The following is a 72089-nucleotide window of genomic DNA, read 5'->3' on the forward strand; positions in this document are numbered from 1 at the left end:
CAGTGTTTATAAATATTTATTGAAAAATGAATATAAGTATTGACATAAATTCTATGTGATTTTTTCAAGTAAGTCAGGAAAGGATATATAGCGAGGTTGATATTTGAGTTATGTCTTGAAGAATGATTGCGTTTACCAGGTTGAGAAGGTCAAGAAGGGCCTGTGAATCAAAGCAATTAGCAGGCACAAAGTCATGATGACATGAACCAGTCCAGTCAGTTCGCAAAATGTCAACCTCTTCAGTGCATCTGAAGTATACTATGTAAAGGAAAGGAGAGAGAGGCAGGCAGATGTCATTCTCAGGACTTTGGACTTAGATCTATGCATGAGGAAAGGACAGCAGGGATTTTAAGTGATGATGAGATAGGCTCAGGTTCTGCATTTTTGAAATGCAACCATGTGTAAGATGGATGGGTGAGCATAAGACAGAAGAAGGTAGCTATTTCAGGAAACGGTTACAAATATCAAATTATAGGGCTGTAGTCAGTGGGCATAGGAAGTATAAAGAGATGTTAAAGAGGGAGTATTGGTTGTAAATAAGCTCTGAGGGCTTAGAGGAAAAGATTACATCAGGATGTCACCTAGATATCTGGCCTAGGTAACTGGGTAGGTAGTGTGTCACGTGTCAAGATTTAGAATGCATTGATAAGATATTTTTGAGAGATGTAAAATATTAGTATACCAATCAATGTCCTTGCAGAAAACATGAAACACTGAAATGAGTAATTAAGAAGAATTTGCTAGAAAGCTTAATTATAAAGGTTGTATGCAGACAACAGCAGAGGCCATTACGACTACTAGACCTGAAGGACACAGAGAAGTAGTAGCTATTTTTTAGAGAAGGAGTAGAAGCCAAAGAATCTCCTAATAAGAACTAGATCTTTAAGTAGAGCAGTGCAACCTACCTCCAAGATGGAAGCTAGGGAAATAAATACAATGACTTTATTCTCTCTTCTTGCCTTCTGGACTCCTGCTGGGGCCTTCTATAGGCCAAACCCAACGAAAAGGCAGAGGTGCGGATGCACATTAAAATAGTCTGTGAAAGTAAGCCTCTCTGACTATGGAGTAAGATGGGGAGCAGTGGAGCATGGATTCAATGGGAAAAATAAAATAATCAGTCCTCTTTGTTTGCCCCTCGGCATCTACTCTTATCCTTTGGGTGAAAAACATCATGATCCCCACACAGGAGACACACACAATCCTAGCAGTTGTTATATCCTCTCAGGAGAATTCAGGCACACTTCCACTGAAAACCTACAATGTGAATCATTGTCAATACTCTTCATATAAATAGAAGACATCAAGGGGGAAAGAATCAATTAATATGAAACACAGTTTTACTTTCATAGCTGTTCACAGGACCAAGCTGAGAAACATAACTGCCTTCTTTTACTATCCCTTACTATCCCTTCACTATTCCCTTTCATGCAGCTTGGCCTGAAAGGGTTTTCTATGAGGATGTAACTAAACATTTATTTTTATGAGATACGAGAGCTTAGTCATCCTATGTTTATTGGGTTGCCACAGTTCTCCTTTTGAGCAAGACAGCAGTACTCAGAGGTAGACTAGGAAATTCATTAAATTCCAAGAATAGCCCTATATGCCCCACTGTGTAGAAATGAAGCATGATGGGAGCAAGAGGCTGACTGAGATCCACAGAGTGACTCATCTCAACTACCTGATCATTGAAAATCTGTGAAATGGATACTGTCTAGACATTTATGTGGGTCACAAACATCTACACACTCTGTGCCCATTTCAAAAACTCATCCACCTACTACTTCCCCCAGAACTTCTTGCACAAATATTTCAATTTGTTAAAGATTCCTATCCAGCATATCGACTCAGCCACCACCTCCCAGGAATGAATGTAGATCCCTACCATTCCAGCCCTACCTGAACTGGCACTAATCATGCAGTTCTCCTTGGTATGCTAGACTGGTTTTGATATACTTTCTTGGCCAGGTGGTGGTGGACCAATTCCAAGGGCTTCCATGTGGCGTTTCTTATCATGGTAGATTTCACTATAAGGGTTAGGAAATCCATGCGGGAATTTTGCCAGTTACTAAGCATATTTATTCCCATTATATATTCTATGCCTGGGGAGATAACTACAGAATAGTTTTTGTGATTCTTCTTGACTCTGTTAGACAAAACCTTGTCAGCTGACCTCTATAAACCCCACTCTGACTGGAGGATTAGGATAATATTTTAGGTTTCCAAGGATTGCTATCAATTCAGAGTGAGTATCCAATAATATCAGAGGATTATTTCAGGCATGTCCCCTTCCCAAGTGCACAGTCGTCATGATAAATGGTCATGGAGGAAGAGTCACCATATATATTTGTGGCCTCATTGCAGAATCCTTTCTCAAAGCAAGTTGGACTCTCCTTCAGTTGACAGGTTCAAAATCTATAGACCAGTCTAGGTTTGAGAGCTGAATAAGAAGTTATAAACTCCCACTACGGCAAGTAGAGTTACATATCTGCCCATCAGACCTAGAATTTTTCTACCAATATACATCACGGGGAACTTTAGGGGGCTGCCCGTTAATATCATTCTTAGGAGTCCCGTGATCAATCAGCCATCACCACAGACCCCTGTGGGCCAAACATTTTGATTATTAACCCACCTTTTTGGATTATTGTGGTAATTAAACCTACACTGTGTCTGAGAATCGATCATGGCCTCCTAATCCCTACGTTCCACTTAAAAATCTCATCTCCCATTGAGTTGGAGAACTCAATTCCATTGCAGCTGCTCAGGGTGCAATCATGGGTCTATACCAACTTTTCCATCTTCCTGTGCCTTCACACTCCTGTACAGCTGTGGTTGTCAGTCAGGGGGAATTTGTCCCCTCCCCCTGAGGGACATTTGGCAATGTCTGTAGACATTTTTATTGCCATGACTAGAGATGGGGCTACTGGCATTTAGTGGCCTGAGGGTGGACTCAGAGGTGCTGGTGTGATATCTAGAAATGGGTTTGTAACATGTCCGGATGCTAGGCACTTAATTTTACCACATACACAGGATGAGAGCCTCAAGTATAGCTACCAAGTCAGACATGTTACCTGTGGGCTGGAGGCCTAAACAACAGGAGAAGTGTCCAGTGGAAAGAGAAAAAGCCGCAGAGAAGGTGATGCTTAAAATTCAGAAGGCATACAAGTAAGGCAAGGACCATAAAAGGCAGTCAGCTAAACCAATGAATCCAAGAATTTATACGTGAGGGTATAAAAAGAGTCAATTTGAAAAGGAATTTAAAATAAGTATGTTCAGATTTCAATTAATCAATTTAAAGTACTGATTGATGGATTGACTGGAAAAAACCTTGATAAATTTTATAACCTATTATATAAAAACTAAAACATTGAAAGAAAAACGAATAATTTTGAATAATAGTCTGTTCATAATACTTCTCTGTTCCTTTGCCTACTATAAAACTGTTTGGTACAAAATATATCTCATGATTCAAGTATGCCACCTTTTGGGAGGGCTACTAATTCATAATAAAATCACCATAACTGATTTGAACTAAGACAATCTTCCATTTATTTTGTATTTGTGATGAGTTAAACATTAAGATTTTATTCTAAAATTAAAAAGGATGTTTAAAATTCTCAATGAGTTGAAAGGGGATTAATAGTTTAAAGCAAATACAAAAAAACATGAGGTTATAAAATAAGAACCACTTAGTTGTAAATCTTAGAGAAGAAATACATATATTTGAAATAAAATTTAATGATTAAATTAATCATTTATATGGTATATGGTAGAATGAACAAAGCTAAAGAAAAGATAATTAATGAATTGGAGTGTAGGAATGAGAAAATACAACCGAAAAACATGTCGAGGAATGAGGGATAGACTCAGTTTTATCCACTGGGAGTGCCAAAAGAAGTAAAGAGAGAGAAATGGGAGGCAATAATCCAAGAGAAAATGGCTGAAAATTTTCCTGAAGTAAAGAAAAACATGAGTCTTCAGTTTGAAAAAATATTCTAGTATATGAATAAAAATAAAACAGATGAATAAGAATAAATTCAGAATAAACACGGTGAAGTGACTGACAGGAAAGAGATTGTATAGATGGAAGAGAGAGACAGAGACTGCCATCTACCTTCTCATTAGCAGAAATATATGACCAAAGTCAGTAGAAAACATTCAATATACTGAAGGAAAAAAAAGTGATCCTAGATTTCCTGGCTGCGTTAAACTATGATTTAAGAGTATATGAGAAATAAGGAGATTTTCATATATAAAAGTAGATACAATGACTAAGGGAGGTTTGACCCTCGTTCATCAAAATAATAATAAGATATGCACTTTTGAGTTTAAAAAAATGAAGACTAAAGAAAGAAAAGTAGTAAATTCTAAACGCAGCAAAGAAAGTGATATAAAATCATAGCAAGTCTAAGGAAATGTAGACAGAAATATAATTGATATTTACAGTACTAACTTTTCTCTCTTGTGTTTAAAATGCACTAAACCGAAAGTTTTATACATCACTACCGTGAAAGCTAGGGGATTGGAAAGAAGGCAGAACATGCTCAGACCTTGTCTTCTGCATGGATGAGGATAGAGATACTGATTAATGGCTTGTTTTATCTTATTTGGGGGCGGGGGGGTTGCATATGAAACAGTGTTTTAGTTTATTAATGAAAATAGTATGTATTTAAGGTATACAATGGGATAATTTGGTGTACATACACATAGTGAAATAATTACTAGTTAAGCTAATTAACATAATTATCTTTTTCTGGGTGTAACGAGTACACCTGAAATCTACTCTCTCAGTAAATTTCCAGTATTCAATACAGTACAGTATTATTAACTATAACATCATACTGTACATTAGATCTTTAGACTTATTCATCCTATATAACTGCTACTTTGTATCCTTTGACCAACATTCCCCCATTTCTTCTACCTCCTCGTTCCTCCAATAACCATTTTAGCTGGATTTTCATAAGTTTTTTGTGTTGTATTTTTGTTACCACTCATTCAACATATTTTACAGCTTCCACTTTGATCTTTTCTTGGACTCACGGATTATTTAGAAGGGTATGTTTAATTTCCATGTTGTTGGATGTTTCCATTTATCCTTTTGTTCTTGATCTCTAGTTTAATGCCATTAGGGTGAAAAAATGCATGGAATAATGTCAATCTTTTGAAATTGGTTGATGCTTTCTTATGGCCTAATATATGGTCAATTTTAGAAAATATTCTGCGTGCTTTTGAAAATGTTAATTCCATCATTTTGGGATGCAGTATTATCTATTGTCAATTGAACTAACTTAATTAATACTGTTATTTTGCATAATCTATATCTTTATTTATTTTTACGTGCTTTTTCTATTGGGTATTAAAAAAGGAGTCTTAATATCTCCATTATGATTTTGGATACTGGTACAACTTCTATAGAGGGCAATTACCAAGGTTATTTTCTCATTCAACAAATATTTATTATTATACAACTGTTATTGATACCATGGATGCTCTGAGCTCAGAAAGCAATAATTAAATGAGCATCTATAATAAAAGGTAATAAATTTAATGAGAGGACCATAGCTGGATACTACAGCAACATCAGGAAAAATATTCTGGAAGAAATGATATTTAAGTTAATTTTCTCTTCAGAAAAGAAAATTAGTTGAATATACAAATCACTCCTCTACCCTTCTCTGCCTTTCTGTGTATCAGAGGGACTCACATTTCCCAGGGTTTTTTCCCTCTGACTTCAGTGTAAATTCAGCCCCTGAGAAGCACTGTGGTAGATTGGACAGTGAGAGAAGGAAATAAGTTCAGTATTTGTCCCCTTCTCCCTTTCTCTTTCAGTAGGATCTCCAGCAATGGGTGCATCTCCTCCATGGCTCTAGGTCTCACAAGACACCTTCTCTCTCCATGGGCCCAGCTTCTTCTCTGACTCTAGGGTTTACATGGTTTCTGGAATCATTTAATACCATCTCTTCACTTTATCCCTCCAGGCCTAAGGATGGTAATTATTTCTTGTTCTTGGCAATCTCTGAGTTGTTCACCTCCCACCTCGCTTTCTGAGTTCTTCCATCATCTACGTAACCAATTCCCTGTATTAAATTTCTTTCTGTCTGAAACTAAAGTGGTTTCACTTACCTGAGTGGATCTTGACTGATATATGAGATAAGGAGGACTAGTGCTCCAGAAAGAGAGAATAAATAGCATATCCTAGAAGTAAATCTACCTAAAGGACAAGAAAGAAATACGATGGGAGGAAAGGAGAGAAAGGGGAAGTGGTATGATTCAAGGTTAGTGTTTTCAGGTAAACAAATTTATTGATGAGATTTTTTTCTCTAGGATGATTACCCTAGATGAACACTAGAAGAAGGGGTCCAGTCAGGAGAATAGAGTAGTATCTTGGGAAAATAATAATGATAGCCTGCATAAAGATAGTGGTAGAGAAAAAGAGTGAGTAGACTGGAAAGATATTTAAGAGTAAGGATGAGTAGAATTTGGTACTTAATTTGATGGAGGATTAGATAGAAAATAATGAAGAATGACTGCTTTTTTTCTCTCTCTTTTATTTTCTCATTTAATTGCATAGAGGGTGTTTCAGACACTTTTCCAGTACTCTCATTTGGGTATTCCTCACTGAGTTCATCAAAACTTGCCCTAATAAAACAGGTGAAACATTAGGGTATTGCCACGTGCATTTTTATGTCTTTGATACCTGGGCTCATGAAAGAGGTTATCATACTAATTCATGTCTGACACCTGAAGTAAGTTAGTGCTACTGCACCAGATTTAAATGAAGCCTCTGTTTGGCCCATCAGTTTATTGAGGTTGGTTATACAAAGGGATCCTTGTACAGTCCAGACATATCCATAATAAGGAAAATGCCAGTCGCTACTACAAAGCTCAACTTAAAAAATTTATTGCGGTGTTCCAAACTAGTTTCTAATCATTTATTGAAATTATTCTGGGAAATTGGAGTAAAATGTTGGGGGGAAAAGTAGATAAGAGTTATTCACAGTCCAGTTAAGAAAGGAAGGAAAAGAGGCCCTCTGAAGAGAATGGGCTATAAATCTTCATCAAGCTTCTAGAATTTGAAAGCTAAAGGTCTGTTGTTTATAATTTGTCTCTTTTCATAAAGAACTGTTAGAAAGAGGTAGTTTGGAATGCTGAAGGAAGGACAGGGAGGAGTGGTCAGGAACCACAGAAACCCTGATATTCCGCTGTAAATCAGCTAGAGTTTTTCACCATCCCACAGGCCCTTGAGAGTCTGGTCCACTTCCTGCAGTGACAATGCAGTCAGACACTCAAGAACACCACTCTGGGGGCATGCTGTCCGAATTCAAACTCTGGCCTCACAGTTTGGCAATAACATTGCTGCTAATGAGGCCAGTTACTTAACATCTCTGTGCCTCCGTATCCTCATCTATAAAATGGGATATTAATAGCACAATTAGAAAACAATTTCATTTATAATAGCATCAAAAAGAATAAAATACCTAGGAATAAGTTTAATCAAGGAGGCAAAAGACTTATACACTGAAAACTGCAAAACGTTGCTGAAATAATTTAAACACAAAAAATGGAGAGATGTCTCGTGTTCACGGATTGGAAGACTTAACATTGTTAAGATGTCAATACTACCCAAAGTGATTTACATATTCAATAGAATTTCTATCAAAATTCCAGTGGTGTTTTTTGCAGAAATAGAAAATACCATCTTAAAGTTCATATGAGCACTCAAGGGACCTCAAATAACTAAAACGATCTTGAAAAAGAATAACAAAGTTGGAGATTTCACACTTCTTGATTTCAGAACTTACCACAAAGCTAGAGTAATTACAACAGTGGTAGTAGCATAAAGACAGACATTTAGAGTAATAGAATTGAATAGAAAGTTTAGAAATAAACCCTGGAAATTGGGTCAAATGGTTTTTGACAAGGGTTCCAAGACCATTCAGTCGTGAAAGGTCAGTGTCTTCAACAATTGACGTCGGGAAAACTGGGCCTCCACACGCAGAAGAATGAAGTCGGACACTTACCCTACACCATGTATAATAATTAACTGAAAAATGAATCAAACACCTCAATGTAAGAATTCAGACTGTAAAACTATGAGAGGAATAGCAAGATTAAATGCCTGAGAAGCTCTTAGAGCCATGCTTAGCACTGAGTAAACGACCCAATCTCTGCCTAGGTCAGGTATCCATGCATCAAACAATGGGCTGGTTACTGTATTAGCAGAGCAGCAGAGAGAAGGGCTTCTTCCCTACACTCACAAAAAGAACTCCAAACAACTGAAAGAGCAAAGTGGAGAAGTCGAAAGACACAGCAACCACTAAAATCACAGACAAATAATTAAATCAAATTATGTAGTTAACACTGCTAGCAATAGACAGCTCCTCAACAACATGTAAAAAAATTCCTGTGAAGGGAAAATCACTACCCTACAAGATAACACACTACCTCTTTTAAACTGTTAATGCCTTGTCTATCTTTCTTCATAGTTATCTGTCTCCTTATAGCAGCAACTATGTCGTTTAGTTCCATCCTCTCTCGAGAAGTTTCAGTATGTATTTGAAGATAGCTCTCAGGAATCTTTCGACAGACATGTCCCCAAGTCACGACCAGAAGGCAGTGGATTCAGCTCAAATCAGATCAGGACTATATGACAAAGCTGGTAACAAAGAAGCGAACAGACATTGTGAACCTACTTTATAGAAGGTATAATGGAAATAAAAGTCCTCCTGCATTCCGTATATTTCAGCAAATACATAGAGCATTGTGTAAATAAGTGATTTCCTGATGAATAAATGAATGCATACAGGGCATCTAGTATGATAGGTCTAGAACCATGTACAAGAAACTATCATTGACATTCCAAGTGTAGAAAATAACACTAAGTAAGACAGGTCTTAGTCTCCAAAGGATTGTTAGTGTCCAAAGGATTGTTGGATTGTTATTGGGAAGAAAGAGTCTTTCATTTTTAAACTTGTATATTAAACTGGATCCCAGAAGGATTTAGAGGTGAAACTAAAATACGGATGTAGAAGTTAGAGTGATACAGACTGTCACGCAGGGCGGCCTGCGGGGTCTCTGGTCCTGCTCCCCACACAAGAACACAGGACATGGTGAGGCCAAAAAGGAACACCCACGGAGCCATAGGTAGGGGAGTCATACCACTATACTCTCGCTGGCGGCTGGGTTGGAGACACAGGAACCAGGAGCCACACAATTCTCAACCCTCACTGTGCCGCTTGCAGGCTCAGCCACCATCTTCTTGCTAGCTCCCCCTTCTTCTCTTTTCTGCTAGCCCAGCCACGGCAGTTATATTCATGGCTAATGGCTCACTGGTTACAGCTGACGGCCAACTAGCCACAGCTGCTGGCCATTTGATCACAGTCGATGGCCATTTACTACCTGAGCCAGCACCTTTCTATGTGAGGCCGAGAGCCTGGAAACTGCTTTTTGGGGCTCTGTCCCCACACAGACATAGGGTCAAACTAAGGAAGACCTATTTTAAAATTCGAACCAACAAAGAATGACTTTTCCCAAAGATGTGAGTTCCATTCTTCAGCAGTCCTGTAGGGGTGCTCTCTAAGGAGTCCGGTAGTAGGTGTATCCAGTGCTGAGATCCCATGACGTCTGTGATCTCTCAAAGCTGCTTCTTCTTCAGCTTTGCTGGCAATGTGAGATATTATACCCTGATCAAACTCCTGTTTTGCAAAGATGATTCTAGAGCCCACTACAAAATGAATTTCACTCCCTTCTCCCAGGATTTAGAACCGAAGGACAAATAGAGAGACTTTCCTTGGCACACATCTATTCTTATTGACTGATTAATTGATTGATTTTGCTTTAGAGACTTCTAGAGGCTTTAATCACATAGAATATCTCACCTCTAGGCATTATAGAGACTTCCAGACCTTGCAAATGTGAGTAAGAGATGGACAATCTTACCAAAAGTTTCCTTTCCCACATGTGAATTCGATTAAATAATACTGTGGCACTGATTCAAGCAGTGTCACCAAATTTATAGATGATATGCATCCTTTCTGCAAATTCCGCCCCCACGCCTTCTGGCCATTTCTCTGTTTATTATTCTATAATGTGGAAAAGGTGGTGTCACTAACAGTTCTCAGCATACACACCCCATGGGCATTGTCAGCACCAAGGGGAAGGTCAGTGGTAACAGCTGATTTTTCAAAATGAAAACTAAATAAACACTTAAGGCAAACACAAAAATTCATTATCCTCGGAATGTATATGCTTGAAACAGGCTTGAAATGCTATCATGCCCAATTTAGAAAAAACAAAGAAAACATAATACATAAATCACTTGTAGTGAATTTAGGAAGAAAAACACTGTCTCACTGTATCAATTCGGGCCTTCATTCGGAACAGAGATGCTCTGGCCCTAGTCTTCTTCCCCACCTGGCCAACTTACGGTTGCTGAGTGACTTTAGGTGATCAATTAGTCTTTCTGTGCCTTATTTTTCTCCAGAGACAGTAATATTCCTTTCCTCCCATTCTGGGCTTTTGTGAGACTGGATACATTTTGTAGCTCTTCTCTTATTACTTCAGTTAGACTTTCCATGGCCCTTTACCTAAGCAACATATAGGCTTGGTATCCTCTCTGACCTCTACATCATCCCTGAAAAATCAACAGGATTTTGAACTGGAATTCTGGTTTTGGCATTAAACTTAAAGTGAAGAGTTAAGCGAGATGTTTGGTATGCTTGCCATCTCAGCCCCAGATTTGGCAACGGACGAGATCCTGCCCTTAGAGAGTTAAGGCCTCTGATATGGTATCAGGTTAGTAATGAATCAGCTCCAAGGTCACCTCAATTTCTGAGATGTTTATGGCATTTCTCTGTTGATTATTTACCGTGGCGCTATCTTAGTGAGCTGCAGTGAGCTGAAAAGATAATGCTGGCAAACTGATGATTCAGTCTTATAGGAATTGGATGACTCTCTAGGCAAGGCAGTAGACTGTTCCTAGTGTTTTTCCTCAAGCTCTGTTTTAAGGAAGGGGTCTGAGTCTCGAGCTAGGATATGGTTCTTCAGTCAAAGCTCGTTTTAGAAAAAGGGCCACATAAGACATGCTGAAAGATATTCTCTTCTATCTCACGGAAAACTTTGGGCTGTTCTCACTTCTGCTTCTCGTCTCACTTGAAATAGAAAAATTGATGAAACTGGCCACGCTTCTCTACTGTCATTCATTAACAAGTACTTACCACCACCCTTCAGTGTGTTAGACACTATGCTAAGTGCTGAGTATGGTTTATATATAATGCGACAGACGTAGTTCTGGCTTCTTGGCAGTAATGCTAGTGGGAGGGACCATTAAGAAAACAAAGAAACCAGGCAACGAATAAATAATTATTAATTGTGATAATTCTAAGAAGTAAGCAAACAGAATATAGTGATAAAGAATTACAGAGTAAAAGGGTAGAGATTACTCTATATTGCATAGTCAGAGGAAACTTGAAGAACCAAAGGATGAAAAGGCATCTTTGCTGGGGATTTCCAGGGAGGTGGTTCCACGTAAAAAGGAAGAACGTGTATGAAAGTTCAGGGGCAGGAAAGTTTGACCCATTAGGGGATAAAAGGACTTTACTGCTTGCTACTCCAAGTGTGGTCTGCAGACAAGAAGCATAAGAATTCCCTGGGAACTTTAGGAGAACGTAGAATCCAGATGCCACCCAGACCTGAATCAGACTCTGCATTTTAACGAGATGTCCAGGGAACTCATTTTCACATTAAAGTTGAGGAGCACTGTCAAAAACATTGCTTCCAACCTTGACAAGACATTGGAATCTGCTTGGAACTTTAAAAAATTCTGAGGCCTGGGTGCCCAGAGATAAATTTGTATGGGCTGTAAAATGGGCATCAGAATTATTTTTAAGCTCCCCAGGGCATTCTGAAATGCAGCAACATTTGAGACTTACTTGTTTAAAGTGTAGCACCTAGCACATAGGAGGTATTTAATAAATAGTCATGAACAAATGAAATACTTGACCCTTGAGCTTGCCCAGAGATTCCCATGGAGAGGCTGCAGGCAAGCACAAACGTTACCCTCCTCTGACTTAGTGCGTCAGAAGGGCTACTCTCCCCTGCAAGACAAAGTCAAACCCTGAGCCATTAGGAAAAATGAGCACAAGACGACTATCTCAGACAGCCATCAAATTCTTCCATATGCTGGGTAACTATTAATTTGGGCAGTTTTGTGAATTTGTTGGAATTCACCGAGTGGCGAGACACAGAGGAGGAAATGCAATCCAGAGTTGAACTCAGTGTAAAGACAGCACGATTTTCAGATTCATTGTCCAGTCAGGGAGAGCCCACAGCAGAGAAAACCCTCTCCGAAGCAGTCTGGTAACATTCTTGACGAATGAGCTTGGAACAGAATGTTCCTACCCTGGCATTATCAGGGAAGACTTGAGGGAGAGGAGGTGTGAAGAGGGTACAGGATGTGATCAAGTCACACATGTGCATAATACAGGGCTGTAGGGAAGCCCCCTGGATACTTCCCGTACCTGTGCGTGGTAAGAAATGTGCAGCCAACAATGCGTACATTGGAGAGCACAACGTAACCCCCAGGTCAAGGACAATTCAGTGACCAAGAGCATCGTCAGCTTCCTATTGCCCAAGAGTGGCCCAACAGCCAGGGGGAGTTGAGAATGCACACAGCAACCACAGGCGGTTGCAAAAGATTTTCAAGAGACTAAAGCTCGTTCATTTCCTCCTTGTTGGGGCGCTAAGCTTTAAGAACTCTTCTAAATACTGCTGCTGTTCCAGGTAAAGGACAGTCACAAGTTGGGTAGTAATGTAAGTCCACTGTGGAGCAAGCAACAAGAAAGGAATTTGAATGACACCAATCTGTCTTAAAGGACTTTGTCAGCCTCGTGGGGGAAGCAAAAGGTTTCATTTCCCAATATCAAAGAAGCAATATCCTGACACAGAGGAGAAAAGGAAACCCCAGAAATAGTTGCATTATCCCTTTTAGGCTTTTCTACAAACTACTGAGTCAGCAGAATAAATAGATTTCCAGTTGGGGGCTGCCCATTGCAGGGCATACGAACTAAGTAAGATTGCCTTGTTTTAAGAAACATAAAGAGTTGTAGGTAAACTCTGTGTCTAAGCATTGTTGAGGAATTACATGGGTGAAAGATGCTGTGACTATGTCACTTCCCTAGGGATAAATGTCTTTGAAAATAGGAATTCAAAATCTAATGGGAATAGAATAATACCAAGAAAATGGCATATTCTTTGGAAGTAAATGACTTCCTGTAATGTAAATAATTCATGCCCAGTGTACTTCTTCTGTGGGGTTTTTAAGGACTCCGTGCATCTGGTCTTTCCATGAGCTATGTGTATGTGGTACCAAACCATGAGTACAACCTGATGAAATACAAATCTTGGGCTATTCCACACCTGCACTTGGATACTTGAAAGAGGTCAAAGAAAAACACACTGATACGCTGCCTGGTACCAGGTTAAACTCAGGACCACAAACCTCAAACAAACTTCACTGCAGCCAGGTAGGCATTCTGTATGTGCACGGCCGTCCACTCCCTTTGATGACTATTTCCCACGTTCTCTCTTCTGAAATTCTCCCCCTTACTCGTCTCCCTGAGTTGAGACCTACCTTGCTTCCGACTTCATTTTTGTTTTTTAAGTAGCAATTAGGAGAGAAATTCCCCAGTCTCCCACCATCACATCTGCCCAATGCTATCTGTGCCCATCCATATATTCTGCTTACTCTCCTTTCTCTAAAGAGAAACTGACACTGCTGACCACCAAGGCCAACTTCAACACTTGTGCTTTAGATCCCATTCTCGTTATTTTGAGGGGTGAGCCCACCTCCCCGTCATCATCATCATCATCTTGTCTTGATTCCATGAACATACACACATGCTGTAACTTTCTCCATCTTTTTAAATTTTTCTCGACACTCATCCCCCTCATCTCCCTCCATGAGCATTTAATATCTCTGCTTTTCTTTAGAGCAAAATTTCTCAAAGAATTTGTGAAAGATTTGTTCCTGCTGTACCTCTAACATCTAGGACAGAATCTGGAATACAGTGGGTGCTCAAAAATTTGTCAAATGAACGAATGAATGAAAACCTCAGCCACTGTAGTCATTGCAGCAGTGGGAAAATATCAAACAAGTCAAATCAGTTTTAACTCAAAATTGTTGTGCACATGATCAGAGATAATTCTAAAGTAGAGACTAAGAATCTACTAGAAGCTAAGCATTGTGTTATACAGTATTATAGGAAGATGATAATTGTCTTTTATTCTTCCTTCAAGAAACCTAGAGTAATAGGGAAGGTAGTGTGCAAATGTAAACCAGATAACACATTCAAGAAAAATACCATAGCAGTTCTCACCTGGAGAGAGTTTAACAGCACAAGTACTTATGGAAGTCCTGCTGCGTTGTGTGTTAGCTAATACTTATTGGACTTTTACAATATGCAATATGAATACTTCACATGTATTAACTCATTTAAAGCTTACAAGAATATGATGAAATAAATACTACATTACATCCCATTTTACAGAAGACAAAACTGAGTCACAGAAAGTCAAGTAACTAGCCCAAGATAGCACAGCATAAAACAGTGTAATTAGATAAATAATAAAGATGCAACTGTATAGACTACAAAGAAGAAAGAAGCTGGACTGACCAATCATCGAAACACACTTATTTGTTTATCATCTACTCATCATCAGTCACTATATGAAAACAATTCCTAATAGAGTATGTGGCCTCTACTTTCCAGAAGAGTCATTAATGGGATGGGAGGACTCAGACCACTGCTTCTCAAACTTTCACATGAATACTGTCCGACTGGCGATCGTGTTAAAATGCCGATTCTGATTCAGTAGGTCTGGGTGGGGCCTGAGATTCTGCCCTTCTTGCAAACTCCCAGGAGATGCTGACTCTGCTGGTTCAGGTTTGCGACTTTGAGTGGTGAGGACTTAGACAGACTAGTACCTACATATGATTTAAAGTAAAATTGACTGATCTGTAACTACCAAGTAGAGAAGTCACCTCACATGAGTGAAGTATGGGCTGTAGTGAAAGATAAGCTCCGTCTGTCAATTTTGATCATCTATCAAGGGAAAAGGGAAGATACCTTGAAAAATCTCTTTTCACGTGAACAATTGTTGCCAATTTTTATGTCATTTATAGATTCTGGGGAAAAAAAAAAAAAAAAAAAAAACACCTAAAAACACGGAGATGAAATTGGCTTATTCCCCAGGCCTTTAACTTATCTGTTGTTCCCACTGGACCAACAGCCAACTCTTAAAATACCTTTTCAGTTTATCTTTAACCCAGAAACATGAGTCTTTTCCTTGTCATTGGCTGGCTCCCTGCTTCCTCAGCCTAAACAGAAGTCTACCCTACTGTGGTCACTTTTCCTGCCGTCTGCTCAAAGAATTCTAGGGAAACAAAAGTACAGAGTCCTCCATGCCCCATCCAGGAGGCCTTTTATCTTTGAGATCTGCTGATAGGCTTCACAGGTGAAGTTGCCCGGGGAGCAGAGAGCCTCCCTTCCTACTTAACAGGCATGGTGAGGTTAGAAGGTTAAAGTAGCCTGGTTCAAAGCATTTTGCAAAGATTAACTAATCCAGACAACCAGCCTCTAGCAGAGCAGAGGAACATGAGATTTATAGTTACGGAGCGAAGCTGCCCCAGGCAATAATGGGACTGGTACTTTTACAGACAGGAGGAAATTTCAAGTACTAATTAGACAGCATCTCAGAATTGTGTATATATAGTGAATGCCTATATATGTGTGTATGCATACGTATAAGAAGTATAAATAAATATATTACGTATAACATATTATATTTTATATATTTATTTTTACATATAATATAATCATATATATATATAAATATATATATATATAATCACACACACACACACACACACACACACATGCTGTTATGGGCTGATTGTGTCATTCCAAGATTTATGAATATATGGTGAGTCTTAACCCTCAGTACCTCAGTATGTGACTATTTGGAGAGAAGGTCTTTAAAGAGGTAATTAAGTTGAAATGAGGTCATTGCTATGGGCCCTAATCCAATATGGCTGCTGTCTCTTATAAGAAGAGGGAGATTAGGATATAGACAGTTCATAGAGGAAAGACCATGTGTGGAGAAGAGCGCTATCTGCAAGCCAAAGATAACATTTTGATCTTGGACTTCTAGCCTCCAGAACTGTGAAAAAATAAGTTTCTGTTGTGTAAGTCACCCAGCCTGTGGTACTTTGTTATGGTAGCCCTAGCAAACTAATACACACACACACACACACACACACACACACACACAGTGGCCACAGAGTCTGGAAAAACAAACACACATTTTAAAAGATTTATAGTTATCACGTTACAAGAAAATGATAAAATAATATTATCTAAGAGTCAAGATTTTATGGCCACCCTCTGTGGGTATAAACACACACAACCATCTTGCCTTAGCCACGCACTGGGAGAGAGAAAGGAGTGTAGTGTAAATACGAGTATAAAGTCAACTGATAAGGCTGGGGGATGACTTAAGCACGCTATCACACAGCTTTCTGCCAGATTCGGCAGTGGAAGGTTCTCTTTCCAGGAGACTAGCTTCTTCAGAGTTATTTTTCTCTGATGGCCATTGGGTTCTCTTTGAATTTGTTCCCTAACGTAGCCCAAATGCATGCTTCCTCTTGGCCTTTAATTAGAAACCTTCCATTTTTCCTTGGACTTCTTTGTACTTTGTGACCGTCCTTCTCAGACACTGCCCCGTGAAGGCTCAGACTGGGGAAGAGTTACACATGTCTTGGGATGGTTAATCGTTACCGAGAATTTGTAAATAAAATGGCCACCATTATGCACAGAAACTGACACGTAAGAGTGAAAGCGAAACCTCAGAAATGAGAAGAAAGAATGACCGAATGGAAAAGTTCAGCTCTGGAAAATATGTGGCTGGGGTTGGGGAGGAGGTGAGGAAAAACTCCTTTCTTTTGCACAGGATTGTAAAAATAGCAGTGTCACTGTTTCATTAAATGAGGAAGTACAGAAATAAGCATTTTCTACTGAGGCAAAAACTTTCCATGACATCTCAGGTCGCTGAAAGGAAGGGGAACTTATATATTTAAAAATATATTATATGTGCCGGAAGCTTTCTACAGCTTATCTCAGGTAAATTTCACCAATGGTGCAAAGTAGATTTCATTATCTTTATTTTGTACATTTAGAACTACAGAGAAATCAAGTACAGACATAGTTATTTGAATGACCCAGCAGATATTCCCAATCCTTTTCTCTCTTGCTGTCTTTCTCTATGGAAGATGGAAAAGATAAACATTTGCTTCTCTGCCTTCTTTGCAGCTAGAGGTAGTCTTACTATACGGCAAAGCTCTAATTGATGATAGGTAAGCATATGCAGAGGATTCCCAAAGTTACATCTCAGTCTGGACGTCTAGCCTAAATCCAGACTTATGTATTCAGCTGCCTACTCAACATCTGCGGTTGGGAAGCTAACAAGAATCTCAGCCTAGCACATCCAATCTGTCCTGCTGATCTTTCCTGCTGTCTCTGCCCTCTGTCAGTCTTTGCCATCCAAGTAATTCCAATTCCCTTGCCCAAGGTGCACGGGTCCACAAATGTAGTCATCTTTGCCTCTTCTTTCTTTCATACTCCATCCATATCCAATCAATTCTCACATTCTGCAATTCTACTGCTTCTCCTTGCTTCCGCTGCTGCCAATCTGCTCCAAGTCACCAGCATCTCCTGCTTAGAACCTTCTTTTTTTTTTTTTTTTTTTTGACTGGGGAAAAATATTTATAAAACACACATCTTTTAGTGGCATAATTCAGATAACATAAAATTTACCATCTTAACCATTTTTTTAAATTTATTGGGGTGACAATTGTTAGTAAAATCACATAGATTTCAGGTGTACAATTCTGTATCACATCATCTATAAATTACATTGTGTGTTCACCACCCAGAGTCAGTTCTCCTTCCATCACCATATATTTGATCCTCCTTACCCTCATCTCCCACGCCCCAACCCCCTTACCCTCTGGTAACCACTAAATTACGTTCCCCAGATTAATTTTCAAAACCCCATGGCCATCTTGTGAGAACGTTCTTAATGGGTCTCCATGCTTCCATCCTGCCACCTTTTTCAGTGTAATCGCAACACAGCACCCAGAGTGAGTCTGTTACAACATAAAGGAGACCCTGTCTTTCCTCTGCTCACAACAATCTTATGGCTTCTCATCTCACTCAGAGAAGAAGCCAAGTCATCACAGAAGCCCAGAAGTCTCTCCATGACCTGACCCCCTTCCCTTTTGATCTCTTGTCTCACCCTCTCCCCTAGCTCATTCTGCTCCAGCCACACTGATCTTGCATCAGAATTTTGCACTTGTTAGACCCCCCTCTGTGAAAAATTTCCCCACAATTTATTTGTGTGGTTTTCTCTCTTAACACCTTCTTGTCTTTCATCAAATATATCACCTACTCAGTGATTTTTTTCTCTGACCCACTCCATTTAAAATGCAACCTCACCCCACTACTCCCAGCTGAAACATCTACCTTATTTTTGGTTATATGTTCTCCATAGCATCTATCATTATCTAGTGCTGCATATTTTACTTATGTCTCTTGTGTACTATCTGTCTCCCTTCACTAGAATGTCAGTTTCATTTGGACAAAGATTTGTTCTGTTTTGTTAATTGCAGGAGCATCTAGAATAAAACCTGTCCTGAAATAGCTGCTTAGTATGCCATTAATTGATTAATTAATTCATTCAATCATGCATAATGGTAGGAAATTTGAGGGAACTAATTTGCTCCCTTATATAAGAGACAAGCATCAAAGAAGTCATTGCTATCTTTAAAAATGGTGAGAATAAATGAGCAAAAGGATCGAAAAGTCTTATGTCATGCTGAGCCACTGAATCATCACCTGCAATCTTTCATATCTAGACATCTCATCATGTGAGGAAAATATCACCTTATTCACATAAACCAGATGTCAGCCAACTGTGCCCCACAAGCCAACTTTGGCCACCTGCCTATTTCTGTAAAGACATTTTTATTGGAATAGAGTCACGCCTGCATATTTACATAATGTCTCTGGCAGCTTTCATCCTAAAGCAGAGTTGTATGACCCACAAAACCTAAAATATTTCTTATCTTCCCCTTTACAGAAAAAGTTTTTCAGCTCTTAACTTAAGCAAGTGTTGGCTTTTCTTTTGTTTTCAATCAAAATCCTTGTGGTGGCCATGTGCTGGTCAGATGTTCTGCTGCAGGGAGCATAATTGAATGACATCCCCAGCTGTTGCTTTGTGGATCCACAAGGGCATTCTGGGAAGCCACGCTTTAGACAAATAGGTCTTATCCAATGACTAACCACAGATGTCATTTCTGTGAGACGCAGTGCTCCTCCAACAGTGATTTGGGCTCAAGGACTCTCATCAACTTACCCAGAACTTTCTTGCAACTGAGCTGGAATCTCAGACTCTCCTTATTCATCCCTCCTTCGTCCCTTCTTTCCTTTCCGGGGCTCCGTCCTGCCCTGTGGTCTGAAGGCTCTCCCTAGAGCCTTCTTCCTTCTCCTTTACACCTTCTCCCTCCTCCTTTACCCTTCACAGCTGTTTTCTCCAATAAATCTCTGTCATATCTTATTTTGCCTTCTGCTTCTCAGAGGACCGCAGGAACATAAGTATTCTTGAAGCATCTGGACTGAATGCTTATGTTAGTCTGAATTCTTGGCTGTAGTCACAGAACAGGTAAGAAGTAATTTTTAGATTCGAACCAACAATGGCCAGTTTTCTCAACACTGCTCCGCTATGACTACTCCTGTAAATACTTGTTTTGTGTCCCTCCTTATATTCACTCGCTCCATAAGGAATCCACAGAACCTTTATGATCATAGACTGGTTTTATTCACGTTTATACCCTAACACCTACCAAAGTTTGTCAAAGAGCTGGCAACATTATAATATTTGCTGGATGAATGAATAAATGGATCAACAACACATATGTATTAAATATCTAAAATGTGTGCATTTGGTTCAAATCTTTGCTTTGTTTACAGTTGAAGAAGAGTTATACAAATGACAGTGTATAAGAGCAACTTAGTTGTTTTGCTTAAAATGTGTTAATAGATAAGAGCCTGGAGATAATGGAATCAACAAGGAGGTTACTACAGTAGTACTGACACAAGGTAATAAGGGACGGAACTTGGCCACACAATGGAAGTTGAAATAAAAGAAAAATGAGAGTGAGATTTTAAAAAGTGAATAATCAAGAGGCCATTAATTGGTCACAGAAGTCACACAAGAATAAGGAGCAAGATGACAAAAATGATTTGAGCCTGGGTAGTTTGAAGGAAGACAGTACCATTTGTGGAAATATGGGATTTAGGAAAAGAAACCAGTTTATTAAGCAGAAGTTTATGCATTCTGTTAGGGAGTGGAGGATCATTCAAAAGGTAGTATTTGAAAAAATATTAAGGAAGTGAGATTAGCCCTTCAGAAGGGCTGTCTGTGCCAGAGACCCATTCCACTCAGAGGATAGTTGAAATTATGAGAGTGAATGAGTTCTAGGATGATGAGTATGAACAAGATAAAAGTAAAATCAAGTGTGATCCCTGCATTTGAGAGGTACGAGGTGAAAAGAAACACAGATAAAGAAAATGTAAAAGAAGTAGACAAGGCAAGTATGAGAATCAGAATAATTACGTGATCCAGAGACCAAGTGAAAAGAGAATTTCAAGAAGAGAATGGTCATTGATAGCAAATATTGCAGAGAACCCAAGGAGTTTGGACAATGTGGTTTAGAGATTTGGGAGCAAATGAAAGAGATTAAAATAAAGGAGAGCTTGAAGGATCAGTTTGATCAACCATCAGCTTATGGGTTTGGTTTTGTCTGTGTTTGAGTTTGTTTTCTTTTTCTTCAAAGGAAGACTATTAATGTTTTTAGCGGAAAATAAGGCTCTATGGAGGTTAGAAATTGAAGAGAATAATAAAAGGGGGGATGACAGATATAGAAAGTTCCTACAGGAGGTAAGATAGGGAAGGACAGAGAATAAAAATGAGGAGTCTAGTGTTGGAAAGGAAAATGAAGCAACTAACTTTTTAACTAGAAAGAAAGGAAGAGAGCATCTAAAGACAAACTCCCCATGCCATCCTTCTCCAGATCAGTCCAGAGCTATATTCAGAGTGTTATTCGGCATCAAAGCTCCACTGTAATTTAATTCCCACATCTGCCAACCCTGAAAGAAGGTTAGATCCCATCTAAATTAATGTTTCATCTCCACAACCTTATCCAACCATATTTACACAGAGCCTAACAGATGTATCTTTCTTTGGTATATGAACATACTGTGTACCTTTATTAAAAACGGAGATCATCCTTCTAAAAATTGATGACTATCCAAATGAAAGTGGCAAAATAAAGAAAAAAGCAGTCATCACATGTGAATAGAAGAAATTGTCCTGATTATCTCAAAGGAAAGATATGGTAAAAAGCAATAGGAAAATGGACCACTTTCAGTCCATCTGGATGATGAATATCTGAGAAACTCCTTCAAATTTGCTTCTAAGTGGTGATCTCACTAATGAATTTCCCGTGGACCATTAAAGACAGGCATTTTATTCAATGCCTTACATAACTTCTTGTAGATTTCAATTTACCATTATAGAGAGTCTTGAAGTCGTTTCAGTTGGGCAGCTTATATATTGCTGGAAGTCTTAAGCTAGCTAGCAAAGAAATCATTAATTCCTTCCTCAAATAAATATTTCAATATACATCGATTTCTTCGGTTTTGTTTTTGTTTTTGACTAATTTTCCCCTCATTTCTCTGGTTTCTTGAATTATTATATTTTAATGTGGGAGTGTGCCAGAGCGATGCCACAAAATCTGTTAAATCAAAAGTATTAACCCAACTGACAGATTTGTATCAATGGGGGGCTGTGGGGATAGGCTGGTGAGGAAGGCAATGAAGAAAAAAACCTGGAAGGGCCCTTGGTATTGTTTATTCATATCAAGAAGAATTTGGAAGAGTAAGTTCCACCCTCCTAGATTCTTTCTAATGTTTCTGGTCAGTGGGGTTGCTCTAATGAGTTCAAATTTAGATTAAAGCAATAGCTGCAACTTTAATTTCAAAAGCTCTTGCCAATAATGATGTCTCCATTTGGGTGAGATGGAGTGGAACAAACTAGAGTTTAGGAATCAAAACACTTGGATTTGATTCCTGGCTCTGACCATTTACTGCTTTGTAACCTCCAGCCAGCAGTTCCCCCCCCCGCCACCCCAGCATGGGTACACGCCACATGCTCCCCAAAGTTGATAAGTGCACCCAGAAGCATTGCCTTAGGCCAATCACTTAAACTTTGTGAAGTTCCATTTCCTTAACTCTATAAAGAGAGCGTGGGACTCACTAGGGATTCTGCATTCTCGCTGCACATTAAAAACCCCTGGGCCACTTTTAAAACCAACTGGCGGGTACAGAGCCCCATCCCAGACCAACTGAATCAGAATCTCTAAGGGTGGAGTCCCTGCACTGGTGTTTCTTTAGGTAGCCGCGGGTGGTTCTGTGTGCAGCCAGAGTTCAGAATTACTGCACTGATCTTCAGGCTTTTTCCCAACCCTTCAGATTCTAAGAATCACTTACTCCAAGGGGCACATGTCTGGGAGAAGGCAAGAATCCATTCAGATGGCTTTATGCTCACTTTATGGCCACAAAAAGTGTCTCCAGCCTGGGTCCTAGAGATCTGTGCAGAGTTAATTCTCGGGATTTCTAGGCATAAGAGGACATGCCCAAAGCCAAGATTTTACTTTGCTTTTCTTCTTACCATTTTCCTTTTCAACTAAAAAAGTAACTGGTTTTTTTTTAATTGAGGTATAACGTTTTTATAGCTTGATGAATTTTTACATCACATGCACCTGTGTAACCCTTACCCAGATCAAAACAAAACATTTCCAGTCCCTCAGAAAACGAATCTTACTATTTCTCCAATACTTGTCATCTTATTTTATAATTGCGTGGCTGCATCATAAAATAAAAAATTGGACGTAGTTCTCCCATTTCTCTTGCTACTATTTGTGAAGCTATCACATGTGCTTTCTTATTCCTTTGGAAAATACATGCCTAATTTTCCCTTTATGTCCCAGAGATATTACCTCCGTAAGCTACTTCACACTGGCTTTTGAGAGCAAGGACTGGGTGCATCTTCCTCACTCATGTATCTGCAGCTCTTATGTGCTTATGAACGTTTGTTAAATGAGTGCTAAATAGATACACGACATGGGGGGCAGGGGACAGACATAAAAAACAATAGGAGACACAGTCCTACTTCAAAAAGTTTTCTGTCATGTAGATGGGCTGAGGGGAGTTTTGTTGAGGTACATTCCAAATACACTAGAAGTACTTTGTGAGTAATTATGAAACAAATATCATCAGTGCAAAATTATTGAACATTGACTCAAACTTCAAGAGACTGAAAACCTACAGGGAACAGAAGAAGCAGAATGAAGAGGTAATCAGAGTAGAGACTAGTTGAAGAGAGTGGTTTCCTGGCTGAGGACGTCTGGTCTTCAGAAATGCAGAGAGAATAGGGAAGAGACTATGCCAGATTAGTATGGAAGGGTTCAAGTGAAGCCTGAAGGGCAAACATCTAGCCAGTCTTGTGAAGGGAAGTGGAAGTACATTATCTGAATTGGAAATAGAACAGACATGTTGGGGAGAAATAAGAGAGGAGGGAGAGAAGTAAACATAAAGCCGTTTGATGGAAGGCTAAATTGAGAGACTGAATTTTTTGTTGTACCACCGGATGTACTGCAAACAGCATTTGCAGAAGCTTGTTCTGACAATTATGTGGAGGGCAGAGAGAAAGGCTAAAACAAATAAACTGATTAGGAGCCACTTCCACAATCCAGATACGAACCTCATTTTGGGTGGTTAGTAGTAGTCGTGATCGTGATGAGCAAGAGATGCATCTAAGAGCTGTCCCAAGGATTTGGAAGGTGAAAGGGGTCAGCTGTTCAAAATCACGCCTAGGATACCGGATACTGGGATACTGATATTAGTTCCAGAAATGGGGAATTGGGGACAGGAAGACTACCTGGGAGAGAAACTGATGGTTTTAACTGGTTGTTCTGTTTGGGGTTGGGCATGTTTTATGTCTGGGGTTGGGGAAACACCAAACTCACATTTGGAATTCCCGGACCACAGAGGAGAAAGGCGGGTTAATCCCACTCCATTTCCTGTCCTGGAGTACTTTGAGTCAGGTAGGCTCACTCCTGCCTAGAGTGGAGACTATGTCACCCAGACTTGTTTTCTTCTAGTTGCAGCTAATGTGTTTATACATATGCACTCCAGGAGAAGTATAAAAGAGAAAATTAGGGATGAGCCTGGAGAACCTGGTGGGGCCATCACTTTATGGTCGGGTAAAAGCCTCTGCAGCTTAAAGGTTTGCCCGTGCCTTTGTCTGCAAACATTTGAATATCCCTGACTTGGAGCCAATAAAGGAAACACTAGAACCTCCCACAACTGCACCTCAGACCTTAATAGTTCCAAAAACTAGACTGCAGGCTGATTGTGTCTCCTTAAAAGGTGCCAGATGATTAATAATCGTGTTTATATCTTACTTGTAGATGTGCCAGAAAAGATAGACACAATCAGAACACATTCTTTGGGGTGGGAACTGATCACAGGCTGGAATTTATAAAAGCCTCACATGGCATGAACAGCATTTATTTCCTAATTGTCCAGGTACATAACTGGTGGTTTCTTTTTTCTAAATTATCAAATATTGAACATTACTGAAGGTAGAACAGCAGAACTGAGGGAGCAATAACCAGATCAGGCATGACCATTCTTAGAATGAGTGGGAGAGTATGTACTACCTCTGGAGTAAACAGCTGACTGTGGATGTGACAATAACAGCCCAACCACATCCCCAAGCTGCCGAGGGTACATCCTGTTCTCACAGCAGCAAAGAAGAGAACACAGGAGTTAGGTGGCGTATTCTGCCAGGGACTTTTCCAGTAAATTGTTCAGGTAATTTATGTCACTGAACTAACTACAATTTGTCATCTTCTAGACAGCAAAAAACCAAAATACATGCATATAAAAAGCAACAACAACAAAAAAGGAAATCAAAGAATCAAAATGGAGCTATGTTCTTTACAGTATGGGACTCGAAACACAACGTGCTGCCCATATGATTTTTTTTTCATGAAATGAAGGTTTCCCAATATATGTGTGCCCATCTGCAGATGTTAAAAAAGAAAAATCTTCTATTGTCACTGAGATATGATTATTGCATTTTTCATTTGGTCATGGCATTTCATTTTTTTTTTTGGCTACTTTTTAATAAATGAAGCCTGTAAATAGTCCACATAATGAAGTTAAGACTTGAGACTTTGCCACCATTATACCATCACCAGGCTTTTGTGTTGAAAGCCACTTTGATCAACTGCATTGATTAAATGGCAGTGGTAACACAAGTTCCCAATAGGTTATGAGTCTTAACTTAGACATGAATTTAACTCAGGACATGCGACAAAGAAATCTGGAAAAAATATTAATCATATCAGGCATACTTGGCCTTACAAGTCAATCTTAGAGTCCAGTCGGACAAAAATTCTGTTACAGCTGAAACAATATTGTGAGTATTGGCAAAACTATACCAGACACCAGAGAAATCCAGAGAAAGTTCTTAAGTCAAAAGTAATATAACTAAAGTTGGGACTGGTTCTAAGAAGCATCATGAAACAGGCAACATGGGTCTTTGTTGCTGTCCTCCTTTCACTGAGTATTATTTCCAGGACCTCTGTTCATCTTCAGGTTGTCCCAGTATTGACCGTGTGCATGCTGTCATTCTGATAATCAGAGCATGACACTGGGGCATTTCTCTCCAATGTTCTGAGAGGGGCAGGCTACAATCCTCCTGCGGTGGAGCAAGAAACAATTATCGGACCGACATGTGTGACTCACTTATGATTTCTAGTAAGCCAAGCAGTGTTTCCATGCCATGGGAAAGAAAGGGCTGGAGATAAATTTTGAGTTCATTTTCAAAGTTGATATTCTCTAAGTTCTTACACAATATATATGTGGTAATGACCAGGAAAGACCAATGTGTAACCTGTATAGCTGTGGATTGTAGATGTCATACATGAATGCATTAATTATGTTATATACATGAAGTAGAACTGTGGGAAAATGGAGTTAAAATAAAGAAAAGAGAGGCCTCTGTGTGGATAGGGAGTGTGAACAGTGAAAACTAAGTGTCAGAGGTGTTTTATAAAAGGTAAAGGGCAAGAAAAGGTGATCAGCAGACTGCTCAGAGGATCATTAGTAGAGGAGAATTAAAAGATCAAGCATAAGTCCCACTTGCCAATCAGGATAAATTACAGTCTCTATTTGCAACAACAAAGGATCATTGAGAAGAAGAACAACAAAAATGCCCAGTGTCCATTCCTGGACACACATACTCTCATACTCTTTGTTCCCAGGAATCTGTCTTTGTTTCCTCTTTCTGTATAAACATGATTTAAGTACAGGTGGGAGGAATGTGTCCTCCAAGCTTGAAGCTACAACAAAAGTATCTTCTCTCTTTGGTATTCTGGACATCCCTTGTATTGCCATGGAATTTGTTTGGGGTCGCCAGACTGTGTAAAAGTTGATCATGACTTAAGCCTGAGAATCTTCCGCAAACAGAGGTGGCAGAGTCAACGTGGGCTAAGGACAAGTCTGTTGTTCCTGGACCTCTGGTGACTCCAAGTCCCTTTAGAGCACTAAGACTAATGTTCAATAAGTAAAGGCAAACTAAAAATATCTCTGCAATTAAGAATACAACACCCATAAAAGTAAAAATAAGTAGCAAACCCACTTTCCAGTCAGCGGTATGCAAGTGTCTTCGGGGAAATAGCACTGAACACCAGATTTCAGTGCTTCCCGTAAAGTTAAGGTGGGGAGGAATGTACGGTCTTACACTTTCCCTTTAGAGCACTAAGACTAATTCAGAGATACTTAAAACCCATGTCAGAAGCCAGCGTGCCTCCCTGACCGCACTGTAAGTCTAGACGTTTATGAGTTTTAACCCCCTAACTGCCAACTGTGCTCCTGCTGCTCCGTGCACTACTGTGCCGACTCCCCAAACCCATCCTTCACCCCAAACCAGCCTGGTCCACGGTCACACATTCTTTCATTGACTCATTGAACAAATATTTATTGGGCTTCCGGTATGAGCTAGGCATTCTGTTATGCTTTGAGGGTGTAAAGATGAAAAGACACAGAATCAAGTGTGGGAGGGACATGTAAATCAGTGACGAGAGTGTAGTATGATGACCCACTGTGATGGAGGTATGCCCAAGAAGACCACACAGGTGGGGCACCCAGCTCAGTCTGGAGGCAGCAGGGGAGCTGGGGCACAGCATTCCAGATGTGAATGAACACAGTCCTTTGAGACCAAGAATGTCAGGAGCACAAGGTATGTGTGAAATAGCAGCAGCTGATGTTGTCTAGTTTAGGGGATCTTAAAGACCCCCTTGCCTCCAAGTGTTTCCTCATTCACTCAATGCTTAAAATACTCTCATCTCTAATGGCTTTGAACTACAGTTCTGTTAATACTGAAATGTTTCTTTGAAGAAGTAAACTATCTGAGTATTATCTGCCATCAGCATTTTTAGCTTCAATTAGCAAGCCCTGAGTGAATAAAACATGAGATAAGAAAGTGTGGGGACCAATTCAATAGGACACCCGAAGTCAGGGAAAATGGTCCTGGGGTGCTTGAAAAAAATAAATAAATAAAATAAAATAAAGACTGTACCAACAAAGAAAGGAGAGTATAATAAGAAAGCAAATGTGTGTGCCCTGCCATTGAGTCAGCTCTGACTCCTGGCAAATCTATAAATGAGTGACGTCCACAATGTCCTGTCCTCAAAAACGCTGCTGAGCCCCTGTGGCATCATGCCTATGGCTTCTTACGTGGAGTCAATCCATCTTATGTTCATTCTTTCTTGTTTCCTGCTGCTTTCTACTTCTTTTCCCCAGAATTATTTTCTTTTCCAAAGAACACTGTCTTTTCCTGATGTTCCTGAAGTCGAACATCATTATGGCCAGCTCGGACAGACAGATGTCAGGTCACCACAAAGCCCTTGCCATAACCACTGAACTATTGAGTGGCTTCTGGAAGTTTCACCTATTTTATGATGTCTGAACATACAGGATCAAAGTCATTAAATAGTGTTTCTTCATTCCAAGCTTCCTAAGAACTGCAGTCTTAGGCAGTTCTTCTGAAATTTCAGAATGGATCACCTGGGGATCTTGTCATCATGCAGATCCAGTAGATCTGGGGGGTGGGGGGAGGCTGATAGTTTGCCCCTGAGCATTTCTCACAGTCTCCCAAGTGATGCTGAGGCTGCTGGTGACCACAACTGGAGTCACCAGGGTCTAGGTGGCTAACTTCCTTGACATCTCTTGCTTGTGTTCTCTTGTCTCCATCCCTTCTGTCACTTACTACCTTAGTCCAGGTCCTCTATGCCTCTCCGCTGGAGAATTGTTTCAGGGCTCCATCCACTCTCCACATCGCCCCAAGCTGATGTCTTAAAAAGTGAACATGGCTATGTTACACCACTGCTTAAATCCCTTCAAAAAGATTGCCTTTTCCAAAGAAGTTATTTTAAAATTTTACTTTTTAGTTGAACTCTTAATACAGAAGGTTTCCTGAAATCCAATATTTAAAATGTCTGCAAGTGGTACTGCTCTGGCAGAAGCTAAAGAGGAAGGTCTAGATTCTCTTTCTTCATTTGCTCAGCTTCCCCCATTTCCTGGGAGACGCTTTCAGATACCTCCACATAATCCTGGATTCTGATAAACCACTTAACTCTAACAGTTAAGTCTGGAAGCCATTTTTGGCCCAAACCATCGCGTAGCTTTAGACAGGTTACTCTTGCTTTCATTGTTGGGTAAATGAATATAAAACTGCCTCCTCAGAGAATTGTTTTGAAGATTAAATTGGATCATGTGCACAGCATAATCCCTGGGCCATAGTAGGTACTCAATAAATGCTTGTTCCACTTCTCTCAAAAGTTTCCAGTTAGATGTATTTTCCTTTGACCCGGAGTTTTTTCCCCTAATAACGATAATAACCACGCTGATATTGTTGGAAGAGGTAACGTACTGGTCTTTTTAGTGTGAATGACGTTGCTGTAGGTTCTTCCCCAGTGAGTAGGCTTTGTCTGGTCATCAGGACTTCTGGAAGAGGTGACAGCCCTGAGCAACTAGTGAGGGTGGATGGAGAGCTGGCCAGGAGAGCAGACAGATGCCCAAAATGTGGGCTCTAGGCCATGGAAAGGGGGATCACACGAGTGCTTATCACCAGTCTGACAGCCTTCATATTAATTAGTATTGAATGCTTAGAAATGTTGAACAAGTTGAAACTAACCAGACAGGGATCTCTGCTGTATATCCAAAGTGGCAAGTACACTCTGGGCATCAAGCTTCCTAGGAAAGTATTCAGTCATGCTCCCCTCACTTGGACATTTGTGACACCACAGTCAGGGGAAAGAAAGCATGTTCCTTAAGCCCCTAGCAGAGTTCCATGAGCCTGGGTACGGTCCCTGTGCTAAAGTACTCACTACCCAAGGGCAAAAGTGGGGCCGCTTTCTCTGTCCCTTTCGCCCTTCTCCTTGACCACATCTCTCTCTCCCTGGAACCCCTAACCTCTCCCCCTGTCTCCCAGAGTCCATGCGGCCTCCGCCCCAAAGGAACTCTCAATACACAGTCTCAGCTGACTGACTTTGGACGTCTCTCTCCAGAATTGTTCTTCCTCTAACTCTCCACAACACACAGGTTGCACAACAGGTTGAAGACTGTCCTCAGGCATCCCAGAGGAGTGGTCCAAAATCTACGTGAACAGGCTGCTTATTTTTACCAAATAGGAGAGCTCTCTGGAAACCTGAACCTCGTTGCCTAAAGGATTTTGGCTGCTTAAGTTTCCTCAAGTTAGATCAGGAAGCCAGACTGAGGACTGGGTGCTCTCCCTGCCCTCACTGCAAAGCATGTCCTCTGCAGGAAATCTGGCTGGTCCCAGTGTGGGGTCAGGGTGCCATTGTCAGATTCCCGAGAGCCCCCAGGAGGACAGCCTCAGAAGGTATTTATCAAGCAGTGGCATCTCAAAGACCCCTGCAAAGCTATTAACATAAAACGATAACCTACCCCACAGGGTTAATGATTAGTTCCAATCAGTGAAAAGCCAAACACACCACCAGCTGCAGTAGGCAACAGGGAGGTGGTGGAAATACCAGCCAACTGGGAGCTTGGCAAAGCAGGTGAAAGGCAACTAAAGCACCCCCGCAAATCCCCAGACTCGAGGTTGTAAATGCCAGCAAGTTTGCATTCATAACCATAGACACTTGTATAGTCTGGCTGTCTTCCATTGGAAGTGTGCTAGAAGCTAAAAATGGGCACAACCACAAGAAGTGTGACTGATCATAGCTTTACATGCATTGGGACTAACTGCAACTACGTCGTCAGGAATCCCCACCGGCAGGAGCTGGCTGTCTCACCACCCTTTTGCAAACACACCGAAATCAGTATATGTGCACATAGAAAACATTTCAAGTGAAGAGCAGATGCAAGCGGGCTTTCCTGATACTCTTCCTACACTTGCTTCAGATAATACCCAGGGTGAATATCTAATGCAATGCATCAAATAACCCTAACCATGCTATTTTTTTCTCAAGGGAGCCGCTTTGGTGTAGTGATAAGAAGAAGCTTGGAACTTGACACTATATCAAAAAAAAAAAAAAAAAATGTATAGATGACCTCTGCAAGTTTTCTGGTTTGGAGGTTAATTCTAACAATTCCCCAAAGAGTAGCAAGAGCACATTCTAGTCTTGTGAATTGCAATTCATTACTGTCTCAGATAATAACCTTGTCTTGGTGTGATGTAAAGGTTCATACTCTAAACAGTGCTTTTACAGGTGGTCTTCCACTGGCCACACACCACCCTATGAGAGAGGCAACAACTTAGGGAGGTGTGTTAGCCTCATGCTTTAGCTGAGGAAGACAATTGTGAAGATGCTAAATGACCTAAGCGTATGTTTCTTATGCTCTCTTCTGTTCAGGCTGCTCTGATTCAATTCAAAGCAAGGCTAGGAAAACGAAGAGTGCCATTGAACAAAAATAACCCCAAACCCTGAGTGGAGCCAGCACAAGACGTGTGAACCTCACCAAGTAAACCATTTGTCAGAAGCAGCACTAAAGAATTTGAACGATGCCAGTAAAGATGAAAAAGCAAAATAACACTTTTATTTTCCTCTTTGATTTTGCTAAATTTTTAGCAGAAACTTCAGAAAAAAACACAAGTTACGCAACGAAGAGGCTTCCATTTTGTTAACTCAGTCAACAGAAGCACAGACTTGCCATAAGGAGCTAAAGTAAGAAGAAAGTGGAGGTTTTTAGAAGCACTGGGGATTATGTAGGGAAAAAGGATATTTGAAAGCATTTTGTAAATTGTAAAGAATAATCAATTATTGAAAGAGAAAAAGTTGAGAGCTTTTTGCTAGCATTAAGTGTTTTCAAAGGACTAAATGATTGATAGCCCTTAGAGAGCTCATTTTAATCCACCCCCCCACACACACACTCCACACCACCCTGGATTTCAAGCTTTGAGGCTGCCAACCAAGGATCTCAGTCCTCCAAAGCCTGAAGTGTCAGAACCTCACCTACACCACACACTCCACCACTTTCTCACCTACACAAACCGGTATTGATCATGGGCAGAGCAGACTCTCACCAGCTGCTAATGGACATGGGATTCATTTGTAATAGTCCCCTCACTGAAGAACGGGAGCTGCTGGAAAGCTACGCCAGAGAGGCAGCCATTCGCAATGCAGCCCTGAGGGGCCAGGAGGAAAGGGTGCCTTCTCGCAGGTGTGGGGAAAGACCCCTGAGTCAGCCTCAGCGAGCGTCACTGGTCCTCAGTATCCAAAGGGGTAAAGGAGCCCTTGCTAAGCACTTTGTTATCCGTGGAGGGGTGTTGAAACTGTGGGAATGGAAACATCTTAAATTCCATTTGAAAGATTACCTGTAAATAAAGGCCATTTCAGCTACATCTCTGACACCAGCTCTGTGTCATTTACAAACACAGAAATGTTTCATTCATTTGTACTACGGGAGAGAGACGTAGTCGTTGTAAATGAAATTTTCAAACAACTGAAGTATTTCCCTGAAGCACCAACACTTTCATACTATCTTCATTTTGACGGAATTTTTTCCTGAAGTATACTGCACGTGTTCCTGTCCTATTAAACAGAGTACAGCAAACATGAATAGCCTTTCCATGGTAACTATTAAAATGGTTGTATCATTAGAACAATGAACATTTTTGCTCCACTGGATAGAAATGCCCCCATGGCGCAGGGGAGGTATGAGACCTTTTGTCTCTCTTCTTCGGGGCCACAGGTGGCAGTGCCTTTTGAATTCTCCTTCCTGCCTGCTTGTTATGGAGTTATTCTTGTCCTCATTCTCAGTTGTTACTTCTAACCTGCCCTGGGCTGAAAATGGCAAATGCCAGGCTTGTCCCAATTGTGATTAACATGAGTGGCTCAGTCTCCAAGTAAAAGACTGAATAACTGAATATGGGCCAACAATGTCTAGAGCATGGATTGAATGGCATTGACTTTATACATTTGCAAATGTTCTTACTCCTGGTTCTCTTTGGCATGGTTGAGGTTACCAGACAAACCACCATGGGATGGATGAGATGCTACTGTGTATTCCACCTGAAGGAACCGGTTATTAATCAGACAGAATGGAAGTCCCTGAAAGCAGTGAGAAGTTTAAGAGCCCCGGGGATAATTATAACGATAAGGATTCAGATATTCAGCTGGTATTCGAAGAACCTGAGGTTCACACGTCGTGCCTCTGGGTCTCCTCATTATTCAAAGGGGAATGATGAAGGAGGTAGCACCCAAGGGCATCAAATGCCAACACCCCCAAACCCAGGATCTTTTGCATTGTGGAGTGTGGACAAGGATGGTAGACATTACTGTGCATTTCCTTAGGTCAAAAGGGGAGGGTAGTAAAATACAAAGCTTGTCACTCCTTTAAAATTTTTTTTAAAAAAACAGAACTTGCAGATTCAGTATAAAGTCCAAACGTGCGGATAATTCATGGTCCTTAGATAATTCATGGTCTAAAGAGACTTTCCCCAGCTAAAATGATGCTATCCCCTCTTCCCAGAGCCTTTTCTCCCCCACCCATAGCCTCTTCCTTGGAACCTCCGGAGCTGTTTCCCCCGCTGCAGTGATGTGTCTCTCCTCTGTGGTCACAGGCTCCCTGGATCTGTGATGAGTGGCTCATAGCTGGTCCTAAAATTGCACTTTTACTTAGCTGGCCCCCTCAACTCTGCTGGTCTGAGGGCAGCAACTAGTTCTCATTCATTTCTGCTGCTGCAGCACCCAGCCCAGTACCTGATACAGAAATGCTTAGTTAATGTGGCATGAATGAATGAATGTGCATTTTTATTTGTGAAAGCAGCCCGAGGGAAATGTGCGAGTGGCGGGTCGCACACAGACCAGGTAGAAGCCCAGGAGGGGATGAACAGACAGACACTCCTCCTTTTCCATGCAGCTTCCCTGAATGGTTCTAGTCTCTGCCAGTCCCCACTCCACTCGCTGAACCTATGACTGGCTTGCCTTCCCATTGGTGGGGAGGGTGGGAAATGGTTAAGTTTAGAAATAAATTGTTAGTGACAGAGCCTTTTCTAATGCTGTTGACAGAGTCCCTTAAAGGAAGCATTTCTGATGCACTTTGGCTGCCTTTGTGTTATCTATATGGGAATTTTGAGTCAGTGTTTTTGTTCTTTTTAATCTTAATTGATTTAACTTAATTAATTGAGGTATAACTTAGCTACTGCGAAATGCAATCCCAAGTGTCTTCGTGTTACATTTCAATGAGTTTTGACAAATGGCTTCACCAATTTAACCAACACTTCTAGTATTTCTGTCACCCTAGAAAATTCCCTTATGCCCCTTTTGAATCAATCTCCCCTGTAAGGTGACATTGAAAAAGTAAAATATAGTATATATAGAATGCTGGTTCTCATGGAGCTTGCACACTAGTCAAAGCAGACTAGCATTATGTGAGTAAGATAGTTAGAAATCAACCCAATACATTCCATAATCCAGCAGTAAATAAAATGTTTTTTTATTAAAATCCACCATGACAGGGATTTAGGGAAGCAAAACACATTAAAATGTCACTTTGGGCATTTGTTAATAATTTGGATACCAGTACCACTAAATCAGAATTCCTTGGCATGGGATCTCAGAACACATATTTTAAGGAAATGTCCCCAGGAATTTTGACATGGGGGGCGGGGCAGTGGGTGGCACAAACCGCACGTTGGAACACATAACGATCTGTTAAGGCTGGGCAGAGGTAGGTTATTGATGGCTAGGAAATCCGAGTGCCAGAGATGTTTAGTAGCGTGATCAAGATCACACAGTGAATTCATGGTGTGGCCTGCCTTTCTGGGGTAGGAGTAGGAAAGACTAGGATGGCAGTCATCTTCCCTGGCCCCAGGGGTGTCCAGAGCCCGGGCCAGGCATAGGCAGTAGTGCTTGCAGGACGACCCCCTGCTTCACTGCTCTGAGAGGAAACAGGGCTGAGCCCTGTGTCTCCGAGAGGAAGCAAGAAAAGGAAAGACTCGCTTCCTCCTTCCATCTGCTGGGACTTTGGCAGACCCACAGCCCTGAGGGTTCACTAGTGACAACAAACTCTGCCCCCACCCCAATTCTTCTCCTGTCTTGACACTGCATTCCAGCGACTGAGCTGCTCCACGGGAGGGTGGCAGGCTCGCTGCAGGGCAGACAGAAAGGTCAGTCCACACGACATTACCACCCCGTGGAATGGTTCCTTCCCACGTGCTGAATGAACACGTACATCAGGGGTCAGGACAACTGACACAGTTGACGAATGGTCTGGGTGGGGGCACACCCAGCCACCCAGCCTCCTTGGCTCCACTGCCAGGCAGACAGCATTTTGGTGGCACCTCAAGCAGAAATGTCTTTTCTTCCCCCCACAGAGACAAACCCAAACAGCTGATAAATCACCACAATGCATTACTGTCCTGATGAACCTTTGATCTTCCCAAGTGTCAATTCATCACCAATGAGAGGGCCTCCCATTGACGAGGCTGTGGAGAGAAGCAAAAAGTCAACGCTTTCCAGAAAAGAGCAGAACCTCTTTAGCCCTCTGTCCCTCTCCCCACCTCAACAAAAGGTAATATGAATGAGCAGAGTCCTCTGGCCCGCATGGATGGGGTGCCCACACCGGAATCCAAGGGGGACAGGACTTGAAAGCAGCCAGGAGACCTTTACGCTGTGACTTACATCACAGACATTTACCACGGTGATGTGCAAGGGCCTGCCAGCCTCTAGCTTCTACCAGCGCCTCTCGCAGTCCCTGACAAAACCCTCCATTCCCCAGATGGACAGTGACACGAGATTCCATGCATGGGGCTCAGATTCACCCGGGAGGCTTGAGAGCCCCACTGTGGGGGAGACAGGTGGTAAGATGTGTCCAGTCCTAATCGGGGTCCTGCTGCATCGGGACCCTGGATAAGCCACTTCATCTCCGAGCATCAGTTTCCTTATTTGTAAAACAGAGGGGTTGAATTCGGTTGCCTTTCAGCTCAGTTCCGGCGTTGTGGGTTACAGTCCACCCCTCCCAGGCCAAGAACCTTGAGTTTGTTTTGTTTTGTTTCCTACTGAGTGCACATCCATCCATAGGGCACCCAGCCAAGAAGTGCAAAGTTCTAGCTATCATTCCAGGTAGGAAGGGAGACACCTGTTTGTAAGATTCTTAATGGTAAAGCTGTTATATCTTATTTAGCTTTGCATCCTTAGGACAAAAATAGGTGTTCAATAAATGCTTGTCAAATGATTGTGCATCTCATCTGAAAATCTGGGCTCCATGTGGCCTACTCCTGACTTGCTATTCTATTCAGAGAAACCCATCAATATAAATGAAAAAGTAATTGCAATCGTGACTGTGTCTCTTGAGAAATTTTTAAGAAGGGAGGTCTAATTCACAACCCTCAGAAATCCTTCTTAAAACTCCTGTCCTCTGCTCTCCAGCTCCCTTGCACAGCTGCTCTGCTCGTGAACTTCCTACACTTTAAACCATCACTCTCTACTAAGTATTCCCGCTCTCCACAAAGACACATCCTCCTCTGACCTCCTCTGTGGGTTCCTTCTCCTTTCCTCCCTTCCTCCTTGGCCCTCTCTTAATTTCTCTGTCTCAATTCCTCTCTCTCTCTCTCTCTCTCTCTCTCTCCTGTCCCCACTTCATATCACAAAACCCAGGTGTGCAAGCAACCACTAAATTTCCTTTACAGTCATGCAGCAGTTAAAACTGAGACAGCAAAGAAAATTGTTTCTAGCAGGTCAGGGCTGAGGGAAGGATTGGAGGGAAGAACTACAAGAGGAAAGATTAGGAAGCCTTCTTTATGAACTTTTTCCTCATGAACAAGTATTGGGTGTTGTTTGCACCACGAGCTTTGCATATCTCTTCACCTCATGCCAACAGGTTTGAAGGAGCTACCTAGGTGCTCTGATCTCTGAAGGAGTCAGTTCCCCCAGCCTCTAAATCACAACTGTATGGTCTACCATTCCAAATACACACCTCCATTGCTTTAAATCTCAGAGACAAATGGGCTTCACCAGTACATTAACACAGAAGCAACGTGGCCAGTCATTCTCTGTGTGGCTCCAGGCAGCCGCCAATGTCTTCATGCTTTTGCTGAATTCAGAGAACAGGGCTGGGTGAGGAAGGATGACATCGAGGTTCTGCCAGAATGGACTAGAGCATGAACTTGGGAAGGTTTTTAACGCCCTTAGTTTCAGCCCACATTACGTGGAGATAGTTGGGGTATGGTGAGGTTTCAATGAAATAATAAAACATACAAATTCAGCAAATTCTTGGCCCAATATGTTAGTATTAGCATGATTATCATTGTTAATGTTGAGGCGATTCTCTAATGTTCCTTTGAAATTGAATGGCCTACGGTCTGACTCGAACTCAGAGCTCCCTAGGTGAAGAAGGTAAATAAAATGTGCACGGACAGCCGAAGTTTGCCTTTGACAGTGAGTGGAATGGAAGAGGTCTCATTAAGTGCTTGTTTGATTAACTAATTCTAACTGGGAAGAGAAAAATACATGAAGTAGAACTACACAAGAGGAATAAACATTCAACACTAAATCAGTATTGGCGGATTCCCCACTTCATCTGTCAAAAGGCAAATTTTCCTTGTAGGAAAGTGATAAGGGAAAGTCCTTATCAGCTGGCAACTGACATGACAACACTGCTCAGGTGGCAGGTGTGAGATGAAGGTCTAGAGACAAACTCTACATTCTTCCCTGCTGTGTTTAGGGCTGTCTTTATGGCCCTGGGCTGAGCAGGTGAAATGTAGTTGCCTGCAATAGCTCCAAAGATTGTTTCTAGATTCTTCCAGGTTTAAGACCCACAAAGCTGTGTGACTACAGAAGTTGGTTGTTGTTGTGGCTACTTGTAAAAACTCCTCCTTTGTGTATTTGTTGGTAGGTGTGTTAGATCGAGTCAGCCCTCAGCCGGGCTCTGCCCTGAAGGACTCTGCAGGGAAAGGAGTCCCTTTACCACCCCTGACTCACATGGAAAGTCTGGATGTGGCCTTCATCATTCCTTCACAAATAAGCAAAAAAGGAAGGAAAAAAAAAAAACACACCAAAAAAAACATGCAACCAGAAACTCTTGAAAGCAGCAAGGCCTGAAAGATTGGTCTGTGAAAATGGGACAACTGGAAAATCTGAGCTGCTGCGAAAAAAACAAAAGCCCAGAGTTCATTGCAGAATAGGACAGAACCCACCCTCTTCTTGTACAGGTAGCCTTCAGTGGGATTGGAACCAGCTCACACCTGCTTCTCCTGAGGGACTTACCCTGGAGAAACTCAGTGAATCTGTTTACCTAAGGGAAACAGGGGATGGCCAAAGGATTTGCTTTTTTGTGGTGAGTGCAGTATTTTAAGGAGCCTTGAAGGATTTTGATAAAAACCCATTACCACTCCCATTGACTTATAAAATTTTACTATTATAAATCTATAGATGATGTATTACAGAATTGTACACCTGAAACCTATGTAACTTTACTAACAATTGTCACCCCAATAAATTTTAATTAAAAAAAAAAAAAAAGATAATAGTCCAGTGAAGAGAACAAGGGCTTTGGAGTCTGCAGAGCTGTTGGCTATGTCTCTCTCTATTTACTAGCTATGTGAGCTATAAAAAGTGGTTTAACTTCTCAGGCTCTTTTTATCACCTGTGAATAATGATAAATTAATAATAATAATAATAAATATAATACAGGGCTATTGTGAACATTGACTATAAGATAACAGATGACACAGGATAACTAATTTTCAATAAAAGTTACCTATTGGTCACCAGTTAATACACCTGGCCCTTTCATGCTCGCCTTTCATCTTTAATGTCCCTAGACTTGTACAAACTTTTTGACTGGCCTTCAAGAAAGGAAGCAAACTTAGCAACCCATTAGCATACAGTGGGCCAGTTTCTGTGGTTTAATAAATAAGTTACTCACTAAAAACATAATACCTACCCTTGGAGCTTTCTAGTAGTTCTTTGGAGTTACAGGAGTAATACAATATTGTCATGGGAATAAATATAGTAATCCAGACAAATAAAGGAAACCTTTATGGGTTTATTATTCACTTCCAAGTAACCAGAAATACCTGAACCTTTAAATACCAGGGGTGCCAAAAAAATGTATACACATTTTAAGAGATAGTCAGCATTGCTCAAGTTCGCCGTAATCGGAAGTGTCTGGACTCTGATGGTAACCACTCTGAGCACCTCTTGTAATTGCAGAAGTCAAACGTGACTTGTATTCATCTTTTGTTATCAGTATATATTGAGTATTACAATTTTAGTAGTTTTTTTTTTTCCTTTCTTAAAATATGTATATATTTTTCCGGCACCCTCTGTATACAACAAGAAGTAGAACCCAAGGCTGGAATTTTCTTTGACCTTCTTTATGGTAAATCCTGTGCTTCAAATTCTAGATGTGTCAGACTCCACTATACAAGGAGTTGAAAAATGAGGCATAAAACAAATGTGACTAGAAGTGGGAATTATTTCTCTCAGTTAGGCCAAATTGCTGAGGAATGGTTTGATACTCCGCCTTAAAGAATTAAAGACTATTCAGTGGAAGAATGTAACAACCAGTTTTTATTTTACCACTCACAGTATCTTTCATTCATTCACTCATTCATTCATAAAACAAGTATGTATCTACTCTATTTGCAAGCTGTCAGGGATACAAAGCTGAATTAGACGGGGTTTCCACACTCAAGGAGCGTGTTAGATCAGGGGTACAAAGTCACAAGCAGCTAATGGGCATAATGTGATACAGTAGAAAAATAGACATGTGGGGAGACTGTTGTAGGAACTGAGGGGAGCGGAGATACCCTCTAACAGAGGGCATTAGGGAAGACTTCACAGTGCATGAAATCCCTTTTGAGTTGGTTCTTAAAGAATAAGTGAAGTTGTTAGACGGAAAAAAGAAAAAAAAATGAAAATCTAGGCAGAGAGCATGATATGATGGATGGTCTAAAGTGCAATAGATATTCCAGGTATGGAATGAGAGATGAAGCATATTATGTGTGTATGTGCCAAAGGATACATGGGGCTGGGACTATGGGTAGCTGGAATCTACTGTGAGAAATTTAGAATGCCATGCGAAGAAAGAGGAAGGAACGTGCATAAAAATGTAAGAGAGGGGTTAGGTCCAATGAAAGGAGGAATTTCTCTCAAGACCAAAATACTTGGACGTTGGGATAATTAGGAAAGGGAGCGGGCATCTAAGACGATAGATCATTGCTTGATAAACCCCAGGACCAGAGATGAATTGTGCTGTGCACCTTCTCAGTCTTCCTTTGTTCTCCACATATGTGTTTATGCAATTTTTTGAAGATAGATTGAAAATTTAATAGCAAGTACAAAATAAAGGCAACCTAAGGGGGGAAGAGGGGTTGTGTTTTGTCTGGTGTGAGATGTTCCCGAGCAAATGCATGCCTTTTTCTACTTTGTTCAATTATTAACAGCATGTTTTTATTTTTCTGATTTCAACAGTCATAGATGATGTTTAAAGTATGGAAATGAAGTCTCAAAGAAGGAAGGAAATAAAGCCTTCTCTGTATATTCTAATAATATAAGGTGCTGTTTTATACTTGGCTTTCTGCCTTTAGATTTGTGCTTACAAATAGTTTCCCCTTGAAGCGGTCAGATAAAAGTGATCCTCATATTTTCTTGTAATTCTTTGTTTTCAGTTTTCATATTTAATTCGAGTCCACGTTGAATTTATTTTTATGAATGGTCTTAGGTAAGGCAGAGTCATGGTACATTTATGAGCCTTAGGCCTCTTTTTTCCCCATTAAACGATTAATTTACTTTTTTTCATCTTATTATCAGTTTTGTCCATTTCCTGTTTTTGTAGTTATCGACAGCAGGCCCTGTGTTTCCTGGGAGGTTTTCTTGCAGTCATAATAAAGTACTATTGCTCAAGCCATTCCTTCTACTCTTGTTATTTCTATTCCAAACTGGCTAACAGGGCTTAGCCTTTTTGCCCCACACACCAGCTCCTTGAGTCATCGAACTGTTGCTAGCAGCTTAGCGTGGCCTGTAGATCGTGCTCTCTGGAGGTCCTCAGCAAAAACCGGGCATCGGTCTGAGACTTCCTTATGCTGATCTCCTGAGGAGGGGGCGGGACTATCCCAAAAGGTTATCACACACACACCCTTTGAGCAATAGAGACTGTCACTCATTCCTTAAGCAAACAGTGTGCTCCAGATACAGAGATGAATGAGAAGCAGTCCTTACCCCCAAGGTATTCACTCATCCTAGAATGCTCCAGAGAAACTGCTGAGTTGACCACCTCGTGAAAAAAGACATCATGGGCTGACATCATGGGAATCTGCCCAATCTCATTCAATTTACTCAACAAATATTTGTTAAGCTCCTACTGTTTGCCAAGAACTGTACTAGGTGCTGGGATACAAAACCTCAAGGTGCTGACTGCTAAGTGGAAAACAGAAAAATAGGTGGTTACACTGTAGTGTGATAAGAACTAAAATAGGTGAAAGCTGAGGCCTCAGATGTTATGGGTTTCTGAGTTATTTATTCTCCCCCTTCTGCCAAGGACTTATCTGCTATACTAACAAAAGTATTTCTTTTACATTCGAAGTAACGTCCATGTTAATTATAATCTAGTTCCCCTGAGACAGACCCAACTTTTAGAGTTACAGAGGAAGTCCACTGAGATAGATGAATGAATGGGGGAATAAATGGTTCAAATAATTTTAAAAAGCAAGGGATGAGTGAATGATTTGCTCCTCTCCACCAGAAACTGCCTCTGGCTGCGTGGCCTCATAGCAGTCAACGCCAAGAGCAGCAGCCTGGGAAGAGATAACACTGGCCAGGCATGGTAGACATTTCTTTTCCTTTTTTTCCAGTGACCCAAATCCATGGGCCCCACTGATGTTTGTTTTGGCTTTTTTCTTCTGAAGCCTAGGGCAGCTTTTGTGTGGAGGGTTGTTTAGTGGACAAATCTTTTAATGGACGAATTAGCAAGCTTCTTATGTGGTCACCTGATAAGTCAGGCAGCCTTCAACCACACACACACAAAAATTAAAGAATAAGCTTTTTTTTTTTCTTCTTTTTTTCTTTCTTTCTAGAACTACAAGCAACCAAATCTTGGTCATTCTATGATAAGGTCTTGGAATAATCAGAGTTCCCTCTATCTATCCATTTTTGTATTAGAAAAGGGAGAGGAAAGACACAGAAGGAAAGTGAAATATAAGCTATGAATTTAGTTACTTTTTAATAGTCTTCCAAGAAGATTTGCTGGAGGAAATGAAAGTAAGATTCTGAGATTGTTGTGTTTTTGTTTGTCTGTTGCGCTTTTGTGTTCCCTCCTTCTCTCTGGGCCCCTTAATGATGAGTAATCAAGAGTTGGTATTAGAACAGATCTTTGCTCCCTTACAGTCCCTTGAGATTTTCTCTTACATCGTCTTTTTTTTTTTCACCCAGCAACTAACTTCAGAGCTTGCTGAAGGACCTCCCTTGCAGTTCTAACACTTGAACCTCTCTCCACAAAGAAATAAGTCTCCTATGTCTAATAACTCACACCTCTTAGGCACACAATATTGCCATTGTAACATGGAGTTTAGGTAAGGTGGGGAGAGGTGAATGATACATGCGCGAGCCCCTCCCCTTGCTACCCTGTCTGCTCTCATTAATTTTGTACATTTTCATTCACTTCCTTAACTCTAATTGCCAGACATTTACTACAATGCAGTGTCATACACTATTACATTGTCGAAGATAATTAGAACCTAGTTCTTGTCACTTTTCTACTTTCCTTCAATTCATTACTGCTTAGAGTAACCATCTACTCTATTTAAGGCTGCACCTCAGCTTCTGTGAAAGAAAAAAAAGCAAAGGGAAATGCTGCCAAGCAGCAAAAGTTCTAGATTCATTGGGTACTTCCCCAGCCTCAGTTTCTTCGTATGTAAGACGGGGGTAACACCCGCCTTACAATGTTGTTGTAAGGATTGGGGATAGCAGATGGAAATCGGCTTCTGCTGAGCTTAGTAAGGGGAGGCGCTCAACAATCAGTAGCCATTCTTATTATTGTCATTGTCATATTTATCATTTGCAGTATCTTATTTTCTAAGATTTAAACTGTAGCTCAAGTATCTTTGATCACGACTACTTTCCTTTCCTCTTGCCTCTCACTCTTGTTCATTCTCTGCTCTGCTCCCTGAGTTGTCACAACTATAATTTATTCTCTGTGCTCCCAGCCCAAAGAGACCGTAGTCGGTCATCTGAAGAGGCAATGACCTGAGCCCCATGACATGGAAGGACATGAAGTCGTGTGCACGGATAAGGCCACCACACTTGCCTAAGTTACCTGCCCAGGGCGCCCTGGCTTGAAATTCCATCTTCCAGAGCCTCTTGTGCTTCCTTAGGGAAAGTGTCCGACCCACCTTCTCACCTCTGCCTCACTGAGAAATGCTTGTTTGATAAAATAAAGAACATCATTTATGTGGCTGATTCCACTTCAAAAATTTTTAAAAAACAAAAAAGATTATTTGGAAACAATTCCCCACCACTATTGTTCTGAATCCTCGAAGGAAACGTGAGCTACTGGCTAGGTTTTCACTCTATTTCAAGTTTCTCTTTTTACTCCATGGTGTCTCCCTGTACAGCCTCATTTATTCATCCATTTATTTAACATACGAAGGTCTGACAATTAAGTTTGCGAACTCGTTTGCAACGATGTCATTAACCTTTTTTAATATCAGAGACATTTTTCATTATGAATGTGTACCAACTGGACAAACAGTTAACCAAGTTTACTATTTGGAAGTGCTGAAAAAGCTATGTGAAAAAGTTAGATGATCTGAACTTTTCGCCAACAATTCATGGCTCTTGCATCACGACAATGCACCAGCTCACAGGGCACTGTCTGTGAGGGAGTTTTTAGCCAGTAAACAAATAACTGTATTGGAACACCCTCCCTACTCACCTGATCTGGCCCCAGTGACTTCTTTCTTTACCAAAGATAAAGGAAATATTGAAAGGAAGACATTTTTATGACATTTAGGACATCAAGTGTAACACGATGACAGTTCTGATGGCCATTCCAAAAAGAGTCCCAAAATTGCTTTGAAGGGTGAACTAGGCACTGGCGTCGGTGCGTAGCTTCCCAAGGGGAGTACTTTGAAAGTGAATGTAGTGATATTCAGCAATGAGGTATGTGGCACTTTTTCTAGGAAGAGTTCTTGAACTTAGTTGTCTGACCTCGTATATTTATTAATTATCTACCGTATACCAGGGACGATTCTAGGCTTTGGAAATATAGTGTCACAGCACTGACAAAGCCCATGCTTCTATGGGATTTATATTCTACATGGGGAGTGCGGTGGGGGGAGAGATAATAAGCAAACATAAACTCTGTAAGTTAAATAGAGCCAGGTCAGAGGTGGGGAGTGAGAGCAGAGGAATGCTTCGTAAGGAAGGGGGAGATGGGGATGTTATCAACAAGAAGATGGCATTTGAGAAAAGACATGAAAGAAAGGAAAAATGAGTTAGGTGGCTGTCTGAAGGAAGACATCCTGGCAGAGCAAACAAATGCAAATATCTGACATGAGAAAGTGCTTCAAGTGTTCGAGCAATGACAGAAGAAAATGAGATTACAGCTGAGTAGGAATTAGGGGAGCAGCAGGAAATGAGCTCAAGGAAGCAGCCAGGGACCCATCAAGTAGGGACTTGTTGGCCATGGTTACGAAAGTGGATTTTGTTTTAAATGAAATGGATGCTCTTGGAGAGTTTTAAACAGAGGTCTGTTGCAATCTGACTTATGTTTTAAAAGGATCACTTGGACTACTTGGTGGAGAAAACACCACCGCAGAGCAAGGGTGCAGGAGGGAAGACCAATTAGGAGCCTAATTCCACAAGCCAGACATTTGACGCTGTTGGTAGTCATTACAGGTGATGGAGTCTGCACAGGTTGGTTTGCTCACCCCCTTACCACCAACCCAGACAGAACTTTAAATGGCGTTTCAAATTCTTCAAAAATATACACAAAAGCCATATTTCGCATTGGGTACTTTACCGAACATTCCTTTGAGAATCTTGAAGAGGGGGACTATTTACAATCATGTACCGCTTAACCACAGGATAGTTTCTGAGAAACGTGTCATTAGGCAAGTTCGTCGTCGTGTGAATATCATAGAGTGCACTTACACAAACCTAGATGGTACAGCCCCCTGCACACCTACGCTATATAGTACAGCATGTCACTCCTAGGCTACAAGCCAGTACAGCATGTTACTGTACAAAACAACACAAGATTAAATCAAGCACAAGAGAAAAATGATGCAATCCACAGACGCAGTAAACATGAGACGTGCTAGGCTTCTGCCTGTGCAAATGGCATACTGTTTCACAGCAAACTCTTTCTATAAGTACATAGAATAAACTCTAAAACACAATAAAAAGTGTAGTATAGTAAGTACATAAGCCAGTAACATAGTCGTTTATTATCAAGTATTGTGCATTGTCCATAATTGGATGTGCTATACTTTTATACCACTGGCAGAGCAGTAGGTGCGTTTATATCAGCGTCACCACAGACACGTGAGTAATGCTTTGCACTACAACATTACAGCAGCTACCACATCACTAGGTGATAAAAATTTTTCATCTCCATTATAATCTTATGGGACCACGGTCCTATATGAGGTCTATGGTTGACCTAAATGTCATTATGCGGCACATGCGTGAATATCGCAACCACAGCCAGCCATGTTGAAAGCATCATTTGACCATTATGCTCTCCTGGACTCCTTTTTGGTAGACAGCTCTCTTCTGTCCGGATTTCTGCTCCCTATTGGCTTAAAATTTATTCCCTCTCTACTATGCAAAGGTATTCATCTCTGCCCCAGCCTCTGCTCCCAAAAAGCACATAATCAAATCCCCTATAATGTTCCGATATAAAGCACCCTCTGGTTAACAAGATTCACTCTCCCCTTAAGGTAATGTAGAACATTGTTAATGGAGTTTTGCAGTCTTACTCCCTACTCCAAACAGTATAACCAAACAAAATATTTTCTCAGTAAAGAATTCTGCTAATTGAACTTTTCTACATCTCATCACACCTATATTAACATATGTAATTAACATATGTAATTATTAACATATATAATTAACATTATATATGTCTTTTAGTCTCATAGTAATTCTGTTTGTCATGATGATGTCCTCCAGCAGGTGTAAACTTCCTAACAGACCATCTTGCTTATCCCCAGACCTCTAGCACTAGAGCAACGTCTGTCACTTAGCAAATATAGCTGGAATAGAACCGAATGGATTGAAATCTTTACTACTATCTTTTGATGAACCACACTATACAGATTTGGGGTTGATGGGCTGATGCTTTCTTTGAGTTTTATAAATTACATGCAAACTAAGAACCCAGGTTTTCAAAATGGAATACAGGAGTTACAGTATCAATAGTTCTTTGCCTGAGACAGTAATAAAATTCTCACCTGCCTTCTTCTCTTCCTTCTCTCCTTCATTTCAGGATAGTTTGCACAGGTTTCTGAGCCCTCCTCTGGCTTTGCCAATCAAATCACCTGCAGTATTCTTAGGGGAGGAGAGGAATATTAGTGTTCCATGGATAATGGCAACTTCTCAGGGATGGGGATCTAGTCTGTCCATGTTCTAGTCAGCACCTGGTACATGTTGCTTTTGGTATCACTCCAGGATATACACTTTCCCTAGCAATTTGTTTAGTCACACTGAGCAGAATATGGATGAATTACCCAATTCAGTAAGTCCCTCTGACCTACAGCATCTGGTTAGAGACCTTTGTATGTGATAACTACTGCCCAATAACCACTGCCAATTGGCTGTCCTGTGTTCTACTTTTCCCGCCTCCCTTGTCGACATCTCTTTGGATGCAAAGTTGGCAATGGAGGGCAGCCACAAGGCAGCAGCATAGAAACCAAAGAGCTGAACCAACAGAGAGCTCCTCTGTGACATCGATCTTCATAAAAGCAAACTAACCGCAAAGCAGAGCAAATCTTTACCATCTTGTCTGATCATGTATCATGCCGACTATTAAAGTCTAATTTGTCAACATTACTATGTATGTTTTTTAATATTAAGTAAAAAACAAGGAACTTTAATAAGTCATCGAATTCTATGGTAGGTATAATAGATGATGAGTACGTGAGGGTTAAAGTCTGGGTCCAATGAATTTAGAATTCTCCAGAACAGTCTTGCACACTGTCTGTCTCTTGGCAGGTGCCAAATTCGCTTTTCGAAGTGAATGAAGAAATCATCCCTGTGTGCTTCCTCCAGGCTGGCTTTATCTTGCTAATTGTAGAGAAATTATGCTTCACCATGTCCTTTAAGATAGCCAGGGAATAAAATCTCACAATATCCTTTAGTCTTAACATCAAGTGCCAAGTCATTCTTTCTTCCGGGAGTCTATATGACTCTCCTCTATGTCTCAGCAGCTACTGTATGTTAAAGATTGCCATATGATCAACCTAATCCCATTCCTTTTCTTAAACCACTTTAAAAAAGGAATATTTCTAAGACTATCAAGAAAAAAAATCCTAATTAGCTGGTTAGATCCTGAAGCAAAGGCTTAATGAATGCGCTCTCCTGAACACCCACAGGATGTTGACATGGTCCCTCCTCAGCTATGAGCTGGCAGGGCTCCTACCACCCAGAAGTGATAGAAAAACCCACTTTAGATGCCTTGCCCCTAGGGGTACTACAAACTGAGAAGACAAAAGCAGGGCCACCTCCAGAGCAGTGAGATCACCCGCGAGGCTGAAAGAGGGGGTGCCTCCCTGTCCCTGTATTTCCTCACCTCATCCTTGCTGGAGAGGCAGAGAGAGAGACATCTCAATTTGTCACCTTTAGCACTCCCCATATATCTGCTGACCTTATCTCCATGATAATTGCACAGTAACAGCTTGAAGGGCAAATACTTCCGTGTCTCCTTTACCAGAGTAAAAGAGAAAAAGGGCCAGTGTGGAGGAAATACAATTTGCAATAGAAGACATACTGATTTGGGCTTCATTTTACGTCGATGAGCTCAGCATTCCTAAGTCCAGATCTTATAAGAAATTAAAAGGAAATTATTCCCCCATGATCTAAGGTACACCGAGGTGAAGGAACATTTCAGTCTTTGCTTTAGAAATCGTTTCTTTCAAATTCAGAATCACACAGTCTTGTTTAGCAAGCTGGGCTCTTGGCTGAATAAAGGGTGCTTGCTACAAGGATAGCAAATACACTTTGTGGCGTCCCTAAGCTAACTGAACAAATTCCATGCTAATGAATCACACCTGGGACACACCTAGTCCCTGAGACCCACAGAAACAAGTTAGTGGGCACGGTGTGACTTTCACTCCTTTGTACTTCTAACCACAGGCTGACTTCTTCATTTAAGATGGGGTTTCCCCCCTTTTAATTCATATGGTCACTAGGAGGACTCCATTCATGGGGACCTAACTGAGAGGTGAACACATAGAGTGTGACCACAAGCAGATGGAGCTGGCTGGGGTCCTATTTCAGGGCGGGATTGATAAGAACAGGCATGTACTCCAAATACTCACCTGGGCTTGGGACCTGGAAATGCCACGTTCTCAACCAGAACTCTTAAAACTACGGTAATTTTAAGAAAGAGTCTAAAGCTCACAAATCCAAGATATCCACAGAACAAATCGAATGTGTAAATAAGGGCGGGAAACGTTAAAAGGGTTATCAAAAAGATGAAGAAAATATATTTCATTCATTCACACATTTTTTCATTATTTATTGGTCTGAAAAACTTTTCAGAGGAAAAGGAAGACTACTAGAACTTTCTCAAAAAACAGAGCACAAATATACGGTGCCCACACATACACACATAATTTATTTAAATCGCTCGAATTGGAATATATTTGAAAAACATTTCCTTACTAACTATTCAAGCCCCAGTGAAAAAGCCTCAAGACTCAAGCATAATAATAAATCATCCATTCAAATATTTGCGTCAGGCAACTAGAGCAAAAATAAAAGCCAGCACCCCACACCGTGTAACTCACAGCACTTCTCTGGGTAAATTGGTGGTAAGGCTTGCATCTTGCCCCCAAAATGATTTTTGAAAATATAGATTCCTGCTGATAATTGGTAAAATAAAAATGCTGAGTTTCAGCAAGTGATTTACATTTATTAATCAACACTACAAACTTAGTTGTCTCTATCTTTTCAGATTTTTCAACAGTAGTTGAGGCTGTGCTTTCAGAATAGCCACGATCATAAACATAATTTAGTGACTCAGGGATACACACCTTTCCGTCAGCATGTATTAGAAAGGACGCTTCAAAGGTAAAGCCCATGCAGTAGTCAATATATCGTCTTAGAGACCAACAAGATGCCTCATAGTAGTGGCCAGTAACAAATATAGAAATGAAAGGATGATTTCGAAAGAATACCCAAGCTAAGTGAGGAGATACTTGAACTACATAACAATTAAAAGCAGAACATATCTGTACTCACTCCTGGGACACACAGTTCAGATACTCTAGTCCTTTGACAAGTACTGGCTTGCTCAGATGAAGGCTTCAGAGAAAAGGCCTATCAAACAGCAGGTGGCATCTAAACGTCATTCATTCACTGAATCATTCACTCACTCATTCATTCACATAGTCATTCAGTGCACATTTACTACTGACCTTACTAAGGCAAAGTAAGTGCCATGTGACAGGAGACATGGCCGTGTATAAGATCCACTCACTGTCTCCCCAGGATTAGGGAGATAATACATGCATTCTTCCCTTCCCTTCCATTCCTTTTTTATTTGCTTGGTAGCCACAAGAACTTGCTGAAGGTAAAACAATAACTGAATCTGTTACGGGAATTTGTTCGTATTCCCTTAGATCAGGGTTTCTCAACGTCAGCCCCATTAACATTTTGGCCCAGATAATTCTTTGTTGTTGAGAGCCACTCTGCTCTCTGTAGAATGTTTAGCAGGATCCCTGGTTTTTACCCACTAGATGCCAACAGCACTGTCTCCCCAGCCATAACAGGCAAAATTGCCCCTAGCAAGAAGATCCCTAACTGAGAACCACTGACTTAGAAGAGAACAACGGAACACGATGCAGACGGCTGAGTAGGGAAAAAATTAAGAGAAATTTAGGAAATAGAGAGTGTTGTGCTTTTTTGTTTTTTGGTGTTTTTTTTTTTTTTTTTTTTTTTTACTGGGTGGTGTAGAATTGCAGTTGCCCAGTAATTTTTAATTTGCTTCCTATTAGGATATAAAAAGTAGGAACAGATCATTGCTTCCACCAATACAGCAAAACAAATCCCTAACAAGCTACACAATTATAGTTTTAAGAAACTCATCAGAGACTGCGGAGCAAGAAAACCTAAATGAGATGAATTTCATGAGAGAGAAGCTTATGAGTGCTTCGGACTCTGGCCAAGGGTAAGGAAAGGAGGAGCCCGCTGTGGATGGGGTAAGAAGTCAGCTGACTTTTTGGTGGACTTCTGATGCCTAGTTTGGCGAGGAAGGTGGACTGGAGTCTCAAGGAGCCCTAGTCACAAACTGAATCTGCAGCCACTCTCCACTTTTTTCCTGGGGGCCTCCATCGAGCACACAAGGAGAGTATACAGAACACTGGGCACAGGCCAGAACTCCTGAGAGACATCTCCCATGAGGCCTCTGACTAGTCAAGGCAAAGCGTACCAAAGGCTGGAGACAGGGCAGGAAAACTGACACAGTCCCACCAAGGCACTCTGGGCCTTCCCAGGAAGCAAGGTAGAAGAACTACAAGATGTGCCCTTGAGAATCTCCAGGACTTCACTAAGGGCAGACCAGTGGCCTGCTGAAGGCTGGGATCAGGGCAGAAGAACTGAGATAAATCCTTTCGAGGTCCAGCAGGCTTTCATAAGGACAAGCAGGAACTACCTGTCTAAGGACAGGACCAAAGGGAAAAGCAAGACCTCACAAAGTACAAGAAACGAGAGGAGTGGCCAGAGAGAAAAACTTGATATAAAAATCCAGCAGCCAGGCTATAAAGCAGAGAGAGATAGCCCAAGATTCAGAAAGCTGAATTTTGAAGCATAAAGAGATCTCTGGAGTCTCATTGATATTCAGATATTCAGATCCTAAGCCCAGATAAATGAAAAGTCCTGATCCTGTCTTAAAAGATTGGAGCCAATGGAAGATGGAATCTAATGAAGTATGCCAGCGGCCAGAAACTGGAGGGAGAGCAGAATAATGGAGAAAATGGCACAGCCCTTCAGGCTTTACACCAGAGAGCAGGGAGCAGCAGTCTGCCACTGGGGAAGGGTTAGGAAGACTGAGGAATGCAGGAGAATGCAACGTGCCTAAGTGTGGAAGCAAAGGCAGGAAAACAAAAGGAAATCTTCCCACTCTCAAGAATTTACCCAGTATTAGGCAGCAGCCGTCTACCACAAGGCGGGCATCAGAGCGCTGAGAGACCTCCCTGAAGCGTAGGTACACAAGGTCTGCCTAAGGTTGAGGGCAGAGCAGGAAAACCAAGAGAACTCAGCCTGGACTCTGGACCACGTGCTAAGTATGAGGCACCACTGTCTACATCTGGGCGAGGGACAGTGCTGAGCAAGACACAGCTGTATAAAACCTGCATAAGTGTAAAGGCGGGTCAGGAGAACTCAGAGAAACCCTTCCACTCTCCTGGCTTTACACCAAGTGTCAGGAAGCGGAGGTCTACCACTGGGGGGAGGGCTCAGGGCCTCCTGCAGTCTCAGGACAGAACAGGAGACCTGAGAGACCTCTTCTGGCAACTCAGTACCTAGGCTAACTAAGAGGCTGCAGACGTGTGTCTCTGGGTGAAGTTGAAACTGTGGTGTTCTAACACAACTAAAGCAATCCCAGAACTCAGCCCACCTCAGATACAAAGTTTATTGATCAAACCTCCATACCAAAAATTTGACAGAGACAGAAGATGAGATGTGCCTTTTTCCAGGTTTAAATAAGATTTGTATCAGTCTCTTCTGTTCTTTTTAATACACACTGTCTGGCATTGAATCTAAAATTAAGAAATACATGAAAAAGCAAGAAAATTAACAAGCAAAACAAACAAACAAAATTGTCCAGAGAAAGAATAGTCATTATAACCAGACTTCCAGATAGCCTAAATAGTAGCATTTACAGAAATGTACTATAACAAATAATGTCATGACCAAGTGGGGTATATCTAGAAACGCAAGATTGGTTTAACATGTGAATGTAAGTTAATGTAATTTGCCATATTGGAAGAATAAAGAAGAAAAACAACCCATCTCAATAGATACAGAAAATGTACTTGATGAAATTCAATTGCAAATCATGATAAAAACTATCAGCAAACTAGAAATAGAATAAAACTTTTTCAATCTAATTACAAACTATTCTTCAAACTGATAACACTGAATGTATTTTTCCTCTAAGACTGGGAATAAAGGAAGACTGTCCACTCTTGATATGTCTATTCAGCAATATTCTAGAAGATATAGCAAATCTATAAGATAAGTAAATGCTATAAAAAACATGAAGATTTTAAAGAAAGAAGTCAAATTGGTGTTATTGAAAGAAAATTTTGTACATAGAAAATGCTATGGAATCTGTATAAATTTTATTAGAACTATAAAGTGAATTTAGCAAAGCTGCAACATACAAACTCATTATACATGATACATTATACACTGGCAATAAAAAGTTAGAAAATAAAAATTTTAAAACATGACTTATAATAGCATTACCAAAAAATTAAATAACTAGGTATTCATATAATAAAAGGTCTGCAAGATCTCTACATTGAAAACTACACACATTAAAAGAAACTAAACCCATATAATAGAAAGACATACCACTTTCATAAATTGGAGATGCAACATCTTGAGATGTCTAGACTCCCTAAATTGATGATAAATTCAACTTAATTTCAATAAAAAAAATCCAGCTAACTTTTTAAAAGAAAGTGACAAATTTATTCTACAATAAATATGGAAGCCCCAAAGATTTAGAGTAACTGAAAAAAATCTTAATGAAGAAGAAAAATATTGGAGGACTTACACTAACCAATTTTAAGACTTAACTCTGAAGCTAGAGAAATTGAGATCATAATCAGATCAATTCAGTTCTCTATGGAACTAGAGTCTAGAAATAGATCAACAGAACAAAATAGAGCACCAAGAAACAGGCAAGCACACATATATACACCAATTGATTTTTGACAAAAGTACCTTGTCACTCCAATGGGAAAATTAAAGTCTTTGAAAAAATACTGCTTGAATACCCAAGTATTTGGGGGGAGAAATGAATCTTGACCCCCTATTTCATACCATAAACAAAAATTAATTTGATATGGATCATAGAACTAAACATAAAGACAAAAAACATAAAGCTTCTAGGAGAAAACACGAGAATATTACAACCTTTGAAAAGGTAATGGTTTCTTAAATCGGACATAAAAGCACTAATCATAAAAAAAGAAATTGCTAAGTCTGACTTCGCGAGAATTAATAATTTCTGTTTATCAAAAATCACCATTAAAAAATGACAGGTCAAACCACAGACTAGAAAAGATACATGATATATATCTCTCTATAGATAGATAGATAGATAGATAGATAGATAGATAGATAGATAGATAGATAGATAGATAAGGGACTCATATCCAGAATATATAGAAAACTCTTAAAAATCAACAATCAAAAGACAAACAACCCAATTTGCCAAAATTGGCCAAAGATGTAAACAGACATGTCACAAAGGAAGAATGAATGACCAATAAGCTCATGAAAGGGTACCCAACATCACAGATCATCAGGGGAGTGCCAACAAATGCCACAATAAGATGTTATTTCACACAAACCAAGATAGCTGAAGTAAATAAAAAGTGAAAATACCAAATGTTGATATAAGTAAAATTAAAATATTGACAATACCCTATATGAAGCAATGAAACCCCAGGTATTGGTAGTAGGAATGTAAAATGATATAACCCCTTTGGAAAAAATTTGGAAGTTTCTTATAAAGTTAACCATATACTTACTCATAGCCCTGCAATTCTACGTACACAAGAGAAATGAAAAAAAATTGTGCACACTACAGAGACTTTTGCAAGAATGTTCATAGCAGTCTTAATAACAGCTCCAAACTGGAAACAGTCCCATTGCACCCACACAGCAGGATTGGTAAACATAATATGATGTATTTATACAATGGAATACTACTAAGGAATAATGTAGAACAAACTGCAGACAATAACATGGACAAATCTCAAAAACATTATGTTGAGAAAAATTAGCCAGACCCAAAAGAATGCATATTGTATGATTCCATTTTATGTAGGCAAAGCTAATGTATGGTGAGAGAAATCAGAACAAGGGTTTCCCTGAAGTTTCACTGGGGGTAGGATGGGGTGAGAAAGTGTGTGTGTGAGGGAACTGGCTGAAAAAGGGCATAATCAGTTTTTCTATGTGACAGAGATGTTCTACATCTTCATTTAGATGATTGTATATAATTGTCAAATCTCACCAAACGGAATAATTAAGACCTAGGCATTTTATTGCCTATGAATTATACCTCATACAATTTTTAAATAAGATTCAGGATTCATACAACTGCTTGAAAAACCAAAGGTAAAATCCCTGAGAATATTTATTGGAGGAAAACCAAACAAAAACATCCTGAAACCAATGGGCTGCAACACGATTGCAACCAGGCAAAAGGCTGACTCTTTGCATCTACTTCCTACTTCAGGGCAAGCATTTTTGGTTTTGCAGTTGTGTCCAGCTTAGCAGAGATGCAAAGATCTTCCGGCCCTGGGTCATGAATCATGGCAATGACCGAGTGCCAGGACTAACGAAAGTGACCAAAAGACAGCGAATGCTCAGTTTGGTCTTGAAGTCAAGTGTCAACCAGCAAACACATAGGCCAATCAGTGCTTATTGTCCTGGTCGGTGTCGGGCCAGGGGTGGAGAGAAGCGTGCTCACTGGGAGGCTACTGCCGTCAGTGAGTTCCAGGAGTCAAATTCTTCAAGCTGCTCAAGGCAGTCAGCCACAACAAAGAATTGCTTACACACTAGCCAGTCTTTCCTGATGCTCTCTCCTTTTCTGGGTATATTTGTTGATGAGCATGAGCAAGCAAAGAGAGCTGAGAGTGAAACCCAAGCATTAGTAAGAAATTGGAGTGGACACGTCAGTGTGGAGTGGGTGGAGAAGGAGGGAGTGGGGACAGCATCTCCCCGGTCAAGCATATTTCCCACTGGTTACAATGCTCTGTATTCTCTGATGTGTCCTTTCCCATGGAGGAAGTTCTTTGTGAGAGAGGGGGAGGTAAACTAGCTCGTGGGAAAACATGTCTCTCAGGCTCTGAGCAGTAAATTGGCTGATGCCCAAGTCATGTCCTCAAGGTGTGCCATGAGAGATGAAGTCACTTGGCTCATTTTACCATCTTCAGGATGGCGTCGAGACTTGACAAAGCCAGGCAACACGTACAAGTAAACTGATCTGAGGCAGGGCAATGGCTTCTGCAGAGAATATGGGGTCATTATTCAAGAAAAATGCTAAGGAGGCCTTTACTCCCCAAAAGGAGAGCTAGGTCGTGAACCACAATAAAATGAACTGCCTCGAGTGAAAATGCATATGATGCCCAGGCCAGACTAAGAATAATACGCTCCCTGAGCCATGCTACGATTCTAACACCCCTTCAAACTTTTATTCTGCACATATTTGTTCAGCATTTATTTAATGAGGAAAGGAAAACCAAAAAAACCTGCTTTTTGTGGGGGGGAAGTAAACTTTCTTGAAATACAGCACACGTACAGAAAAGAACATGTAATGTAGAGCTGGAAGAATTCCCACCAAGTAAACACACCCATGGTTTCAGCACCCAGACCAAGAAATAAACAGAACATCAGAAGTCCTTCAGGCTCTCTGCCAGCCACGACCACCACTTAAAGGGAGCGACTCTCTTGATTCCTAATATTGAAACTGCTTTTTGATTCATGAAGTTATAAAGATCTTTACCTTTACATATTACTACATTAACCATGTAAACTTATTTAGAATTATCTTTTTTTTTTTTATGGCTTCTTTTGTTACCCACACCTACCAGAGAGCAATTTTCACTTGCGCTTTTAGTGGATGTCAGTCACATGGATATATTACAAAGCATGGGTCCCAGAAAGAGCAGTTCATCATGCTCAGTTTGATTTCAGAATGTCAGCTGCCTGTTACTGCTGACTTCGGGTGACTGACAGATGACTGGACTCAGCGATGGTAGCCGACTGTCACTGCCCTAATAACATACCCATGCACAAAAATAGCAGAGCTGGGTTAATGTTTTTATTTCTACTCAAGGGAACTACTACTTGGCAAAAGCAGAACAAATTTCTATTTTGCCAGTAATAAAAGAAGCTGCATGTGAAAACCTGACTTAACAGGCACCATTTTTCTGATTTAATAGAGTGATGTGTTAGCACCATTTCTTAGAAATTGGTATGGCAGAGAGACGCCCAGTCTTTTCTCAGATACATGTATGACAAATATGTTTTTCCAGTCTGTGGCTTGACAGACCTTACTGTCTTCTAGCCTGAACCTTTGTAAGTTTCTCAGGTCAGGCTTCTGCATGCGTTTAAAATCAAGGATGGGAGAGATTCCAATCATTCTCTGCGAAACATAGGGTTGAGGTTGTCATTTCAATTACCAGACATTCAAAATGTGCTTTCTCTGGATGCTGAGGACACGGAGATAAATAAAACCCAGTCCCTCCACTACAAGAGCTCACTGTCAAGTGGGGAATTCAACGTGTAAACAAATACCAGAAGAGAGACGACAAAGCCCTTTGCCTTGAGAAATCCAGGAAGACCTCATACAAGAAAAAACATTTGAAAGGAGCCTTGAAGAATAAATAAAATTTCACCAACAGAATTGTGAAGAAAGGGCGTTCTGCTGTGAGGAAGCAGCATATGAATACCGAGGGTGCAGAGAAAGTTCATGGCCAGGGTGCGGAACGGCTAATGTAATATTTTTTTCAATTATAGTCTAAAGGACACCTACACCGGAACCACCTGGATACTCGCTAAAACAGAGTTTTCTGCATTCTTACCATGTGCTAGATCATAATGTCTGGGGTTTGAGGCCTTGGACTCTTCATTTTTGGCAAACTTTACAGGTAATTCTGTGTCACACAAAATTTGAGTAATGTTGACTTAAAATAGTACTTAACATAGAGAGTAGAATGGAGGGTGAAGCTAAAACAGGAAAAGTAAGTTGGAGGCGCACAACGAAGGGTGTATGTGAAGTATATTGAGGGCTGGTCTTCAGAGCAGGAATTTTAATCTTTATAATCACACGGTGTGGTAAGTATCTTATCATGAGTGAGACGTGACTATCAAAGCAGTCTCACACACGTTTGTGTCTTTCCACAATGTCAGACTTTATTAGAATAAAGCCAGGGATCTAGTCCTACTGACTCAGTTTACCATGGGCATTAACCAAGGCTCCGGCCAGAGGATAGTCTGCCGTAGTCGAGGTAGAGCGGTTTCACACAAGAGGGTCACACAGGTTTGCAAGCAATAAGGTTAGGTAAGGTGAACAGAGTCTTACGAAAGAAGGATGAGAGAGTCCGGTGTTCAGCGCGAGTCCCTGCTGTGCTGGGGTGCAGCGTCGGGTGTCAGGCTGGGCTGGTGAGATAGTCAGGAAGTGAGGCTTCAAGCTCTCCGTCTGGGACAAGTGCAGATGCAGCCGTCAGCTCATCGGTTGAGGCCTGAGCTATGAGGCCTCAGAGAGCTCTGATCTTATGCTCAAGACTGGGTGCAGTGCACCCCTCTGCAGTCCAATAAAGCCTTCCACATGGTCACACTCCACCCTGCGTCTGGAGTGATCTGGTTCAGGCGTTCACTGGTTACACCTTTCACATGATGCTCTGGCATGACTGTCAGTTTGTGACTGTCATAGCTATCAGCATTATTCGAGTCTATGTTGTGTTCATAATTAATGCTCTACACATATCTCCATGTTATACATGAATAGATGGAGACTCAGGGTAGTAAAATAGCTTTCTGAAGGTCACATAAATGGTAGATCCATGATTTGAATCCAGGTACGTCTGAACCCAGTGGCCATGCTCTTAGCCATTCAGCTTCACTTGGGCCACTTGCCTTCTTACTCGTGTGCTGACTGGCTCCCCTTTATTCCCACATCCTCCATGTAAACAAGGAGCCTCTCAGTTGGATGCAATGATTTGGACAGAATTAGGCCTCACCTTCAGAAACTCATTCTTGCCGGAGGACGAGGCCAACCAGAGCCCTCTGTGTTCCTGACTGGTGATTCGGGGACCCAAAGTGAGTCCAACTCCCACACTACAGACCCCGGTCCATGGGTGGCAAAGTCAAGATTTGATTCTGACGTTCAAAATTCCTAGAATGTCAGAATCGCTGTCAATGCTATCTCTGTCCGTGGCATGTTTCTATTTATCAGAATCCTAGTGCTGCTTTGTCTAATATTAGACAACAGCATAGTGCTACAGGTCATAATTTCAGTTATTTTTAAAAATATTAACGAATCTAAATACTTCTTTAATTTGGATCTAACATCTTCTGAGACAGCGATTTTCAGTTTGGAATTCACATCACTTACCTGTGGAGCTTTATCAACATACAGATGTTTAGGATGTACTCTAGACTTAGAGAATCCTTTTATTAGATATTCTTGGTATATTCTAACTATATGCTTGGTGTACTATGTTGTGTCAGGATTCTTACAGTTATATCTGAAATAAAGATAATCTTCATCTATTTTTATAAATTAGCTGTAATAGTCACCCTTTGAAAATAGGGGTAATTGTTGTGTTTATGACTACTTTGTCTAAAACTTTTGGGGTTGACTTTATTATCTTTGTTCTGCATGCACCGTAAACAACCAAATTTCCTTGTCAGTTGCGTTATTCTTATAATGAACTATCATCAGATCTTTCACTATTGAAAATTATCAGTAACAAGTCAACTACAGCCATTTTAAGTCATCTACAGAGAGCTTTTTGTTTTACTCTGATGCTCTCCGTGAGGCTCTGGCAATCCACTCCAGGTGAGAACGCTTCATTTACAACATAGAAAGACTGACTCAGAGCCCCATAAAAAAGGACTGTGTCGAGTACGTTTAGGTACAGAGTTCTGATGGCATCATTTAAACAACTTGGACCTCATACCAGAGGACTGAGTCAGGATTTGAGAAACAGATGGGTTCATGATACTGCTAACTCCTGATGGAGCAGAACAAGATTTAATTACGAATAAGCTGATGGATGAGGAATGACTGTGTTTTTGTTGGGTATATGGTTGTCCAAATATTCTATTTTTTGGATATATAAGAAAGCCCTTTCTTTTTCCCCTTAAGATACCTATTAGGTTGGTGCAAAAGTAATTGCAGTTTTTGCAATTATTTTTCACCTTTTAAACCGCAATTACTTTTGCACCAATCTAATATAACTAGTAATTTAGTAGATTCAGCTTTCATAAACTGAAATGAAACGTTCGTAAATGATATCTTATTCTCCTTGTCTGATTCCTCCAGAATTCAGAAACTCTTGTTCAGTATTTTTGTTTTCATAGCCATATTTTTTAGTAGGTTCAGTAAGAATCTGTCCTTCTTATACCATGATATAATTGAAAATATGGGTTATACAACCAAGGCTTTGCCAGGAATGTTTGAGAACGATGCCCATTTAATCAGATATGACCAAAAACTTTTAAGGAATTGAGGTTGGCTTTATAGAGCCAATGCTTACAAGGTCGTCATGGGAAAACAGGCCTGATCCCTGGTGCAGAGATTCCCAGGCTTTCAGGTGAGTAAGAAAGGCGACTTCTTCGCAGGCCCGTGAACCTTAGAATATTTGGGATACCTCCAAAAGAAAGGAATGTTCCCAAATTTATCGCTACTACAGGTGAAATATGGTAGTGAGTGCTCATGTTAACTCCCTAGTCTCAACAGCCTTTTTTAAAAGTCTAATAAGAAATTCCTTATGAAAATTTCTAGAAAGCAAACTTGAGGTGGCCTATATAGTAAATTACCATTCTTGCTATACTTATCGAAATAACTATAACAAATTTAATGAAACTAGCCTTCTTTTGGAATCAAGAATAATTTTTCTTTGAGATTTTCTTTGATCAAAAGCAGGGTAAGTGAGTGTAGAGAGAAATTTTGTGTTTTAATGGACAACTATACATCATACTAGGTTGGACAATTTGGTTCGCAAACTCATCCTAGAAAAAGTGCTACATACCTCATTGTTGAATATCACTATGGTCACCTTTAAAGTACTCCCCTTGGGAAGCTCTGTACCGACGCCAGGGCCTAGTCCACCCTTCAAAGCAATTTTGGGACTCTTTTTGGAATGGCCATCAGAAATGTCATCGTACTACCCTTGATGTCCTGAATGTCATCAAAATGTCGTCTTTTCAACATTTCCTTTACCTTTGGGTAAAGAAAGAAGTCATTGGGGGCCAGATCTGGTACGTAGGGAGGGGACTCCAATACAGTTATTTATTTGCTGGCTAAAAACTCCCCCACAGACAGTGTCATGTGATATAGTGCGTTGTCGTGATGCAAGAGCCATGAATTGTTGGTGAAAAGCTCAGGTCGTCTAACTTTTTCACGCAGCCTTTTCAGCACTTCCAAATAGTAAACTTGGTTAACTGTTCGTCCAGTTGATACAAATTCGTAACGAATAACCCCTCTGATATCAAAAAAGGTTAGCAACATTGTTGCAACAAGTTCTAGAACTTAACTGTCAGACCAGGTATTCACACTTTTCCAGGTTCAGATTCTAGCCCTGTTCATTGTCTTTGAGCTATTTTAGGTATCTTTTAAAATTGGTGGTAACGGATGCATATGCAAACTCTATGTTGTCTGGTAGCTGGACTTGCTTCCCAACGACAGAAAAATCAGTTTGTGTACATATCTGTAAATTGGACTGGCTCCTATTACCTTCCCAAATTGTCAATTTTTAATCAGATTTTCAACCTTTCCAATTTCCTTCAATATCTGACTATAATCCTTCAAATTAACATTTCTAATTTTTCTCCCTGCTGCCTGACTCTGTGTTACTGAAGACTGAAACCTGACTGTATGTTCCTATGGGGATTTGGTTGAACAAAGCATATCAAATTAATTTTATCCATATTGAAATATTGATAGATGAGATGACAATGAAACCTGGGGTTAGATGTAAAGGAACCCAGTGAGGGTGAGCACAGTGTGCGTAGAGGTGAAACAATATCAATTATATCTTGACAACTGTCAAAACTGTATTATGGATATATTGAGTTTATTATACTATTCTTTCAAATATTGGATGTGTTTGAAGATATCGTAATAAGAAATGTAAAACTCAGTATGTCTGACACTGAAATTATAATACTTTCCAGCCTTTCCCCTGAATCTAGTCATTCTCTAATACGCCTAGTCTCTGTAGATAACATTTTTTTATTCTATTAACAGAGAATGGCAATGAAAGATATTTTTGAGATTGGTAGATAGCATAAATTGTTTTTAAGTTCTCTCTGGCGCTGCATTCATTTAAATTATGTTTGAAGCATTTGGGCATGATTATTATTAAATGGTGGTATACAAGATGGATTAAAGAGAAATAAAAAAACCACCCCAATGTGACAAATAATAACCACTTGGGTGAAGCCTGAAAAAGGAATATTTCAGCTACACAAACTCTCCAAAGAGATCCCTATAAGTGGATCTTATAAATCTTCTGTGGTCTAGTCTCTTTCTGGCCAGGGAAATATCACCTTCACCCCTGTCTTAGTGAACTCTGTAACTCTCTGTAACTCATCTGCACATTTATTAATTCATTGACCTATTATGTCTGAAGCTCCAAGTTCACGGATGGAGGCATAGAGAAAGCAACTGTCCTCTGCCCCAGCCTGGTCTGCAGACAACTGCTTAAGTAGGGCAAAGTACTGGTCATCTCTAAGAGATTCTAGGTGGTGCTGAAATTCTGGCCTGCTTCAAAGCTTATCCTGGTCTGGGGTGACCATATATCCCAGTTTGCCCATGTCAGGCTACGGTTCTCTGCTAACTGCTAAGAGTGTCACCAAGCACTATCAGAGGTGTCCCCATTCTAATAATAAATTATCTGTCCACCCTTTCATCATCCCAAGTTGACCTAAGAGAGGAAGACCCAACCTAACAAGCAGTGCCTTCTTCCTGACAATCCTAGACCAGGTCTAGGACCCTAGCAAACCTCAGATGTGGCAACTACGAAATTGCCCTGTTACCAAGGAAGTGAAGAATACCTTGGACTATTCCCACTTCTAGCACAGGAGATCAGAACCTGAGTGTGAAACACATGGAGAGTGAGAGGGACTACATGCAGAGGTGACACTGTAGCAGGTGAACATAGCTGCGTGGACAGGGAGATTTGGCACTGAACTTCAGCGGGCATGGAGGCAACGCGATTCCACTCAGTGAAACCATCAAGAGAATAATTTGTCAAGCAGACAACAGTTTTGATAATTCCAAGTCTGACATACACAGGGCCATATACCAGTGAGCCTATTTCAGTTTTTAAAATATTTAAATACTTTTATCCTGGTTGAGAAATAGCCATAGAAACAAGAAGACTGGAAATTCCACGCTGGCTGTCCATCCCTTCCCCAGGCTGCTGCACCTCCTCACGACCCAACACTGTCCCCGGAGGTTTAACATCCAGCCTAGTCGGGGGCCTCCAGGAACCTGCCTGATGGCTCTGTCCCTGTCTGTTCCGATGGGTCAGTGCCCGTGCCCTGCCAGTGGTAGCTTAATATTGTGAATTCCAGCCCTGGATACATCCACAGAGGTTTAGGGTGGAAGCTTAGAATATGAAAGAGGAAAAACAAGCTGCAGAAACACAAAAGGACTCCAAACCAGCACAACTGCTTGTCAGATTCCCGCTGTGCTGTTTTCAGAACTGTGAGCAACCTGTCATGCTTGGGACCCATCATTTCCATCAGCCGATGTCTCCAGGGCCTGGGCCTTTCTTTCTTCATTACCCAATCGCCCCAGCCCTAGATCTTTCCCTGATTATTCTCCAGAGGAAGTGTCATGGCCTTTGCCACCACCCATTCATCACTACAGTTTCCTCTGTAGAGGAAATAGACCCTGTGTTGGGTCTATTACTGGTCGTTGTTAATGAAGCACCCATGGCACCGGATTTGGACGTAGGCATTGTAAATTGTCATGATTTTTCTGCCAAGCACACACTACCATAGTAAGGATGAGGGAGTAAACGCAGAGCGTACAGCTGAGCTGTTCACCACTAGGCCCCAGGGGCACATGTGGAATATTGATATTCCTGAGAGAGTAATAAAAAAGTTAATTCCGCTCGTAGCTCACTAGCAAGATGGAAATAACCTACATGTACCAAAGCTTCGGGGCCAGTGCTATATCTTGTCTGCTCTGGAGCAGTTTAAGGAGAAAGGATCAGAGGCCCTGAGTTCCAGTATTGCTATTTGCGTGATGGAGGAGTCTGAACAAGCCACTTACTCATCCAGTATGTCTGTTTCCTCGGCTGTCAAATGGGTGTAGAAATATGGCCCTAATATCCCGAAGAGATTGTTGGGGGACGGGGGTCAAATGAGAGAAGGGATGTGAAAAGGCGATGGGAAATCCAGTTCTCTGCAAAGATGAGGGGTTGCTGTTAAATTGTAAGCCTATGAGAACAGCAACATTCACCTGCCGTAGGTACATCCTGAGCCCCCGACCCAGGATCCCAGGAACTGTGAGTGCAAAGGTGAGAGACAGCCAAGGTGGAAAGACCTCCACTGAGAACATAGGCATGAAAATAATGTTTTACACATTGAGAATTGGGGCTGGAACAGAAGCATTTTCAAGATGTTAGACATAGAATTAAAAAACACTGCCTTGCTCTAGTAAGAGAACTAACTGACCCAGAGAATTCCCCTTCACTCCTATTATCTAAGGATTATTTGGGAATTAAACCCTAAAATAATAATAATTGAAAGTTCATAGCTATGTTCCGTTTCATCCTATAGAAATTCACTTCATGATGCCATGAGATTTGTATGCCTCCTTACATTTCTTTTTTTCTTCCCCTACACCTCTTCCCTTTTATCTCGTGAGGATGGCTCTGGCAACCATGAGCTGTGAGGCTGGAAGACAAAGCTTTTAGAAAGAGTGATTTTGCCTTTACCACCCAGAACCCTCAATAAAGGTTTGCTTGGGCGTCTGTCTCCAGTGACCTCCAGATGCCTCTGGGTGAAACATCTGTGTTCAACGCTTCAGGGATCCAGAGATACTACAGCTCGCTGTGTGATCTTAGACAGGTCACTTTCGTCTCTGGGCCTTGGCTCTTTTCACCTGGAAAGACAAATGATTGCTCTTTCTTAATGTTACCAAGTCTTCCTAAGGGAGCTCTAGCTTAGTCGAATACCTTGGGTGCTGCGAACTCTACTTAGAATATAATATCCTGAGTGTTTTAGGAAGCGCAGGCAGGATTAAAGCCAACGGTTAGTTTCCATCATAAAAGAAGCCAGTCCCTGGGGTAAAAAATGAAGTATCCCTCAGTGGGCTCCTCTCCTTCCACCAAAGGTCACCGCTCCCCACCCAAGATCCTCTGGTCCTTGGAGTGCGGAGATCAAAGCCCTGCCTGGCCATTAATGTGAAGAGAGAAATCTGTCCTAAATGGGCTTTCAAAAACCATGCTTTTCCTGAAAAAAATTGCAGGATGTATCACAGACCATCACATCAGTTCACCCCTCATGCCGGCATGGACCTTAAATAATATTGAATCTTACCTGTACATACCTGAAAAATATTAATTTCTTATGAACCTTCCAACTTATTTTCTTACTGACTCTCATGCCCTAGGAGAGCAGTTTCATGCTTTTTACTTTTCTTGCCGGTACTCAAGCAGGCAGCATGGGGAAAGAGGATTTAAAGATAAAGAGGGAGAAAAGTTTATATTTTCTTGCTGGGTTGTTCTTTTTACTTGGTGATTTCTTCCCATTCCAACTCCCACTTAAATGTATTAGACCCTCGTCCTCCAAGCGCAGACCTTCACTCTCCTACGCAATGCAACTTCTTCACGGGATCTCAGGCTCTTTCTTGGAGCTGTTAGAGAAACGCCCCCCCAACCCTGCTTTTAACAGATGAGGGAACCCACGATGCAGGGGGTGGAATGGTTGCTGAAGATTAAGTAGTGACTCAATTCAGCCCAAGTCCCTTGTCATCGTGGGCAAAACTTCACAGTCCCCTTGAGAGACATACACTGAGAACCAGGTTGCTGGATAAAATGATCTTTAGAATCACTTCTGCAAAGACGTTGGACTGTCTCTTTAAAAAAAAAAAAGCGAAGGATGAAAAACAATACCGATAAAGGTAGAAACTCTGCCCAGGACGTTGACGAAGCACACCTGAAGGCTGTTATTTAACATCCTTCAGATGAGTCACTGTTTGGACAACAGTGATCACTGTGAGCTAATATTTGTTGAATGCCAGACATTCTTTCAGACACTATTAGAGAAGGGCAGTGAAGATTCTCATAAGCTGATCATGCTCTTATGGGCTTCTGTTGGTCACAAGCACTTACTATGCCGTTTTCCTCAATGGTTTGGCAAGGGCAGCCAAGACAAAGTGGACAGGAGAGTGGTGCTGTGATCACGGGCATGTGTCCAGTCCTGGGCTACCATGAAGGAGCAAAGGTGCTCAGTGTTCCTGAATAAACCGAATTCTTCATCTGGGCAAAGGAAAGGCCATTGGGGGTCCCTAATTTGCTCTGAGCAGGCCATTTTCTCCAAGCTGCTCTGGTGTGGAACTGTGTATAATTGGGCACCTTTGGAGAGGTTGCCTTGCCCTTACTTCCTTCAGCCCATCAATATGGAGAAAGCACCTCTCACCACACCATCAGCTTAAACTGCTGGAGCCTGTCTAATAGCCTGAGCAAAGCTAATGGATGAAATCCCTGGGGAGTTTTCAGGTGAAGGGGAAACAGAAGGCTGCTGGGCAGGGAAAGAAAGAGAGGTTAAAGCTGGGGTTTGTTTTGTTTTTTACCTTAAGGCAGTCTAAAGGTAACTTTTAAGATATAGATCAAATTCTTTTTTTAATCAGCTAAAACTATTTTCCTTCTAACTGTCACCTTTCTAGGAATTGTTCCCCTTCATACTTCTTACTGCTTTGGCCCACTTCTTAGGAATTTCAGAAAGGATTCAAAATCAGTACAGTAGGGGAAAAATTATTTATTTTCTAAAGTCATTACCTTGACAGGCAAAACAAAACATTTTCTCAATTTCATTCAGAAATACATTTTAAAAAATACATAGACCAATATGGCCTGCCCAGATATATATTTAACATGGTAAATATAAGGAATAAATTGTTTGAATATAAATATCTATAAAAAAATAAGTACATCAAAATTTAATCCAACCTCTTCCATTTGCCAGTTACATAAAGGAAAATAATTTGACTGCTTTAAAGCATAACCAATGTTTACTCTTTGATATCTTTCATAAACAACCCTATACCATTGTGTTTCCAAAAATAAAGGTAAGGGAATCTCCTGATTCGATGACCTTTTTTTCTTATGGATCAGAGCTAGTAGATTATCATGAAAATGTTATATCTACTCCTGACACATTAGACCAGACTTCTACGAGGCTAGGATTGAGCATGGAGGTTTCCGAGGAGCGGGTAGCAGGACAGAGAAGAATTTGGGAGGCAATAATTAAAGCTGGGGAAATACTTCTGTCAGAGTGCAATACGTGTGAGGTAGACTCATATTTAGGAAACTCATCCCGATTGACAGTAGTAACAGTTTCTTTCAGTTTTGCATTCTGTGAATTTTTTTTAAAAGTCTTTTTTTTTTTTTTACTTGAGTGTGTTTTCAATTTGTGCATTCCTTAGAAAATCTTTGTGTGGATTTTGCAGTTTCTCCCTGAAATGTGCCAGGCGCCTGAGTGAGCCGCAAACACTCCCTTCAGACCCTCTTCAGGAACCCCACCCGCAGGTGGAGTCTCCTCTCCTCCCTGTGGAGGATGCCACCATAATTTGCAAGTCCTTGTGTCTCTCTGCGTTCTCTAAGTGGTCCATTGTCAGCCCTGAAGAGAGACAAAAGCCATTACCACTGATGGAAGCAAATGAAGATGGGTTAGGGAACTCCTTAACCCGTGTTGGAATGTTCGGAAGGAGGACACTGGTTCCTTGCCAGTCTGGAACAAGAAATGGTCTAAGCAGGAGGGATGCTTTTGCTGTGATCCCAGCCAGTGTGGAGAGAGTGCAGATTCAGCCGCACCGCACGGCCCTCTCCGTGAAGGAGATTACTTCAGACAGGGCGGTTCTGTAATCAGTGTGTTCGGTTGTGGGTCACTTTCTTCTTTCTGTAGAGTTCAGCTTTCAGCTTGGCAATATGAAAAGATGTTTTGATGCTGTTGCTGACGGCCTCCAACCTATTAAAAGAAGACAAGAGAAAACAAATGTTATTTAAAATAAAATCATTCCTGGGCAAAAGAAACATCTAAAGTTAGAATTTGGCACAAACAAATCTAAATCTGGTTTCTGAACTTTCACCACCAACCACAACAATGTACTACCCTTTGCTAACCACAAGTGAAAATAAAACCTGCCTTTTATGCCTAGAATGGCGTGGGGGGTGCGGGGCAGGGATGAAGGGTGATACGGTCATCTCTAAGGGGAACTGGGCATTAAGTACAACTTTAAAGTCCAATTTCAAGGTAAACTAGAGATACTCTCTTTTCTTCTTTGGCCCCACCCCACATCACCACCCTTAGTAGGAAAGAAATAAAGAGAGGTGTACACAGAGGTCCAAAGCAAATGGCAATTAGAAAAACCTTTTTCTTGCAGGTTTAATGCTTTCTTTTTGCAGGATAAAGAAAGAGGGAAGAACTGTAACATTGATATAGTAGATGATATGATAGAAACTAACAAAAACAAATTTTCAAGTCAGCTCAGAAACTGTGGTTTGTGTTAATCTTGGATCTGGGGGATCATCAGTATGGCCCAAGAACATAAACACGGAAACAGCAATGATAAGTATGAATCCACACAAATCTGGGGATGTGTCACACTTGAGTAGGTCACAACTGAGAAACAGTTCACAAAGGCCAGACCTGTGCCCAGAACATTTGGATTCTAGAACTTCTTGCCATTGGATTTCTAGGAAAAGTTCCCACAGACCATGATAGGGAAACGTAGACCATGTGACAGATCTGAAAGGTTTCCTCCATTTGGGTTGTGAATTCTACAATGTTTAGGATTTGGCAGGGTCCTCGCTGCCGAGCTGCTCAAAGTAACCCTATGACATTAACTAATCCAGACCCTTTTCGGCCCCTGCTCATGACGGACTAGAAAATGAGAGAGCTTTTTGGAATGGCACTGGCTGTCCACCAAATGCCTTTCCCTATTTAAGTAAATAAATAAACCCAAAAAACAGTATGTTCTAACTCTCACCAACCCTACCTAATGACTTTATTTTCCCTTTGGCCATTTGAATAACTGCTACTTTTTGAAGAACTTGATCGTACATGACACTTTGATTTAAAAAAAAAAAAAAAAAAAAAAAACAACCAAAAAAAAAACACCTTTCCCTGACATGGGAAAGCAGTAAATACATTTGACTCAGAGGCCAAGGCTGGATATGACCAAAAGACTAAGGTGTGTCTAGATGTATATTGTTTGCAAAATCTCCCTTTTTACTGGGGGGGGGGGTTGCTAAGGATCACAAAAGTGGGCAACAGTCTGCATTCGGGGCCTTCAAAAAAAGTATTTGAGAGGGATTCCTTTGCTCCTTTTAGTCTATAGAATATGAAGATCCCCTTTGTCTTCTAAGCCTTTCTAACCCATCAAAGAAAGAATGACTGGGGGAGCAGAGCATTAGCACTGGTGACAGGGACTAGCTGCTCTTAGGAACCTCTTACCGTCTTATTTTTCTTCCTTCCACCAGCTGCTGATGAATGCACTTCTTTCCAAGCTGGGAACAGTCTTTTCCTTTCTTACGGTCATTCGGGCCTTTCTCCATAGTGTCTTGGTCCCTGTTGAAATACACGTAGAGAAAAACATTTCAGCAATGGTATCTTCATTTGCTCTCAATGCCTCTGTTAATCTCTCTTTGAAAAAAAAATATTAGAGTATAGTTGACGTACAATATTATTTTAGTTTCAAGTGTACAACATAGTGATTCGACATTTATACACCTTACGATGTGACCACCACAATAAGGCTAGTATCCATCTGCCACAGTGCGAGGTTCTGATGTTATTGACACATTCCCTGTGTTGTCCACTACATCCCTGTGGCTTATTTATTCTATAACTGGAAGCTTGTGCTTCTGATTTGCAGCATTATCATAGGAAGATGGTCACAAGGCCATAAAACTGTTCAAAAGCAAAGGTTTTTACTCACCTGAGTTCTTTTCCTGCTTGGCAAAAATTCCAGCACTTCTTGTCTTTTTGGCTGGCACACTGGCATCTGTTCCTGTGGTCTGTTGCTTTTGTAGGAAATAAATCCTTTAAGGATCGCTTGGACCTAGAAGGGCTTCCAAGTCCATATGGAACAATGTGCCTATTATCAAAAGAGAGGAACAAAACATATTAGCGTAATTTATAGTCAAAATGATGCATTCTGTAGGGCAAACTCATTCCATTTGGACACAAGGAGCTCACCACGTGGTGTTTGGTAGAGAAATTTAGGGGAATGAAGTATGGCACGTCAGGGTCACATGCCTGTCAAGGGCCCTGAGTGTGTCTACCCAACCAGAAGAAACCAGTTTTTTTTTAACTCAATGAAATTCCATTGAATTCCAACTCTTAACAACGTTTAATTTCTTCTCGACACAAGCTGCATTATTTTTTGTCCAAAATTATGACATCTCTGCTTTGGTATCTGTTTCATATTTTCTTCCTTGTCTAACATTCTATTTAGTTAACAACTATGGGAGGAAAGAAAAGGGGGATTTCAAAACCATTCAAAACCACGATTGACGAGATTTTGAAAACCTATTTTCAATTCAAGCCACATGATAATGCTGTACGTGCCCCTGAGGGGGCAGAAGGAGACATACTACTCCCAAGTTTGAACATCTTGGGCAATCTGGTGGTATGACTATAGAAGGACTCTGTGCCAGGATGCTCCCAGTAATTTCCAATGTGCCCGATTTGATTCTCACCTAAGAAAAAAAGTTCGCCCCTTGGGAGAATCACCTTACTAAGTATTGGGCTCATAGTGGGCTGGGTTTGGTTTGATTTGATTTTGTTCGGATTTTGGTCATCCCTCACCATACTGGGACACTGTAGGCACAATAAACATGTTTTTGTTTGTGATGCTGATGGGGGAGCTAGCTTCCAGGGTGAAGGGGGAGAAAGTGCTTTCCTCACTCTAGACGCAGGAGAGAAATCTACAGGCCATATTTCTATCATGTCTTGAAATGAGCTTTTCTAAGGGGAAAGTCCAGAGGGGTCAGAACATCCAGGTTCTAGGTCTAGCGTAGTCACCAACTCATTGTTGGGCAAGTGACTTCAACATTTTGGGTCTTAGTTTTTCTATAAGTAAAATGAGGGATTGGATTATAAATCTCTATAATTGCTTCTGCCTCGTAAGTCTCTACCATCCCCTGAGAAGTCATATGACCTCGGCACCTCAGTCCCTAAACCCAGACAGATCCCACTGAGAAAACATTCCCCCAACGCCCCACACTTAGCTTCTCCTCAGAAATGGGTGGCAGCCTCCTGCTAGCCAGCAGCTCTTTCCATCTGTCCTGTCATGTGAGATCTGAGCTACCGCTCTCAGAAGACCCTCTCCTGTGTTGCTAAGAAGCAAGTTATCCTGTTCTTTTCAGGAATGGAGGGGCACTGTCCCCACCCAATGAGGCACTTCCATGTTGTCAGAAAGGCTACCTTCAGCATCCAAACCAGGAGCTTCCCCGAAAAGGAGCTAGAGTGACTAAGGTCCATTCTCTGGTGACGCCAGAGCAAACAGATGACTAGAGTGACGATGCCCTCTAGAGACTCACTCGGGAGTGTTGACCCAGATAATGTCCAGATGGCAGAAGTAGACACACTCTTTATCCATCAAGGAAGAGCAGGAGCAGCGCTTGGAGCGGCGGCGGGGCCGCCAGGGTGCACTGGGAGACGGCTTCTCTCCTCCGCTGTCCGCCCCGGTGCTGAGCTCGGCGCCCAAGACGGCTGCGGAGAGAAAGAGCAGGTCAGCGGGGATGTCTCCTCAGAGATGCTGCATCACGTGACTGACGCCCGATCTAGCAGAGCAGGTAAAAGCGGATGAAGCGCACAACCTGCCTTCAGCAAGCCACACAGAGGAAAAGGGCTCTTTACTTGTTTCCCTGCTTAACACGGCTTCACCTCTACCCCTACTGCCTTATCCACCTTCAGAGAGATTATACAAGCGTGGGGGGAACAACCGCTTGGAAAGGGCCTCACCAGCCCCCTGAAGCAGCCTTCCAAGCGGCCGGTTAGAAATCTGGGTTGGCTTCGGCATGGAACTTAGTAAGACAGCAGAACCGTCAGTGGCTTAAAATTGGCCAATGACCACAAATCTAAAATTAAGTAAATCACACTGCATCCTCCTAGGTTGGCAGCCACCTCCCTGTGCAGCATATGCCCTTCCCGTGAGGGGAGCACCCTCTTCACGCCATGTGTAGGGCAGGGAGTAGCCCAGATAATATATACCCGATGAAATTAGGCGGAGGTCAAAAACTTTAGGGAGATCATTGGAGGGAAAGATGAGAAATCAGCTTTACAATATTCATCCCAGGAGGTCAGCTCCACAGAAACCACTGAGCTAAGGTGAAGCTGAGGAGCAGCTCGGGGACCTCGGCAAGGTTCTGTGGGTGTAGAATTCAGAAGCCCCGGCCGGCACAGCCTGGCATCTGTGGGATCACCTCCTCCCCCACCCCGCTGTAGCACAGGCAAGTTAGCCAAGCAGCTTATCTGCCCAATTTTGTACATTTCAAATGATCAGACACATTCCAGGATTTTCATTCCCTTGACATCCTTTCTCTTTAGTCAGGGTCACGAAAAGACAAAAACAGTGCATTGACCCTAGAAGGGGGACCTGGGCAGATGCACATGTCCTATCTAAATCCTTAAGCAGCCAAGATTTACCCCAGCTCCCCTCCCAGGACAGGTGAATAAAACTGTAAATAGAGCTCACACTGTTTTGGGTGCCAAAAATCTGCCAAAAGAAACCTAAAGTCAATAATGACAAATTTTTAAAGAAAACATCTGCTTCACCCTGAAACCGCCTGAGGGGGTTATTCAACAGACTGTTCTGCAGGTGATTTTACTGCTCATATATTGCTTGAATGACTTGAATAAAATTCCTTGGCTTCAAGCTGAAATGTTTAAATATTTTACACATTAACACATTATTAAAACGGTATTTGAATGA

The 72089-nt window shown here is 41.1% G+C and overlaps 1 protein-coding gene and 1 long non-coding RNA gene across 2 annotated transcripts in view; both read right to left on the reverse strand.

Moving 5' to 3' along the window:
• Nucleotides 1-34952: 34952 nt before the first annotated feature.
• LOC117027515 (uncharacterized) lies at nt 34953-57501 on the reverse strand. The gene is made up of 3 exons (XR_004423937.1): nt 57270-57501; nt 46177-46273; nt 34953-35205 (listed from the first exon to the last, which is right to left on the reverse strand). It is a non-coding gene; the product is annotated as an uncharacterized LOC117027515 (long non-coding RNA).
• Nucleotides 57502-65997: 8496 nt separating this feature from the next.
• The window catches only part of EDN1 (endothelin 1), a 6964-nt gene continuing 872 nt past the window's right edge, over nt 65998-72089 (reverse strand). The window contains exons 2-5 of the mRNA XM_033113398.1: nt 70696-70867; nt 69090-69248; nt 68606-68719; nt 65998-67117 (exon numbers count right to left, since the gene is read on the reverse strand). Of these exons, the coding sequence (XP_032969289.1) occupies nt 67015-67117; nt 68606-68719; nt 69090-69248; nt 70696-70867 (548 nt within the window). The 3' untranslated portion in view covers nt 65998-67014. The remainder of the gene's footprint in view (nt 67118-68605; nt 68720-69089; nt 69249-70695; nt 70868-72089) is intronic.

The sequence above is a fragment of the Rhinolophus ferrumequinum genome, chromosome 9, assembly GCF_004115265.2.
Source record: "Rhinolophus ferrumequinum isolate MPI-CBG mRhiFer1 chromosome 9, mRhiFer1_v1.p, whole genome shotgun sequence".
Classification (NCBI taxonomy): domain Eukaryota; kingdom Metazoa; phylum Chordata; class Mammalia; order Chiroptera; family Rhinolophidae; genus Rhinolophus; species Rhinolophus ferrumequinum.